The 72,089-nt window shown below is 40.9% G+C and overlaps 5 protein-coding genes across 7 annotated transcripts; 1 reads left to right on the forward strand and 4 right to left on the reverse strand.

Moving 5' to 3' along the window:
- Positions 1-2,899: 2,899 nt before the first annotated feature.
- Positions 2,900-27,250, forward strand: LOC131242532 (mitogen-activated protein kinase kinase kinase 1-like). 2 transcript variants are annotated; one of them, XR_009169654.1, is made up of 10 exons: positions 2,900-4,034; positions 10,246-10,330; positions 10,666-10,728; positions 10,965-11,122; positions 13,338-13,413; positions 13,516-13,575; positions 16,488-16,595; positions 25,752-25,993; positions 26,260-26,505; positions 26,831-27,250. XR_009169654.1 is itself a non-coding variant. In XM_058241237.1 (9 exons), exons 1-8 carry the CDS (start codon positions 3,133-3,135, stop codon positions 25,959-25,961), a joined length of 1,662 nt encoding a protein of 553 aa, XP_058097220.1. In that variant the 5' UTR covers positions 2,901-3,132; the 3' UTR covers positions 25,962-25,993; positions 26,831-27,250. The 2 variants fall into 2 exon arrangements, 1 of the variants encoding a protein (XP_058097220.1); XM_058241237.1 differs by lacking the exon at positions 26,260-26,505 and having other exon boundaries at positions 2,901-4,034.
- A 512-nt stretch (positions 27,251-27,762) lies between these two features.
- LOC131242533 (uncharacterized) lies at positions 27,763-42,693 on the reverse strand. Of its 2 annotated transcripts, none has more exons than XM_058241239.1 (3): positions 42,503-42,693; positions 33,098-33,156; positions 27,763-29,085 (listed from the first exon to the last, which is right to left on the reverse strand). In XM_058241239.1, the coding sequence occupies exon 3, from the start codon at positions 29,069-29,071 to the stop codon at positions 28,004-28,006; it is 1,068 nt and encodes a 355-aa protein (XP_058097222.1). In that variant the 5' UTR covers positions 29,072-29,085; positions 33,098-33,156; positions 42,503-42,693; the 3' UTR covers positions 27,763-28,003. The 2 variants fall into 2 exon arrangements, with proteins under 2 accessions (XP_058097222.1, XP_058097221.1); XM_058241238.1 differs by having other exon boundaries at positions 27,763-29,091; positions 42,503-42,692.
- On the reverse strand, positions 34,518-35,132 carry LOC131244039 (uncharacterized). Its single transcript, XM_058243705.1, has one exon. It carries the CDS (start codon positions 35,130-35,132, stop codon positions 34,518-34,520), a length of 615 nt encoding a protein of 204 aa, XP_058099688.1.
- On the reverse strand, positions 35,590-36,455 carry LOC131244040 (uncharacterized). Its single transcript, XM_058243707.1, has 2 exons — positions 36,272-36,455; positions 35,590-36,005 (listed from the first exon to the last, which is right to left on the reverse strand). The coding sequence occupies exons 1-2, from the start codon at positions 36,453-36,455 to the stop codon at positions 35,590-35,592; spliced, it is 600 nt and encodes a 199-aa protein (XP_058099690.1).
- A 4,612-nt stretch (positions 42,694-47,305) lies between the features above and the next one.
- On the reverse strand, positions 47,306-55,024 carry LOC131242534 (probable small nuclear ribonucleoprotein G). The gene is made up of 4 exons (XM_058241240.1): positions 54,859-55,024; positions 54,734-54,756; positions 48,776-48,897; positions 47,306-47,580 (listed from the first exon to the last, which is right to left on the reverse strand). The coding sequence occupies exons 1-4, from the start codon at positions 54,891-54,893 to the stop codon at positions 47,518-47,520; spliced, it is 243 nt and encodes an 80-aa protein (XP_058097223.1). The 5' UTR covers positions 54,894-55,024; the 3' UTR covers positions 47,306-47,517.
- Between the last annotated feature and the right edge of the window lie 17,065 nt (positions 55,025-72,089).

A 72,089-nucleotide genomic window follows, 5' to 3' on the forward strand; every position in this document is an offset into this window, starting at 1 on the left:
ATGCATTTCACGGTCGTCCTAAACAATTTCGTGTTGATTCACGATCGTTTCGAGGCATGTCGCGGTCAATTCCCTTCACTTCACGGTCATTTGCATGCATTTCGCGCTCAAATCGCATCAATTCATGATCATTCCCTTGCATGGAAACGACCGTAAAGTGAAGGGAATTGACCGCCAAATGCCTCAAAACGACCAAACACGGAATTGTTTGGGATGATCGTGAAGTGCATGGGAATGATCATGGTTTGAAGCAATTTGAGCGCGAAATGCATGCAAATGATCGTGAAGTGAAGGGAATTGACCGCGAAATGCCTCGAAACGACCGTGAATCAACACGAAATAGTTTGGGATGACCGTGAAATGCATAGAATTGTCCGTGAAGTGGAGGGAATTGACGGTGGAATGCATGGAAATGACCACGAACTGATTGAAATTGACCGCAAAGTGAATGAAATGGATTTTCGACCATCGACCTGATGGAATCTTAGAAAATAACTAGGTTAGTTGGCTAAAGTATCTTCTCCTACCCCAAAATCATATAGGGTACATCAAGTAACTAATTTTGGTTTATAAGATATTTTTGTTGGATGAATAGAGAAATAAATGAAAAAAAGAGAGAATTTTTTTTATATGCTTATATATACATATTTATATAAATATGTATTAGAGAAAATTGTAGGTAGAATAAAGTTCTCCATGTAAAAAATAAAAACTAAAAAATAAAAAATAAAAAAATTTGCATAGACTTTTACGGACTACAGTTATGGCTACAGCTATAATCTGTAGCTATATCTTCGATACATATCGAATACACTTCGATTAATCGAAAATTGCAGGATTTTTTATGCAAAGTTGCTGGACAGTTTTGGGCCTTTTCCGATTAATCGAAAGACATTCGATATATCGAAGTATATATCGAAAGACCTTCGATGTATGGTAGAGGACATATTGAAAAAGCATTGGCTGCGGTTATCGCTACGGTTATAATCCGTAGCCAAAGATACCAGCTCTTTTTTTTTTTTCCGTTGTAATCCCCACCGCCTTTGTGGGTCCTTTTATGAGGTATGTGTTATATCCAAACCGTCCATCTATTTTGCGAACTCGTACTAACGCTTGGGAAGAAAAATAAGACAAATTTAGCTATCAAGTGGACCACACTGTAAAAGGCAGTGGAAGATTGAACGTCTACCATTGAAACCCTTTTAGGGGTCCCAGAAGTTTTGGACCATTACAAAATTTGTTTTTCCTCTTCATCCAGGTCTTTGTGACATTATGAATATATTGGATGGAAAATAAATGTTATGGTGGGCCCTATAAAATTTTTAACGGTTAAAATCAATTTTCCTGTTGCTCTTAGTGGTGTGGTCCAGTTGATCTTTGGAAAGGATATTTTTTTTTTGATAATGCTCCGAAATGATCTCGAACTATGGATGAACGCTGTGGATATAATAAATACGTAACTGTGGGGCCCATGTAACTCTGATATCTTTTGAACGGAAACGGATTGGCTACTCCCCCTGACACAAGCTAATGGCTGGTGGTCGGTGCTTTGTGGGCCCCACCATGATGTATGTGTTTCATCCATGCTGTCCATCTATTTTTACGGATCATTTTACAGCATGAGACCAAAAATGAGGTATATCCCAATCTCAACTGGACCACATTACACGAAACAGTGTTGAATGATTTTCGACCATTAAAAACATTTTGGGGTCATAAAAGCTTTGGATCAAGCTGATTTTTGTTTTTTTCCCTTCATCTGGGCCTGCATGACCTAATCAACAGATTGGATATGAAATAAAAAGTACAGTGGGCCTTAGGAGGATTTTAATGGTGGATATCCAATTACTATTGTTTTCATATGGTGTGGATCACGTGAGACTTATATACCGCTAATTTTTTAGATCAAGCAGTAAAATGATTTTTTAAAAAGGATGAACGGAATGGATGAAAAACATACATCATCGTAGAGCCCACAGAGCACCGACCACCAGCCACGGGGCTGGTTGCAGGGGGAGTAGCCAATCCGTTTCCCTTTTGAACCGTTCGTACAACTCGGAGTTCGAGGAGTGTCAGCGCTTGTCTTCGAGCGCCACATATCCGCTTGAAGGAACAAGCAGGGGCATTTTCGACCTTTGGCAAGCCTTCCGTACAGCTCGGGCGTATTCTCGCAAAGGAAAATGAGGTGGGCGTTCTTTCCTAAATGGGCCATAAATGGGTCGTACAGTCGCAAATTTCTCTAAAAGTAATAAGTAACCACCTATAGATTCCTGTGGCAAGTCCCACCTTGGTTTTTTATGATATGAGTTTTGGATACGCTTTCATTGTGACGAGGAACAACGTCTGAATGGATCGGATGGCATACAAAAGCCATGGTGAGCTCTACACCAAACTAACGGTGGACATCTCATTCCATCTTTTCCTAAGGTGTGGCTTACCTGAGTCCTTTAAGGTCATGATTTTCGGATTGCAAGTTAAATGTGAGGCAACAGACCTGATGGCCGGGTTGGATCTCATGAAAATTTTCGTAAGGTATGCCACACGTTCAGAAAAGTTAGGATGAAATGTCCACCGTTTAGTCTTGTGCAGAGCCCACCGTCGTGTTTGTCTGCCATCCTATCCACTCAGATGAAAGGCGTGACATACCAAGTATAATGTTACGGTTTTGGCCCACCTGACTGTTAAATGAGCCCATTTTTCAGGATCAAGGCTAAGGATGAGGTAATTCCTCTAATGGACGGTGTGGAGCCCATGAAGGTTACCCATCGTTTTCCTCGATCCGCGAGGTACGGTAGCCCGGCTCTTTTTCTCGCGAGGCACATACATTTCTGTGTCCGTCAAGCATACAGACAACATTCCAGAAAAAAAGGAAAAAATAAAATAAAATCTAGAAAGGCGTTCGGACAAACAAACCAAATGAAGACCAGCGCCGACACCTTGGATTTCCTCAACTCTCCTTCTCTCTATTAACAAGAAGACAACTGCAGTCGAAAAAAAAAAATACAAACAGCGCTGCAGAACCATCGAATCCAACCTTCTCTCTCATCTACAGCCGTATCTCTTTGAAATAATACTCCCGCACTGTTATTTATCTCCTCATGGGTCGATCCTCCACATCCACGTCAGCTCCCGATGCATCTTCCTCATCTCCTCTATCTCCATAAGCCACGGTCCGTCGAGATGGACCCGAAGCAGCAGCAGCGCCGGAAGCAGCCAAGGCTCGACCGTCGGAACGCCGTTAAGAACATCGACTACGACGCCGTCTCCTCTCTGTCTCCCGAGTCGTCTGCTCTCCGGACCCGATCCCTCGATCTACCCCATTACACCGGCCAGACCAGCTTCCGCATCGAAGGCGTCGAAGGGGAATTCGATCTCCTCTGCCGCAATCTCGGTCTCTCCGGTCCCGAGGATTTCGCTATCCCGACCGCCGCTTGGGAGGCGCGCAAGGCCCGATCGTCGTCCGACCTTTTCCCGCGGTCGCGGCTGCAGGATGTGGCTAGCGCTAATTCGGCGGAGCCTGAGGGGAAGCGCGGTGAAGAGGAATTGGTAGCTGATTTTAGGGCTAGGGTTAGGGTTGGGGATGAAGCTTCATCGGGTGGGATTAGAGGGGTCCGGCCGCCTGTTCTCTCCCCTCCGCCAGCAATGTCGCGCCCTGTTGTTGACATGTCTTGCTCGACTTGGGATATCTTGAGGTCGCTTGCGCCTGACGATGATGGAGCTTCTTCATTGCCGGTTCGGTATAGGTCCGAGGATGAGGAGAACGGAGAGGATGAGGAGAGTGGAGAGAATGAGGAGGTCGATGGAGCGGTTGGTGGAGGGGATGAAGGGAGGGGGGTTAGATTAGGTGAGACGGCAGATCTTACAGGGTCATGCTCGTTCTCGACATCGAATGATGATGATTCGTCCAGCACAACAACGGAAGCCATGTTTGTGATTTCTCCGGATGGGAAATTCAAGCGGAATATCAAGTCATGGATACGTGGTGGGCTTCTTGGTAGCGGGTCATTTGGGACAGTCTATGAAGGGATCAGCGAGTAAGTAAGAATATCTGCGGGAATTGTTTCAATTCATCTTCTCGTTGACTCAAATTGTGTTTTTATTGTTTGCATTCCTTTTCCGGATTCGTTAAGTCAGCTTCTCACAGGAATCTTCTTGTTGGGAAGGTTTTTACCTGCCATTTCGGTTGTGCTACTCTCTGGTCTCTGAGATGTTTACAGTATGCTGTTTTTAATGCTTTAGAAGTCATGCTATAAGCCTCATTTCTCAATTTTTTGAGGCGGATTGGAATTCCTGTATTACTTTTTTGCAGGAATGATTGGACGTGGCCCAGGTAAGTGGGGAGTTGAATGCTGTTAGAAATATGTAGCCTTACTATTTGTATACAAGGGATGATTTGATCCTGTTTTGCTTTGAGCAAGCAGAGTGAGTAGAGTGATTGCATGCATGTGAAAATTCTTGGATTCTGTGAGTAGTAATGAAGCAAGGATTTTGCCAATGATGATTGGTGGATTCACTCAGTCATATAGTCAAGACATGGATTATGAGTTGATTGGGTTATTTTCTTACCATTTTGAGTGGGATGAACTCTTTGAATGCCCTTTTCAAAGAGCTATCTCTGAACCGGCCTTGGATCATTCTCCAATTATGCTTGAAACCAAGAAGGTAAAATAAGGTTCTTTATCTATCTGTTTTGAGACTCTGATTGTAAGTGCCCACATTCAAGAAGTTGGTTGATGAATGGTGGAATGCCTTTGAAGCTGAGGGTTCTAAAGGTTTTAAGCTCATATTTAAGTTGAAAGAAATAAAAATAAATAAATTCAGGGAATGGAATAGAAGTACTTCTGGCTCTGTCATGGCCAAGAAGGAAATATTCTTAATTATATCCAACTGCTGGGCAAAAAGAAAGGGAGATTCCAATGAATAATGAGTGGATGTTTGAGGAAGTGACTTTTAAGATGTGTTAATATGGTAAGAAGTTAGTTGAAGATAGAAATAAAGATTTTTGCCATTTGGCTAATGCAAGTAGAAATAGACATTTGATTAGGAGTATCGAGAAAGGATTACAGTGAAGGATACAGGTATCACTGCAGATGCTTTCATTGATCAGTTCGATTTTTATTTTTTATTTTTATTTTTTTGTGAGGAGTGGATACCTTTGTTAGGTAGCCTGGTTTTGAATATGGTTCCCAAGAGGAAAAAGAATGGTTGGGAGAGAAATCTTGAATGAGAGGGTGTGACGGAGGGTCACCCATTTGTTTGTTTCTCATTGCCCCTGCTTTGGCTTTTGATGGTTGCTTTCATATAGATTAATCTGTAGAAACAGGTTAATTGTTGCATTTTCCAAGAAAATAAAGAAAATAAGTTCTTGAGCTAGAGAAGGATAAAGCTCCGGTTGAGATGGGTTTTCAATATCAAAGTAGCTGGGAATTTCTCAAGGTGGTGGTGGAAGTCTTGAAAGAATTTCATGGGAAGGATTGTGTTAGTAAGGGTATGAATGCAACCTCTAATTATAAAGAAAGGAGCTTTGGAAGTAGAGGATTTTCCTATTATCTTTTTTAAAACTTCCACAAAGTTTTGTTGGAGATTCTATATCTTATGGAATGAAAGTTATTGGGTTCATTCCCTCTCCATCTGAAGCTCGACGGGGTAAATTTATCTAGATTGAAAAAAGCGGTTCTTCATTGTGTCTAAGTGGTTTTGGGCCATGCCTTAGGGTGCATTTATCTAAAAGCATGGTATTGTTTGATGAAATAGGGCTGATGAACTTGTCAAGATCTTTTTAGGTGTAACGTGGTATCATTTCATATCCATTACCATGATCCACCTTGGGTTTTGGGATTCCTTTGGAAGCCCTTGGGGACCTTGCCCTACTTGAATCTGGTTTCGAGTTTTTTTTTTCCCCTCTTTATTTTACATCGTACTTAAATTTGCTCCAAGCATTGAATTCCTGAAAAGAGAAGATTTGATGTCTCCGATCATTAAGTCACAATGCTCCTGAAAGAGTCTCTTTCTATCATTGTCCTAAGTATCGGCTTATACATAAGTTATCAACATCTTGAATATCATGGGTCCCCAATGTTGGGAGGCGCAGAAGGTGAGCCCTCAAGATCTGACGGTCTACATGAGTTTTGGAACCCTCACAAAGCAGAAGATTAATGCTCCAATGGCCCGCCTATCTACTACTGGAGCAGATGGATCTATTCACACCTTTGATCCTACAATATAGATGGCCCCGGATCACGATCTATGGATTAGATCGTCCCAAGGACAAGCCAAAATGGACAAATTATAGTGCACACTATATATCTCTGTATACCCACGGTATTTCTAATGATCTGTTTTACGAAAGAGTCTCTTCCTTTTTATAGGAAAGAACTCGAGATAAGATGAGACCAGAAAATCTAATCTTCTCCGTATCTCTCATTCAAATTTGAATTTGAACCCTTTCTCATAACGGAAGAAGAAGCCTAAACTTGTGGGACCCACCCACTAGTGATTGCTCACCAGTGGGCCCCACTGGCCTAGGTCCAACACCCAATACAATAGTTGCAGCTCAATTGGAGGGTCCAAGAATCACGCCTAATCAGTTGCCATGCATTGATATGACTAATAGATGCACTCAATTGGAGGGTCCAAGAATCATGCCTAATTAGTTGCCATGCATTGATATGACTAATAGATGCACTTAATGCTCCTTGCTCTTTCCTTCTCTCTCTCTCTCTCTCTCTCTCTCTCTCTCTCTCTCGGGGTTCTAAGGGGATTTGGAGGTTTTCAACTATTACATACTAGATTTGAGCAACGAGGCATACATTGTTCCTTTTCACTTCTCTTGGTAGATTTTCATTTATTTCACCAAAATAAAATAAACTGTACAATCGCAATTCATGCTTGTTTCAAGTGAGATTTTCTTATTTTTGCATGACCTTAATAATTTGGGTCTATTTTCATTCTATTTGTGGGATTCCCATTTTCGTTCTTTATTTTCTTCACTTATATTTGGCACCTCATATTATATATAATTTGACTAAAGCTTAGATCTATAGATCTATATAAGAAGGCACTTATTTTGGATTTTTAAGGATACACACACACACACATATATATCTAGGGAGAGAGAGAGAGAGAGAGAGAGAGAGAGAGAGAGAGAGAGAGAGAGAGAGGAATGCTCTCACCTGCACACTAGTTCTCACAAGTTCTCGTGAGAACTTTTTTAGAACTCATCACCTGTGATATGACCCCAAAATCTGAACGGTGCATGTGATGCAGCACCCCATGAAACCCCCAGGGCCCAACTTTCACCCTGATCCAAAACTTTGGTGGGCCATTGCCAAAGGAAACGGTTTCCTCCCTTGATTTGCCTCTCTCTTTTGTCATGGCCAACCAAAGTTTTGGACAAGAGTAAAAGTTGGGTCGTGGGGGTTTCATGGGGTGCTACATCACATGGACGTTCATATTTTGGGGTCATATCGCAGGTGATGAGTTCTGAAAAAGTTTTCACGAGAACTTGTGAGAACTGGGCATTCCTCTCTCTCTCTCTCTCTATATATATATATATATTGCTATTTTCTATTTGTTTCTATATTTATTTTTGTTCATAATTATGGTATGACTAGTCATGTTAGAGGCCTAGATCTATGTAGTTATGCTTAGGTATATGTAATTAAGCATTTGTTGGCCTTTTTATTTTTTGGTATAATTATATGATGATTGTTTATGTGACATGATGAGGATGACTTTATGTTCAGGAGCCCCCTCGACCTTCAACGTTGCATTGACCAAGTATCGCAGACTATTAAGTATTAATCTTATATTATAGTTATTAGGTATTGATTAATATCAACAATATGATTCATCTCGCTACTGTTGCCCCATGGTCTGTAGAGTAAAATCAATAGACTATTAGAGTATAGACCTGTATAATTGTGCACTTGTGGAGCTGTAGGCTTGTAGCGGTGCATTGGAAGGCACCTTTAATTGCAGTTACTATGCAATTTAGTACCATTTAAGTTTCGAGGATGTAATAAGTAATAACATTGACTTGAAATGCCATTTAGGCCCTTGCAACATGAATTATTGCCAGTTTCTATGCCAATTAGAAACTAGAATTGCAAGCTGAAAAGTGGCTGGGTTCTTATGTTGTTGACTAATTAGGATCATCACATCAAAGTAGTTCTTTTGAGGCGTGGCCCCGTGGGCAATCAATGGTAGGCCTCCCCATATGATTGATGATGCACACCTTTTTTTTCTTTTTTTCAAGTACTGATGATGCAAATGCTACCTTAAGTATGCCTTAATTGAATTGACCATTTTTCTTGGCTAGTGATTAGATGGTTCGGATTGTCTAATCAAAGTGATTTTTCAGAAGCACCACTCAATCTAGGTGGGGCCTCCATGATAGGTGGTTTAGACCAATGATCAGGCCTTCTCTAAATTTCTAATGCAACTAATATGGACTACCCATTTTATCGGCCATTGACTGTATGGTTAGAATAACCCACTCAAAGAGATCGTTGGGAGTTATGGTCAATCAAATGTGAGGTTGATTCAATAGATGGCCCAAGTCAATGATCAAAACTTTTTTAGCACGATCAATCTGGACTTCCATGTTCTTGGTCATTGATCAAATGGTTGTAATCACTCTATTGAAGTGTTTCTTGAGATTTATGGTTAATCAAAGGTGCATGCTACATGATAGACGATCCAAACCATCGAGCAAACCTTTTCCACTACAATCACTTTGGGCCATCCATTTTCCCTGCTATTGATCAGATGTTTATAATCACCAGATCAAAGTGACTATGGAGAGTTGTAGCCAATTGAAGGCAGGGTCATTCATTTTCAACATAGTTAATATGGACCATTCATTTTCTTAGCTATTGATCAAATGGTTAGAATCATCTAATCAAAGAACTTGAAAGTTATGCTCAATTAAAGGCGGGCCTTCTTGATATAGGATGTCCAGATCAATGATTAAATCCTCTTTCTAGTATATCAATCTGAACTGTCCATTTTCTCAGCTATCGATTGAATGGTTAGAATCACAAGATCTAAGTGGTTTTGGGGAGTCATGTTCTAGCCAATGTCGGGCCATGATAGATGGTCCAGATCAATGATCAGATTATTTTTATGTAATTGATGTGGATCATCCATTTTCCCGACCGTTGATCGGATGTTTAGAATCACCCGAGTAGAATCATCCTTGAGAGTTATGGGCATAGATGATAGGGTCTAGATCAATGATCAGAGCATTTCAGTATAATCAATCTTGACAATCTATTTCCTAGCAATTGATCGGATGATTGGAATCACCCGATCAAGGTGAATCTTGAGATTCATTGTCAATCAAATGTGGGGCTTATATGATGGACGGTCTACATCAGTAATAAGACATTTCCAATGTGATGAATATAGGCTATTCATTTCCTATGCATTAATCAGATGGCTGGAATGTTATGCTCAAAGTGATTCTTGAGGGGCTTCGGCAATCTGTGGTGGGTCCACATGAATGATGGTGAGATCAGTGATCAAATGTTTTCTAGCATAATTGATCTTAATAATCCATTTTATTGGCCATTGATCAGATGGTTAGGATGAATCTTGGGATCCTACGTATCATGTACATCCAATGCTATCTTAAGTTTAAGGAAATGATGCAAAATCAGGCTGATCCACTCATCATGTGGGCCACAACACATAAAACAATGAAAAGCCATTGATCTGATCCAGAGTACACTTGTGGCCCACCTCATGAGTGGATCAACCTGATATTTGCATGATGTTTACTTCGTGGGGTCAAACCTTTTGGATATGTTGGACGTTGTTCACCCTTGATGCATTGTTGGATGATAACTTCAGAAAAATTATCCACTCAACAATGGACAAACAGACAAGCAGGGACAACCATACCACACAATGGACTAATACGTATAATAATATCCTTATAACACATAAATATCGCAATTCGAAATAATCATTTTCCATTCGTTCTGATTTGTCTATTATTTTTTCATTATTTAACTTAGAAATATTTCACACCGATTTAGCCAATACAGTGATATGGGCACCGATGCAGCCAATGCACACTGATTTGAGTCGTGTTTTTGTGTGGCATATACAGGCAACAATACCTGGATGTTTAAGCTTTTTGTTCAAACAACAAATATTGTATTGTTATTTAATATATGATCAGTCAATTCTGATGCTCACTCTTAATTTCCCTGTGCTCACTAAGCTTTTCTTCTGCAGCGATGGGTTCTTTTTTGCTGTAAAGGAGGTTTCTTTGCTTGATCAAGGAAGTCAGGCCCAACAATGCATTCTTCAACTTGAGCAGGTGAGAAATTTTGAAGCATTGTCCTGGAGAGCTGTCCTTTGATTATTTTATTTGTAAGGAATCTTCTGACCTGGATTCACATGCCCTCCCTCCCTCCAGTGTTTTGTTTACATGTGGGTGAGTCCCATGTTAAGGGGCCAATAACTTCCCTCTGTTTTGTTCTTTCTAACGTTTGACCATGTCATCCCTCCTTATTTGTGTTGTTTTCCTAGTAAAGTTTTGTTTTTTGTTTTGTTTTTAATGTTATTTAATAACTGCAAACATTGGGTCATCATCTTTTATTTTATTGATGGTCATGAGGTTGTTCTTTTCTAATTTCCTACTACTTGTTTCAGGAGATTGCTCTTCTAAGTCAGTTTGAACATGAGAATATAGTTCAATATCTTGGCACAGACAAGGTATTGCTGCTTTGTCTTTTCTGAAAGTTACTGGATTCATTGCTTGTCTAAGACTCTTTACTCTTCATTAGAAAGACTGGATTCTAAGTGATAAAATAATTTGCTGATTAATTATCATTAACTATCAGTGGCATGTAATATTCATATTATGAGATTCACTATCAGTTACTCCATCTGCAACTCTTGGTTTTTCTTCTCTTTGGGAGATGATATATTTTATACAATGATCTCTTCAGGAAGAAGCAAAATTATATATCTTCCTTGAGCTCGTAACACAAGGTTCTTTGGCACGTCTATATGAAAAGTATCATTTGCGAGATTCCCAAGTCTCTGCCTACACAAGGCAGATTCTGAGTGGCTTGAAGTATCTTCATGATCGAAATGTGATGCACAGGTGAGAACTGAACTAATAGTGTAATTCTTTAATCATTTATTTGCATGCTTGCAGTTCTTTTTCTTCATTTTTTATTTCTTTTCTTTTTGGGTCTTGACATTACCACATTCAAATGTTATGACAAGGACTAGTCCAATACTGCCTACAATTGTCATCATAGAACTGTCACCAAGTCATTGTTTCATATGCATAACCAAATTGCTTACATGTGTGAGATGCTGTTTCTTGTGCGAGGAAAATATGGTACCTCCTCGTTCTTTGAAAAAGAAAAAAAAAGAGTTGTAACTTCTCGATATTTTCACTTTGGTTGGATGTTCAGATGTTAGATTTTCGTTTTTGAAGATTTTCCAAGTGCTTATTTTGAAATGGATCTGGACAACAAATAATATTTGGCATTTTATATGTAAATAGCAATAAGGATTTTATCTGATGTTAGCTTGTTGTCTCTTATTTTGTATTATTACTATTTTGAAAGATAACAACAGCTTTATACCCACCCGGGGTTTGGCTGAATGGCTGGCATCATGGGTTTGCTCCCCACAAACACGAGTTCGATTCCCCTCCCCGTGCTTTACCCAATGCACATGGTTTGCAGGTGATTGCGTGCATCCGCAGGGATTAGTCTCACCTTAAAAAGGGGTGGGGACACCCTATCATCATTAAAAAAACACAGGCTTATTAAGGAACACCAAATGGCGAGAATTTTACAACAGCAACCCTGACTCTACAATCCACTCCTTGTCACAGGAAGCAAGAATACAATTAGCCCATTATAAGACTGAGAACTTGGCCCTCTTAAAAATCTCGAACCCCCTCCCCAAGCTTCTAGGAGGGCATCAATGGATCCCGGCATCACCCAATGAGTCTAGAAAATCACTAAAAACCTCTCTTAAAATTTTTTTGCTTGTGTATTTATATAAATTTGCTTATGCACCTGCTCTAGTGAAAAGAAGAGGAGAAACGAAAGAACATGCATTGATTTGTATCTATGCTTCATATTAAAATGAATGAATGATATCTGAAAGCAGTTGGATTTCCTCCTAGAATTATGATTGCTAGATGGTGGTCTCTCCATGGGTCTTTCACAGGCTTTCTTTCCCCAAGTCCCTTGATTTCACTTCCCAATTTCTGTTGATTTGAAGTTGTTATAAGAGCATCTTGAGACATACAAGGGGCTGAGATTTTCTTTTTTCCCTTGTCAAAAGTTTTGTTTGATTTTTTTTTTTTAAATTAATTAATTTATTTTTAAATGTCAACATGAATTAAAGAAAAACTTTGGAGTGTGTTTCCACAGTTGCAAGCCATACTTTACTGACATTTTTGCACCTTTGAGTTGGTCATGGATTTGGTTGAGTTTAAATGTTAGTGTTTGGAATAATTCATCTGTTTGACTTTATGTACCACTATTTTGATTTAGTATAGCATGAAGGTTGCAAATGAATTTTTTTCTCGTCCACGAGTGTTTTTACACAGTATCTGTAGACTTAAAATGTCAAATTTTCAGAGGTTTTGATGATGCACATTTTCCAATCTACAGTATATGCATAGCTTTGGGGAAAATGCAACTGTGGTGGATAAATTGCATAAAAGGTCTACAATGTTCACATATTCAGAGGCAAAAGTTGGATCATGAAAGAACGTAGAGAAAAAACACAACTGTCTCTTTGTATGTGCACAGAACTGCATACGGGCATGGGGCATACACAAAATTGTACCAGCACATGCAATGTGAAAACCACTAGCTGTCACTAGCTCAGATATGCATACACTCTTGTCAAGGTTCAGAACAACATCACCTAACCATAATATGCATTGTATCTTTAAAAAAACATAATATGCGTGTCATAATAGAAATTACCCTATATTGTGTTAACGAAAGAGGCCTGTTAAATAACGGCTGTTATATAATGGAATAATAGTTGTGTGGAGTCTGTGGCCATTTTACTACTTTCCCGTATTCCATTTTTCTGTTTCATAATGTCAGTTATCATTACATAAACTATAATGTCGGTTCGCTGTTATGGCGCTGTAAGTCTGATTTTAACATTGGTTCTCATTTTATGAATTCCATCCTAAGCAATTGGGTTGTTCAAATAAAAAAGTCAAATGTAGAATTGTTTTGACGGTGTATTTTCTCATTAACAGTCCGAACATTCTCTGCTGTTTCCTTTGCTTGGGACTAAATCAACTCTTCTTTCTTTTTCTTCTCTTCAAGAGATATCAAATGTGCCAATATATTGGTGGATGCAAGTGGATCTGTTAAACTTGCAGATTTCGGATTGGCAAAGGAGGTTTGTTTTTCTATATTAGCACGTCCTATTTGATGTGCTTTTAACTTTTTAATGTGGTAAAAAAAGCCTCTATCTTAAACTACTAGCTGTGCACTTTTCCAGACAAGCAAATTAAACATGCTGAAATCTTGCAAAGGAAGTGCATTCTGGATGGCTCCTGAGGTTAGTGTCTTCTCGTTTTGAGTAATATTCTTATCCTGCATTAAGGGACAGTTACTTTAATAGTCAGTGCAATCATCTCAGTGATTAGAAATTTCAAGTTAAATTAGTAATATGTTAGCTTTTGGTGAAATGACTAAATAAGCTTGGCTCCAGGGACTTCATTTCTTTTTTCTAATCATAGAATAAGAAGTGCTCCTATCTGCATTTTTTCATGCATAGGTTTTATGTTTCACATATATGAATGTTATTTTGGAAACAAGCCATAAACAATGCCATGCTTCAAAATGAATGGGGACAACCCTTTGCATGAGGTATTTTTGGACCTAAAGATGATAAAATTCCACAAGGATGTTTTCTAGTAAGATTATGTGAATACAGCGCTTCTGAATTTGCGGAAAAATCGATTTATGAGATATTGTCTAATATGATCATGTGAACGGCATGTTTTCATGAATTTGAGAAGAACCTAATTTTGGAGATCTCTGGGAAGTAAGAATATAGTTCTGTAGAGCATGCATATGTACAACATGCATGTCAAAGCAACCAGATAGTGTTTTTAGTATGGATATCTATGCATGTGTTGCACCCTTGGGATAGGGAACATATTGGTGTTGCGTGTATCAGGGAATGCATCGCTGTTTGAGGGAAACATTGGGAAAATGATGGGTTTTTTCAATGTAACTTTAGAAGATGTTAAAAGAGACATGATCACACACACTCAAAACATTACAAAAAACAATTGTTCATAATAAGTTTCCATTGTATAGGGGCCTAAACTATCTGTTGTTTGACAAAAGTGATGCAGTTACGTCTCCAAATAAGTTCATATCATTCATGCATCCTATAATACCAGTACTAAAATACAAAAATACAAACACAAACTGATGTTGTTAACGTTGTTTGATGCATTGAAGGACCTCCGAAAGATTGTCCTCCCTCTACAATAAACCATATAATTCATGGACAATTGTGCCAGCTTCGTCCATCCGTTGCACATCAACATGATCCCATACATTTCCCACCATGGCCTCATGTCCTCTATATACTTACGCATCTCCGCCACTTCATCATTTATGTAAGGCCCTAAAATCTCATGTGGCGCAAGAGGCTTCACGTCTATGCCCACACACTTCATGAATCATATTCTTGAAGTGTGATCTTGTAGCTGCATGAGCTGGCACGTGGCTATAAATAGACGACTTCGAAGTGAATTTTTTCATCATCTCTCTCACATTCCTCTTGCTCCAAATATACTTCAGCCGCTTCTGCATCCCTTTGTTTCATATAATGCCTGATTTGCAGGTGCATCCGACAATCTGACACAATGAGCAGTGTACGCTGGGCTCCCCTCACCTCCCATATGACCCTCATTACCTCTAATGGACTCACCCCTCTACTACTACTGTCCTGCCCCATTGTCGCAACCAACCTCTCGTGTAGATTGCTTGAAAGTATGGCTAGACAACTCCCACTGTCTTATCTGATTGCCATCCCACTCCTTCAAGAACTTCTGAACTACCCGTTTGTACCCGAGGTCATCACCGACATCCTACCGAATTGTCCCAAGACCATGGTATGCCAAAATGTTTATGTAACAGCCGTTACGTGATGGTAACAGTCATATGACCATTACATGTTGAACGGCCATAACGGTTGTTACAGAAAAAACGTCCCATAACAGTCCTGAAACAGATTGTATTTTTTGTTTTTTGTTGTTTTTTTTTTTTCCATAAAAAAAAAAAAGAGAGGAAAAAAGACTGTAATGGCTGTTACGGCCCGTATTGTAACGGTAATGGCGGTTATAGCCACTGCTACCATTATGGAACACCTTGCCCAAGAGCCAGTATTGGACACTCCGTCCTCCCTAAATTCCTTACATGTGCAACCCACTTGATGCAGGACAACTAACCACTTGCTCTAAAAGCTCAAACTGATAGAGCGTGGCGAATCAATCCCTTTATTTCAAAGATCAGGCCCCACTTCCCATGGGTTAGGTTCTCGGCCAACCCCCCCTCCCTTCGTGGGCACACGGGTTTCGCCTCACGCCGCCCACCTAGATTGTGCCTCTGCATCCCACAGGCCACCTCACTTGAGCCCGGTGTGAAAATGCCCCTTACATTACCACTCCTCTCTCACCTTCACTCCAGTACACAATGCTTCCTTCAACGTGAAGAAGCTTCTTGTAGTGCCTAAAATTCTTTTAATTCAATTCACATTTTGAAAAGATCCATTTTTTTTCCTTCAAAGAACAGTTATCGAGTAATTATACATAAAATCCCATAATTCAAGTGAAACGTGTTTTAAGGACATGAAACCATTGCCGCGCTTAAGTCATTTTATAAAAATTCACCTCGATCACTCAAAAAGAGTCCCCTTAAATAATTGTAAAGAACTATAAAACAGTTTCCTGAAATTTGGGATCATATTGTCATGCAAGTGTAGAATCATTACAGTGGAGATTCAAGTATTAGAGTGTTTGAAGTGTCTTGAAAGAACCAAACAGTTCTTCATGCAGGGTTTTTTTATATATTATTTTTTTAGTGTTCAAATTGCCGATGGCTGATGTGTGGATTAGCAACCAATTGATAATTTCACTCTCTGATAGACCTTTCTTCTCACTCAACATGCTACTGATCATCTCCTTCAACAATATTTGCTGGACACCAATACTTAGTAGTTTCTATTCACACTGTGAAAAGTAAGAATGCTGTAGTTAGAATGATCTGTCAGCTTATCTTCATGGGCATATTTCTTATTACTTCGAATCCTTCAACAAATCTCGACTGGAGGGAGGTTCTCTCAGCTGGAGGGGCCCTGTGAATAGAGTCGCCTTAACTTTGGGATGAGGAGACACATTGTGCATGCGTATATTGTTAGCATTTTGTCCCAATCAAGTTTGTGCACTTCTACAGGTGGTCAATCCTCGAAAGACCTATGGGCTTGCAGCTGATATTTGGAGCCTTGGTTGCAGTGTCTTAGAGATGTTAACCCGTACTCATCCCTACTCTCAATTTGAATGGGTGAGTAATGTATCTTCAATAAGTTATGATATTTTCGTGTGATCTGAGTCTAGCCAATTTCTTTTGCTCCTTGCACTAATTTACTTGTTCATGGATATCACAGCATACTTTAGGATGTAATAGTAAAACAGTCCTTTCTTTTTCTGTGAGATTCTATTTGGTTTTTATTTGAATTGCATCTTACCTGGATCAAAAGCAACACTTTCTGGCTTCTGCAAACTTCTAGCTTCTGATTGAGTAGTACAAATTGTAAAACATTGAGGAAACTGTTGATTTAAAGCTACAATTACCTTGAGTAATCAGTTTCATTTTGGTAACCTTAAGATTTAAAATTAACAGTTCTATGGCATTAATTGCAGTAAAATTGCTGGTCTATTCACAAAACTGATGCCACCTTATGCATGCCTCAGATGTTGCATACATGTGACACGTTTACTGGTGTGGATGTTAACTAAGCATTCACCGGGGTGGATACTAAGTGTGTTGAAGAACCTGTTATAGCCTCTTATCTTGATTGAAACATTTTTACTATGGACCACCACCTCTCCAAAAATTTGTTAACCAGGTTCCACTAGGGAGTGCTGAAAAAGTAATATGCAACTTGTCAGTCTCAGAGTTTTTGATTGGTTAATGTTGTCTATGCATCCAAGGAATGAGATGCCGACATTAGAAGGCTCTTACATACTCTCTTGTCAACTTCTTCTTCTTCTTCTTCTTTTTAAGCGATGTGCAAACGTATTTTTGTAAGCTGTATGCAAAGTGGGAAATTGAGCCCTAGAAACTGATCTTTCTTCTGAAGAGAGAAATGTCAACACGCATATCCTAGTCCCTGCTGAAGCATTCACAGGACAACTGGAAGCAGATGGTATATTAGCTTTGCACTGGTTTCCTTCAGAATCCATTCTTCTTACGATCGAAAGAAGTCTCCAATCAAAACTCAGCGATCAGCATTGCACCAAAAAATTTGGACTTTCTATTCCTCATCTGCAACTTGGTTCAGAACTTAAACACTGATTGGTTCAGACTGAAGCTTAATTGGTAATCTGGGCGTCCGGATCAGTGGAGTTGTAAGAGATGGCAATGGTGAACTGAAAACCATCATGCTTGGGGCTTTCCAGTGTTAGGGTTGATACTCTTTAAAGAATTTATTTTAAATAGCTTCGCCATGTAGTGTGTAGCTCATGCTACGTAGCATAGTGTAATAAAAGTTAGTTAATCTTTTCAATGATTTTAGTTAATCTTTTCAACAATTTTAATAAAATAATATAAGCAATAGTATTAAATCAGTTAAGTTGCTCTTTCTTTACCTTTACGCTTAATCTTTGCTTATTTTTTCTATTATTTTAGGTTGTCTTTGGTTGCATCAAATGTCATTAAATTTCATTATTAATCAGATACAAAATATCATAAAATTTCACGATATTCGGGCAACTAAGCACAACTTTAATTAAAAATCTAGAAGAAGCAATCCCCGCCCACCCCGAGTGTGCCCTTGCATCCCACAGGCCACCCCACTCGAGCCCGGTGTGAAAATGCCCCTGCATTAATCACCTCCGGCCCCGGTGAGGAGTCTCGAACACGAGACCTCCCGCTCTGATACCACTTCGATGTAGGACAACTAACCACTTGCTCTAAAAACTCAAATTGATAGAGTATGGCGAATCAATCCCTTTATCTTATAGCCCAGGCCCCACATTCCATGGGTTAGAACCTCGGCCGAACCCCCTTCGTGGCCCTCACATTACATGGGTTCCGCCTCACACAAGCCACCTGCTTCACACAGGCCGCCCACCCCGAGTGTGCCCGTGCATCCCACATGCCACCCCACTCAAGCCCGGTGTGAAAATGCCCCTTCATTACCTTTTTGTTGGGCTAATTGAAACTCTACCTTCTCCTTGGCTCCAAACCAGGTTTACGATCCATGCCCTAAAATTGTGCTTTTCCCCTTTTTGGTTCAAGTACATCTTATAGTTGGTGCATGTTGGGAGCGTTGCACAAAAAACCTTAGGGCCCGTTTGGCCGTTCGGATTGGAAGGGATTGGATGGTTTTGGAAGGGATTGGAAGTTAAATCCCGGGATTGGCCAGGCGTGCCAAACAGAGTCGGTGGTGTGATCCCAATCCCATGGATCTTAAGACAATCCACTGACAACACCATCATTACCTTTAAATCCCATCCAATCCACCCTAAACCGTTCAAATTTGCCCCGGACGTGTTTGGTTTGAGGGATTGGAAGGGATGAGAAGGTTTAATCCCGGGATTAGCCGGGCGTGCCAAACAGACCGGATTTAGCAATCCAGGGATATAGCAATCCCATGGATCTCCAGACAATCCACTGACAACGCCATAATTACCTAGAAATCCATGCCATCCACCCTATTACCATTCAATGCCTTCCAATCCACCCGGCCAAACGGGCCCTTAGGATCTCGCCTCCCAAACACTAGAATTATGAGATATAATAAAGCAATGAAATAAATCAAAGCACAAACCACACGACACGAGATTTTACGTGGAAAACCCTCGAAGAGGTAAAAACCACGAGACCTAGTCCAGAGCAACAATTCACTATGAAGTAGAATGTTACAACCGATCACAAGCACACACCGCTTGGATCAAACCTTCTTCACTCACGTAGGAGTGGATGAACAATAAGAGAATAATGAAAACGGAGAGATCTCACCGATCACGAGGACGTAGAAGCGCTGAGACGTCGACTGCGCAGTAGATCACCTCTACGAGCAGAATCCTCCCTTCCACAAGCTTCCTCTCTCTCTTTTCTCTTTCTCTCTTCCTCTTTTTCTCTCACCCTGGACTTGAAAAACCTTGATGGAATCACTTTAGGAAGCCTTAGCATGCCCTAGAATAGCCCTAGGGACCCCTATTTATAGTTTAGGAAACTCCCCTTTTGCACCTCTGCGAAACCGCCTCAAATTTACGCAATCCGCGCAGAATCTGCGTAACCCTCGACTAGTCGAGCCAGGTCCTCGACTGGTCGAAGGACCCCTTCGACCGGTCGAGCCTGACCCTCGACTGGTCGACACCAAAAAATACAGCTTGCTGGACTTTGAGTCGAGCGAGCCTCGACCGGTCGTCCCTCGACTGGTCGAGTAGCGCGGTAATGCCAAGATTTAAGACATCTGATTTACAACAAGCTGCACTACCTCTCCTCTGAACTGAGGAAAACCCTATCAAATCTCCCCCTTCCGACTCAGGAGGGATTCGCCTTCTTCAAGCTAGCCAGGTTTCTACAAACCTTAAACTTGCCCTTGAGCAATGCCTTGGTCATCATGTCTGACCCACTATCGTCCGTGTGGACCTTCTCAAGCTGTAACACCTTCTGTTCCAAAGTATCCCTAATCCAATGATACCGAATCTCTATGTGCTTTGACTTGGATTCTTGCTCAAGTGTATAGCACTTTCACTATCGCAATAGACCACGTGCTGCTCTTGCTTCAGGCTAAGTTCCTGTAGGAACCTCTTCATCCAAAGCATTTCTTTACATGCCTCTGTGACCGCAATGTACTCGGCCTCTGTCATCAACAATGCTATGACCTTCTGTAGTTTGCTCTACCAAGAGATTGCTCTCCCTGCAAATGCGAACATGAACTCCAATATAGACTTCCTGGAGTCTATTTCACCTGCCATATCTGCATCTGTGTAGTCTTCTAACATAGGTTTTCCGTCACCATAGCATAGGCTCAACCCGGATGAGTCTTTTAGATACCACAGTATCCATTTCACTGCCACCCAATGTTCTTTGCCAGGATTGACAAGATACCGGCTAACAACATCAACTGCATATGCTATGTCTGGGCGTGTACACACTATAACATATATCAAACTTTCTACCGCTGACGTAGAGGGTATCATCCTCATCTCGTCCACCTCTGCCTTCATCTTTGGACACTGCTTGTCTCTCAATTTGAAGTGACCATTTAGTGGAGTACTGACCGGCTTTGCTGCATTCATATCGAACCGCTCTAGGACTTTCTCAATATACTGTTTTTGTGACAACCAAAGCTTTCTACTGCTTCTGTCATGGGTTATCTCCATTCCTAGGATCTGTTTAGCCGGGTCTAAGTCTTTCATCGCAAACGACTTGCCCAACTCCTGTTTTAACATGTCAATCTTCTTGATGTTTTTACCCATGATGAGCATGTCATCAACGTATAACAACAGAACTAAGAAATCACCATATGAGAACTTGCGCGTGAACACACAGTGGTCCGACTCCGTTCCGTCATATCCATGCTTTAACATGAACGAGTCGAACTTCTTGTACAATTGCATTGTAGCTTGTTTCAGCCCATATAAGCTCTTCCTAAGCCTACATACCATATGCTTTTTGCCCTTGACTTCGAATCCCTCTGGCTGGTGCATCTAGATCTCTTCTTCCAGGTCACCATGGAGAAAGACAGTTTTAACATCTAACTGCTCTATTTCCAGATCCATGCTAGCCGCTAACCCAAGCAACACCTGTATGGATGTCATCTTTATCACTGGTGACCTATCCTCCAACCAAACCCTTTCACCACAAGTCTAGCCTTGAACCTCGTGAATTTTTCTGCTCAATCTTCTTTCTGAACACCCACTTGTTGCTCAAAGCTTTCTTGCGCTTAGGCAATTTCACTATATCATAGATGTGGTTCTTATGCAAGGATTCTATCTCCTATTGCATAGCTTTCAACCACTCCCCCTTATGCTCGTCGGCTAGGGCCTCAGAATAATCTTTTTGCTGTCCCCTATCAGTGAGCATAATGTACTCATGCAGCGAGTACTTCTTGGACGGGTGTCTGTCGCTAAATGTCTCCACTTGTGGCTCAACAGGTGGATCAAGCAGGGGCTGCTCTCCCGGTCCATCTTCTGTAGGAACTCCCTCATCCTTTGCATCTTGCTGTACTCCCCCGTCATCAGGCACCATAAGAGAAGTAATCGGATCCATGTCCTCTAGCTCACCTGAACTAGGCTGGGTCTTCTCTGGCTTACAAATGTCTTCTATACATTGATCTTCAAAGAAGATCACATCTCTGCTCTTGACGAGCTTTTTCTCGGTCGGATCCCACAATCCGTAGCCGAACATTTCATCACCATACCCCAAGAACACACATTGCCTGATCTTCGTATCGAGCATGGACCTTTCGTTCTTTGGTACGTGAACGGATGCCTTGCATCCAAACACTCTGAGATGACTGTACGATGGATCTTGTCCAGTCCACACCTTCTCATGTACTTCTCCATTCAACGGGGTTGATGGAGATATGTTTATCAAATACACTTCCGTGTGCATTGCTTCTCCCCAGAACATCTTGAGCAACTTTGCATGGGATAACATGCATCTGATACAATGGTGCGATTCATTCGCTCAGCCACACCATTATGCTGGGGGGTGTTGGGAACCGTCTGTTCATGCCATATACTCAGGGACTTACAATACTTATGAAAGTCACCAATGTATTCACAACCATTGTCAGTGCGGATGCACTTTAATGATCTATCTATCTCTCTCTCGACCATAGCATGAAACATTTTAAACACACCAAAGACCTCGTCATTGGATTTCAAAGCATAAACCCAAACCCTCCTATATGCATCATATATAAAAGTGACAAAATACAATGCCCCACTCAAGGTTTTTGTCCTCATAGGACCACAAACATTAGAATAAACCAAATCTAATTTGTGCATTTTATTAACATGGGAAACAGATTTAACAAATGAAACTCTATACTGTTTCCCTGATAAACAGTCAATACAGATTTTGAGAGGTATACCTGTCACTTTTGGAATGAGCCGTTTCTTCGCTAGTAGCTGAAGCCCTTTTTCACTCATGTGGCCTAGACGCCTGTGCCACATGTCAGTAGCTGAATCTTCCGCTGCGTTCAACTCACCCTTGCACACACTGACACTTGCCTTGTAAAGGGTGCAACACTTCTTCCCTCTGGTTGCAATCAACAAACGCTTGATGAGCTTTCAGTGGAGTTTGATTCATCTTCCTTCTCCTTTCCTTTTTCTTGTCATTCCTCTTCTTATGACATTCATGCTTATAGTGGCCCTTCTTGCCACAATTCCAGTATTCAACATCCTTCCTGACACTCGATTTGCCTCTTGATTTATCTCGGGCCTTCCCATCCTTTCTATTCTTTCCTCTCCCTCAATCTTGCGTCACAAGGGCCTCTTGTTGAGTAGACCCCTGAGACTTCCTCCTTGTCTCCTCGTTGAAGAGACAACTAATTACCTGTTCCATGGACACCTTTCCGTCTGGCGCGGAGTTACTCAGAGACACCACCAATGTTTTCCAACTGTCAGGCAATAAGCCAAGCAATAACAAAACTTGTAGTTCATCCTCTAGGACCATCTTCATAGAAGAGAGCTGGTTCAATATGTTGATGACCTCATGATGCAGGACAGCCCTAATTATGATGCATGCTCATGGACACAATTAAACAGCAGAAATAAAAGGAATAAATGATCTAAAATTCTAACAGTAATCATCATAACTGAGAAAATCATAAAGGAAACATGCAATGGAGCGGGCCATTACTACAACCATGGGTTATGGAATTCAATTACTACTTGGGTTGGATCCGGCGAGGGATGAGACCTCCCGATCTTGCATGGTCACACTCAATCGATCAATGAAGATCACTAGTCCGAAGAACTAAGAAGTTTCTCGGATTAGGGATTTGAGAATTTGGGGATTTAGGGTTTAGATCGGTTCTCAAGATTTTGATCGAAGAAGGATTAGCCAAAACTGGAAAATAGAAGGAAGAAAATTATTACCTTGAAGAAGTTGGAGGGGCACAAGAAGAAATTAGAAGAAGAAGATCAGGGGGAGAGCAGAAGCACCATTAGAGAGAAGAGAGGAAGGAGGCAACCAAAGGGTTTGCTTTTCATTAATCAATAGTTGAAATTCGAGTTTAGGACTTTACCCCACTTAAATAAGCAAATAAAGACATAAAATTACTAAAATACCCCTAGGATAAGCAAATAAAGATATAAGATTACTAAAAGACCCCTAACTAAGTCAAAAAACGCGCAAATAACATAAGTATGTGAAAGTTTGGGCGCTCGGTCTTCTTTCTCCAATCTTCCTTCACATGTGTCTTCCCTAAGTGGGGTCTTTTATATGTCCAATCACATGTGAAAGGTCTTTAGCTCCTCAATATTCGCCTATCTACAAGGACGGCACTTGTGGTTGGCGCTTTCTTCGTTGGTATACCTTGAATGCACCTGTGTCCGCATCACCTCATTCATGTGCTCAGCCACAGAACCATCATATTTGAACTTGAGATTCACAAGTCGCCTTATCAGAAAAATCTTATTGCCGGCTGTTTTCCTCTCATACAACCCTTGCAATTTCAGCCATAGGATAGCGACTGAGGTCTCCCTAGACACATGGTGGAATACGGAATCGTCCAGCCATTGTCTAATAAACCCCACCGCCTTCCGGTCCAACTTCTTCCAATCATCATCTGACATATCCTTTGTCTTTGCTGATATGCCTAGAATTGGAGCATATAAGTCCTTGCAATAAAGCAAGTCCTCTATCTTAGCCTTCCATATGGTCCAGTTAGAACCATTGAGACTGATCATCATTGATGAGCCACCTTCCATAATTCAGAATTGATCCCACTTCGTTCAACCAACCTGAACGCTTTGATACCATTTTGTTGGGAGCAAGCACACACCGCTTGGATCAATCCTTCTTCAAGAGTGGATGAACAATTAGAGAATAATGAAAACAGAGAGATCTCACTGATCACGAGGACGTAGAAGCGTTGAGACGTCGACTGCGTAGTAGATCACCTCTACGAGCAGAATCCTCCCTTCCACAAGCTTCCTCTCTCTCTTTTCTCTCTCTCTCTTCCTCTTTTTCTCTCTCACCTTGGACGTGAAAACATCTTGATGGAATCACTTTAGGAAGCCTTAGCATGCCCTAGAATAGCCCTAGGGACCCTTATTTATAGTTTAGGAAACTCCCCTTCCGCACCTCTGCGAAACCGCCTCAAATTTACGCAATCCACACAAAATCTGCGCAAAATTTGCGTAACCCTCGACTAGTCGAAATACCCCTTTGACCGGTCAAGCCTGACCCTCGACTAGTCGATACCAAAAAATACAGCTTGTTGGACTTTGAGTCGAGCAACCCCCTCGACCGGTCGAGCAGCGTAGTAATGCCAAGATTTAAGACATCTGATTTACAACAAGCTGTACTACCTCTTCTCTGAACTGAGGAGGAAAACCCCATCGGTGCATTCTACTGTTCATCCGGTATGCAATCTTGACCTTTCCCTGGGGTCAATAATGGCCCTTCCACACCGTGTCCTGCTTTATGTGGTATGCAATTTGTGCTTCCCATGGACCACCTTGGCCAGTCAATGTTCAGATTTTAGATGTCTGATTGTCTCTGGTTATTGGCATTTCAATCATGGATCAGAATTGCCTGACCTCTCCAAATTCGGTTTTATGATTGGCACTGCTAGTTGGACTATTGTTTTTGGGGTGATGAGCACACTCCATCGAGTACATTTTATTCTTACATGGTTTGGTTGGCATGTGTGAAACCACAAATTTGTTCGAGTGGCCAATCTCTGTCAAAAGCCATTAGGTGTCAAACTCAACCCTTGTTGCTGTTTGTGTTGCCGCATTGCTTTCTGCATATTGAGTTGGTGCCAGGATTGTCATGCACAATTTTGTGCAATCCATATGCCACAGTGGCTATTTGTATTTTAGCCCTCTTTCCTCCCCATGGATGCTATTACATTCTTGCACCGTGGACTATAACTTTCAACAGAAGAAATCATGAAGGCTGCTGCTGACCTTGGCATAGGCTCTACGACTTGCAGGCTGTCAGGCTTACTCGCCTGCTTTTGTGGTTGGCTGACGGGCTGAAACTGATTAATTTGAATGCTTACGACAGATGAGAGCTGTTAAGAGTGCCTATTGTTAACTCTTGAATGCGTGATGTGATTTGTTAGTTTGCCGTTGTTTCTTTAAAGCACTCAAATCTTTTGGATATTAACTTTCAGCTGTTGCCTCACCTTTGATAATTTTGTTAAATCTCCTTCTCACTAAAACAACCACACATATGGTGCTCCGCACCCCTCTCTAGAATGCTGATTGGAAGGACTTAAATGGTTCTGTGATGTGACAGATGCAAGCATTATATAGGATTGGTCATGGAGAACCGCCACCTGTTCCTAATTCTCTGTCAAGAGAAGCAAGGGATTTCATCCAACAATGCTTACAAGTTGAACCAGAAGATCGACCCTCTGCATCTGAGTTATTAGACCATCCGTTCGTGAGGAGGCCGCTGCCAACTTCAATGGGCCCAGTTTCTCCGCATAACAACAAACGGGCTTAAGCTTCATGTTCATCAACTTCCGATGATCCAAGGTAAATGAGGCTGGATATTAAATTTTATTTGGCTGCATGTGATCCTTTGCTGTCTCTTTTGTTCGTTGAGGATTTTTGTGTTTTGCTTTGTATGGGTCGTGGGTCTGAATATTGTTCCATACCAAGTTGACTTATTAGTTTCAGTGGGCGATGAAACGAGTCACTGGGCAAGTCAGAGCCAAAACCCAGCCTGAGTCAGAACCACTCCGAACAAGTAGGAATGAGTTGGGGCTGAGTCATACTGGTTTTTTTCTTTTTGTCTCCAGGCGAGTTGCACTCTGAAACTGCTTAAACACATGGTTCTAGATGCTATTGCTTTGGAGCGTTTTTTGAGAGTGCATATGGCGTTGTTTCTAGAGGTTTTTTGAGAGTGCCTATGGTGTTTGTTTCTAGAGGTGCATAGTACTTGGTTTTCAGTTGGTAGAACAAGGTGATGGTTCACAGTGATCAAGACTGTTGGTCTAATGCTACCTAACATGGATGGACTGGACCATTCACCGAAAATTTCCCAGGTAAGGTATCCTTGCCAACAATCTCGGGCTGTGGACTGTTGCTATATATCTCTTCTCAACCATTTTGCAGAACACAAATTAAAAGGTTAGGATCGGACTATTTTGGTGATTTTTGGGGCACAGAAATGGTGGGACTCAACAGTCGATATTTGGATCGGTGAACCCTTGGCCCCCTTGCTGAAAACTGCAAACCCAAGTATAATGTGCATATTATTGGATCAAGAATGCTATATTTTTCCTCTAGATTTTGTTGGGTGGAAAATTTTTCCCCAAACATAATAGAACTGAATCAGAATCTCATGTTTCTCGTGATCATCTTTGGCAGTTCTATTGCTGCATTCGCTTGCGGTCTTCAATACGGGTCCTTTGGTCACTGTCGAAAGATTGGAACTTCATGGGTGCGGTTTCAATTTCGGTTGGCTGGTATGGGTATAATGACAGGCAAGCCACTATAAGCCAAATCAAGGATTCCTGCAGCTCATGTGAGGCATGCAAGATGCAGATTGGAGGCTTTTTATCTGATGCACATCCTGCTGTTGTTGTAATTTTCTTTTTCTCTTTCTTTTGGGAGATTCTTCCCATGGTTCTTTTTTTTATTTTCCCTTTTCTTTTGGCAAATGCCTATTTATCTTTCTCAAAGGGTGATTTTTTATGGGAAAATTCTAGAAATTAACCCCATCTGGTGAAATCTTGGAAACAGTTTATATACTAAGCAGTGAAACAAACATAGCATGTTTCTGGTGGATGTCTTGCGATTGTGTTTTGAAGATGGTGAAAATGGTGAATTCAATTGTGAACCAAAAATATCAGACATTATATCAATGTATTTGCCTCTTGGGTGGCCCACACTGTACTCTGCCCATAACAAGGCATCTATGTGATGTCTGATCTTTTGGTATGTGGTAATGAGCATGTTAGGCAGCAATCTCCACCATTCCCTCCTAGATGTGTCCTGTCATGAATGGGTCATATCGCATGATAATCTGTACTCCCAATGCTGACCTAACCGTCCAATCTATCGATTTTAACAACATTAGAATGTGCATCCTCCTTTTTTTTTTTTTTTTGGCCCCAACCATTCCTCTGCTGGTTGGCAATCTGTAGATCCACGAGCATGAACGTGTTCAGATTTTTTTTTTTTTTAAACAAGCATGTTCAGGAATCAAGATTTTTATTAGTGGTGTCAGACTTGTGAAATAATAAATGGCAGACGGAATTATTTGAACACCATACACCAAGATTTTACCAGGTGATAAGTGCTACACGAGGAAAACATCATATGCTAATTACAATAAACAGGAGAAAACCATACAGCGACTATATATTAGAAATAGAAACAACAGACTGACATCAGTCATTAACATCACCAATTCCAGATTTGATAAAATGGTGGGCAAATCCGAGTTTATACTGGGAATAAGACAGCATCATTTCACATTTCTGCCAAATGACAAACCAACTTATGCCTGGCTGCCCCGCCTTCTCTTTTCCATTTTCTTCAGCTCACATCTATAACTGATCTCCGCCGGCTCCTACGCCGCCGCCGCCTTTCGGACCTCCCCAAGCCCAATACTCTCCCTCGACTAGCTGGAGAAACACCCTCTCCTTCAAATGTAGCAGCAACACCATCCCTAGTGCTAGGAATGGGTGGGCTGCTGCCAGTGCCCCCTTCCTCCAATGTGCGGTGACCCCTCTCAAGCCGCCTAAGGCGTGACCTGAAACTTGCATTCCCGGTGGACCCAAATGCTTGCAAGAGGAAGAGGACATTGAGCCAATTGCTCTCCTCCACACCCATCTCATAATTCCCATCTTCATCAACTTGTCCCTCATCCGTATGGAAGCCATGACGTCCCCCCTCTATCACATAATCCCCTAACACCATTGCCCCTGGCATTGACGATCTTATAGTGCTGATCACATCGTTGCGCTCTCTCTCGCGCTCAAGCCTACTCCATTTCTGTTCGAGTACAGGGTCCACCTCACGTGGCCGTGCAGATGGGTGTTCCGCCCTCACATGCTTTCTGAGCTCTTTGTATGTCCCAACGAATGAGCAGTCATCCTGCATGCAGCTCCTCCTCTTGGCATTGAGATACTCACGTGCAGCTTCAACCACCGTCCATCCCTTAACCTGCCCTCTGCACAAGGGGCACGCAAGCTCCGTAACCTCGTGTTTTTCATTTGGCCAGCCAGCACCTAAACCGACACTTGAGTTCTCTGCTGATTCATGCCATAGATCGTCTTGAACCTGACCATGGGGGGGTGACATAACTTTTGTGTATGCCTTCTTGAACTGATTAAGGCAATTGGAATAGCGATAACTGGTGCCGCACATGTATGGTCGGCAGCCCTTGTCATGAGATGAACAAAGGAGCAGTACAGCATTGTGAGGGAATTCCATGCACACTGAACATGTAGCGTCTTCCCAGTCTTTCTCCAAAGCTTTGGATGAGTTCTTCTGGAACGCTTCCTTCTCAAGACCCTTCCAACTGTATGATGGTAATGGGTATGGGGTTGGCCTGGATTGACGGGAAGAAAGCCTACGTCGGGCCCTTGTACCTCTTGCCATTTTCAAAATAAAGCCTGAAACTATTCATACACATTTAGAAGAATAAAACAACTTGAAAAAAAAGGGAAATTAAAATAAGTGAATTATACACAAAGATATGAATGCTATTGAATTGCAAAAGCAGCAACGAGGAGAAGAAATAGGTTTAGAATGAAGAAGCCTTTGGAATCTTCTTCTTTTTTCTTTTTTTTCTTCTGAGAAATCACATAATTTTATTAAAGGGGAGGAAGAGGATTTTTTTGAACAATGATGATTTCATTGATAAAAGGCCGAAGCCAAAAATACAACTACACAGGAATTTACAAAGACTGCCATGAAACTGGGAAATGGCAACTTGGCAATAGAGATTTTTAGCCAAAGCCCATTCCACAACCTGACGTTTAGCGCTACTGAACACATCTATGGTTTTCCCTTTATGCTTCCTAAAACATAGCTCATTCCTCTCTCCATAGAGACCCTGTAGCCCTGCCAACATAGCCAGTCTCCAGATTTTTGCCCCCCTTTTCCCATTACCTCCACCGTGCCATGATAGCAAAAAAGTATCTATTGAACCTAGAAACACCCACATTACTCCAAACAATTGAAAAAAAAATCATTCCAAACTGCTCTTGCAAAAGAGCAATGAATGAAAAGATGATCCACAAAGTATGCATCTTCGAAGTAGAGCAAGCAGATATTCGGAAGGCATAAATTCCTTTTGCAAAGACTGTCAATAGTTAGCACCTTATTTCTCCCCACTAGCCAAGCAAACGCCGCCACCTTCAACGGAGCGCCGTATCCCCGTACAAACTTCGTCGGACATAACCCGGCAACTTCACTCCCACCACTTATCCAGCAATAGAAGGATTTCACTGAGAAAGTACCTGATTTGTCTTTCAACCATCTAAGTGAATCGGCACTTGCATGATGCGGAGACATCGTGTGAAGCACCTGGCAGAAGATGAACAAACTCTTCCACCTCTTCATCATCTGAGATTCCTTGTGTTTAATATCTCCCACCCATTTATCCTCCCAAAATTTGATATTTTTCCATCCCCCAAATTTAACCCAATTCCTTTCCATACCTGATGTTTTAGTGATGCCACCGACTTTCACAAATAATAGGCACAATATAGCCAAGAAGATTTAGCCCACCAACCCATACTTCTACCCAGCAACTCTCTCCACTTAACTCCCGATTCTACCCCGAATATCCACACTCATTTCCTTAATAGCGCCAAATTCATCTTCTCTAAGTTCCTAATTCCTGCTCTTCCTTGATCGGCTGGTTTACATACCTCCTACCATTTCAGGAGGTGAAATTTATGCTTCTCCAAAAGATTGGAGAGAAATTGTGTTGTAGTCCTCCCATCTGCATTGCAAATACAATCATGAAGCTATCATGCCACCTCTAGCAGCAGCACTGTTTCAGCTTGCAACACTACAAGGACAAATGGAACAATAGCACCAGGGCATCATAGTGACCGACAGCATGGTACATTGCTGGCCCTGGATCCTTCCATCCCACATATCCAATTTTTTGCTTTATATAACATGACTGAGCTGCCACAGACGAGACAGATTTTAGGCAGAGTGTGTTCTGAAGTATTTCAAGCCTTGAGTAGCTAGCCCTGGATCCTTGCATCCCACATATTCAATTTCTTGCTTTCTATAACATGACTGAGCTACCACAGATGAGAAAGATTTTTGGCAGAGTATGTTCCCGAGTATTTCAAGCCTTGACCAAGTGGCATGTCATGGCATCTGAGAAAATCTAAATTGACAGAACGAGAATACTAACCATAATGGTTGCGAACGAGTTGATACCCAGATGTCTAAAAGAAGCTTGCCATCATATCAAGACAGCTTCATGTTTTGTTTGTCCATGAGACGAACACATGCAACAAGGTTATCAGGAACAAACACAAGCTTGCACAGGTTTTGGGTTCGTGTGCTCGTCAAATTCTTACATCGCTTGGTGTCTTTTTGGTGTAAGCTAAGTGTATTCCCATCATACCCTTAGGGACATTTTCTGGGTGCAACTAGTTTTCATTAGGGAATACATTCATGGTGCAAGTTGACCATATTTCACTGATATTGCTATGGTAACTTCAAACACAATTTGATAGATGAAGAGGGTTCAGGGTGGTAGATAATGTCAAAGGATGCATTACAGCTTGGAATAAACAAAATAAAAAAAGCATGATTCATACCCTTACATTTGTCACATCTCTTAACATCCTACCTTTAGTCATTACCTTCATACACTTATCCAAGATGCCAAATGCTCGACAAGCTGTCTCACACTCCAGGCGCCTCTCTCAATGATTTGCTCTAATGCTCGACCATTGAATTGAGCATAGTTGTAAATTATTGAGGAACACCAAGCTTCACATGCAAATCGATGGATGGCGTTGAAGTATTAAAAACAGACCACTCACTAATCAGGTGAACCAGAGTTTTAAAAACAGCGGATAGCTTTGAAAACTTGGCCAAATTATGTTCAGCCATCCATTTGTTATGAAAAATGTGGCCAGCCTGATAAGCCAATTGGCCTGATTCTTTATTTTTTATTTAAATTTCCAAGGTTGACCGGATGGTGGGGGCTATATGATGGATGATTTGGACCTTGCATTTGTTCCACACTGCATATGAGTGGCATGTAGGTGGGCTGCATATATGCATGTGGACTTTACAAGCTCCATATTATCAATGGGATGTCTCTATCACATTGCTTTCCCAGAGATGAAGGTTTGGGGAATGGAGAAAAACTTTCAGTGGCAGTGTGATATTTGATAACCTCGCACCAAGAAAATGCACATGGCGCACAGGCAACCTAAATTAAATTGCAATTGCATCATGAAGCTATCCATGTTCTGATGCATAAGGCCTATAATTCTTCATTGAATAATTTTCCTGATCCATCATAACGTGAATAGTGTCTTGATGCACCAAAATATAAAACAGTGCCCATGATTTGATAATCCAAACAGTTCATCTTATAGGCCCCACAGATGGGAATTCTGCCAAAAAAAGTTAAAGATCAAATGTTACAAATGCTTATATCAGTGGCCTATAAATAGATGATTAAGAGAGAAAAAAACAATGGTCCGGAGAAGGCCGAACATTGGATGTCTGGGATTTTCAAAGCTGAAAGAGTTTTGATACGTTCCCTATCTGCAGTGAGTGATATAAGATCAATTGTCTATATTAACAAACCATGGGACCCACTTGTATAGAATGGGCATCAGCAATCACTAGTTGCTTGGAGAAAATAAAAAAGGACAGTTTGGCCCTAAAGAGGAGATGCATAAAAGAGTAAAAAAATTCATAATGGGTACGTCCTTAATTAGGAGAAGCATAAATTTATTAGTTTAATTAGGAGAAAAATATATGGGTGCATCAGAAAATTTGCCCTATCTCATCTATGTCCACATCACAAAAGTTTCTAACCCCTCAAGAAAGTGTGTCATGCAGATTGGAAGATGTCAATGTTTTCCCAGAGAAAATCAGGAGCTCCACATTTGATGTTACAAATTCTAATGGATATGTTTTATCAGGAGGCAAATAGGTAAATGCAGTTCCCACATTATAGTTTGGTAATCAGCAGAGACTGCCATGCAGATTCAGATTTTGAGGCCATATTTATCTATCTGGATAAGGTAGTCCAGCAGATACCACAATTTATATATGGAAAATTGATTTCATTAAGAAGAGAAACAAAGAAATACAAGGAGCTGAGACATGGCCCTGACCCCAATTTCAGTGCAAGACATCATAGCAATTGTTGATCATTTTTAATCACACATCTAGTACATGAAACTACACATTTTGACTGCTGCATTACAAATTTTCAAAAGACAGTTGAAAAACCTGAGAACTCGACTTTATGTTTGTCCAGGTCAGCTAAACTAAAAAACTCAACTGGCAAAATGCATACACACAAGCATTTCAAACCCATAATAGAATTTCTAGATAATTAGAATGTCAATGAAGTCCAAAAAAAAAGAAGTCCTTTTGCATGCACATCAATCTAAATACAGATACCTGATAGCAAAGAACCCCTCTTCTAGGAAATCCTGGATTTGGCTTGGTACCTAAGCAAGCTGAAAATAGGCAACAGCAATGCAGTGTCAGCCAAACAAAATAACCTGATTAACAGCAGAGGTAAAGGGCAAAAGGAGATGGAATATAATAAGACCTGTTTTCCTTCTTTTTTGTTTTGTTTTTTTTTTTTTTAATTTTAATTTTTTTTTTTTTTGGGTTTTGAGGAATACAAATAAAATGCAGCAAGCATAATGAAATCTGTGGTCAATAGGATGAATGGAAGTCCTCTCCAGTGACTTCCATTGATATATTATATGACATTATTTAAGCCAAACCATGTTCCTACTTAGTTGCTTCTCCACGTTATGTTACATGACAAGATGTTGCATATGATCAAATTCTTGCTTTTGTAGAGCAATTGAATATCTTTGGATGCCCCGTTTCTTAGAAAAAGGTCATTGGGTGGAAGATGACTCGGATGAATGCTTCAAAGAATAACTAACTTCCCTGTATATTAGCCCCCAAAACTGTTTATTTTCTTTCTAACCCATTTGCTGAGACTATTTGTAACTTTTAAGTAAAGATCAGTAAAAAAGCCCAAGTCAAAGAAATCCTTGTGTAAGGGTTAGACAATTTTAACTGCCCAAGGAGTGGTGTTAAGGCATCTTCTGCAGTGTTATTGCCTAGTTCCCTTGTAACCTCATTGATGATGATTGCAGCAAACTCTTTTAACAGCATTCTAGAACTCCTCGGAACCACAGGAGCATTTCTATGAGGTTTTATGGATCAGTGTGTGTGTGTGTGTGTGTGCGCGGCTGACTTATAACCAGAAAATATGGACCAATTTGAGGAGCAGCACGCCAAAAGATTACCCTTAACCAACCGATCCCTCATATATAGGTTGTCTATGATAAAATTGATGATCTATAAAAATAAAGCGACCGATAATGTTTATTGGGGGCAGAGTTCACGAGAAAGTGGATCATTTTGGTTGACAAAGTTGTTCAATAAGATTGTAAGATCGAAGAAAATGTCAGATGAATGGAGGAAAAGTACTGTGGTACTAATTTATAAGAATAAGGAGACATATAGAGCTGCACTAAATATCGTGGGATTAAACTTATGAGCTATACTATAAAACTTTGGGAGATAGTAAGGAAAGAGTAAGGCATGAGACAAACATATTAAGAAAATCAATTTGGTTTCATGCTTGGGACGTCTACCACTAAAGTTTTTTTCCTACTTATCTTCCTATAGGAAGAGGAAGAAGGATCTCCACATTGTCTTTATTTATTTATTATTATTATTATTATTTTTTGAGGGGTAAAATTTTTTTTTTATATAAACACTCACGAAAGGCAAGAAAGAATACAACCAAAAAAATGAAGAAACAAGCAAATGGAAAAGCTGCCTCATGTGCTTAAACAACTGAAACCCAATCAAAGACATATCCATTGATAATGCCCACCACCCTTTCAGCCGAGGAGGGCTCATTTCTGAAACACCACCCATTCCGTTCTCTCCGGATAACCCAAAGGATGGCCATACGGAGATCCCTCCACTTCGCTTTAGCATCTTTCCTTCCACTCCTCCAATGCCATGCCCATAAAAGGGATTCCATTGAAGCCAACATAACCCCAGGCATATTGGACGACCTGAGGAAGTACCTCCATACCTTCCGCGCAAAAGAACAGTGAATAAAAAGATGATCGATTGATTCTGCACTCTCCATACACATAAGGCAAATTTTCGGAAGAGCGAGAGACCTTCGCTCTAGGTTGTCAATTGTCAGCACTCTTTTCCTAGCCACCAACCACACGAACACGACCACCCGAGGTAGAGCCCCATAAAACCAGTGGAGGAAAGAGTGAGTGGGCGGGGGTAGTCCTCTAGAGAGAACCGAGAAGAAGCGCACGAAGAATCTACTAGAGCTATGAGAGGACCAGATCATAAAGTCTTCTTCTTGATTCGAAGGGGAAGCACTGTTAAGGAGATCCAATAGTTGCAGTAATTCCGCAATCTCTACGTCCGTCATATTCCTTTAGAAATTAGGGCTCTACACAACTGACATGCCACAAAAGTAGCAGCATCTCTGAATAGGGGCGAAATGGTCCATGGCTAACATCACAATTCTAGGGAGCATAACTTGGAACGACTTATCCCCACACCACACATCCACCCAAAATCGAATGTGCTTCCCATCACCAAGACTGAAAGCAACACCCTGCTGAAAGAGATACTTAGTAGCCGCTATCGCCTTCCAAACCATGGGTACCCTATAGGGAGGAGGATTTAATTGTCCAACCCTCCTCCTGCCTTCCATACTTGCTAACAATAACATCCAACCAAAGCCCTTTTGAAAAGCCCAATTTCCAAAGCCACTTACCAAGAAGCGCGGTATTGAAAAGACACAATTCGTTAAGCCCCACTCCCCCTTCCAAAATAAGCTTGCAAACATCCCCCCATTTTAGGAGATGGAACTTGTGACCTCGTTAGCCCCTCTCCAAAGGAAGTCTCTTCTCATTTTTTTCAATTTCACCAAGCACTAACTTAGGGCATTTGAAAATGGACATGAAATAAACCAGCATGTTGGAGAAAGCAGTTTTTAAGAGGGTTAACCGACCGCCAAAAGATAGGGTCTGACACTTCCAATTAATGAGCTTCCGCTCAATTCTCTCAATAACCCTCACCAATAGATGCTTGGCTGACTTTCCTATGCGAAGAGGAGGACCCAAGTAGGATGATGGAAAAGAGCTTGATTTACAACTAAAAACGAAAGCCAACTGCTGTAATTCCTCATCTGAGACATGAATCCCAAGCATCTCACTTTTAGCCTCATTAATCTTGAGCCCCGATATAGCTTTAAAGCAAACCAAAATCTTGCGTAAATAATCCACTGACGTCGTATCTGCATCGCCAAAAAGTAGTGTGTTGTCTGCATACTAAAGATGACTAACTTGAATGTCATTCTCAACGACTTTGAAACTTGAAATAAGACCATTAATCTCCCCTCTGTGAAGCATTTTACTTAAGGCCTCCCCTACAATGATGAAGAGGGGGGGGCAAGAGGGGATCTCCTTGCCTTAAGACCCCTCGAGGCCTTAAAGAAACCTTGAGGCACCCCATTGACCAAAACAAAAAAGTGGGTGGACTGCACGCACGCCCTCATCCAACCTTTCCCCTTGTGACCACACCCCAACTGATCTAACATGTAATCCAAGAAATTCCAATCGACGTGATCATATGCCTTTTCCAAGTCTAGTTTGCAAACCAACCCGCTAATCTTTTGTCTATGACGGGAATCAATGCACTCGTCCACATTGTCTTTATGATTAGAGAAAGCATAGATAGGGTCCATAGAGATTTGATCTAATGGATGTTGGGAAAGAAAGGAGTTTTGAGAGGATATATTAAAATGATTAAGGATATATATGAGGGAGTGATACAAATGTAAGGACCACTTTTGGAGAGACAATTGAGTTCCCAATTATTGTATGCTTGCACCATGGGTCGACATTGAGCCCATATCTTTTTGCATTGGTTGTGGACAAGTTAACAAGGCGTTTGCAAGGAGGGATCCCCTGGTGTATGTTGTTTGCAGATGACATAATTTTGATTGACAAGATTTGGGGGGGGGGGGGGGGGGGGGGGGGAGGGATGGACAAGCTGGAAGTGGAGGAAATTAACCGAGGGCCCAAGCCTTACAGATTCTAGTTGGCATGGATCGATGCCAAGGGTTTTTTATTCTTGGTCTCTAAGTGGCAATCTTCTTTCAAAGTTGAGGGTCGTGTGGGTTTCAGGTTATTTAAGAAGTTGAAAATGCTGAAAGCTAAGCTTATGTCCTAGAAGCGAAAAGTACTTGGCTTGAGGGAGCTTGAGATGGATTCCTTGTTGAATGATATTTAAGCGCTTGACATAACGGTCCCTTCTCTTCAGGGAGGGGACCACAGTTAGATTTTGGGAGGATGTTTGGGGTGGGGACTCTTCGCTCAGATCGTCTTTCCCTACCCTTGCTTGTTGCTGCACTGTGATCGATATCTCTGTTGCCAGCTATTTCGCACCCTAGGATCTTGGGGGAGTGGCTTCTTCCCTGTCGTTTGGATTTACGTAATTTGGAATTCGACAATCTGGCTTCTCTTCTTCCTCACTTGCATGGGATTTCGCTCTCTTTGGGTGTGAAAGATTCGCTCGTCTGGCGCTTCAACAAGTTAGGCATTTTTTTAGTGCAATCATTCAACCTGATGTTGTCTCAATTGAAGTTCGAAGATTCAAGGCCATATTGCCTTCGTGTGGTCCTATGAAGTTCTTTCGAAGATAGTTGCTGTCTTTGCATGGCTAGCAAAGAGAAATAGGATTCTGACTATTGATAATTTGTGCCAGAGATACTCTGTGTTGCCTGACACTTGTCTGTTGTGTACCTTAATGATATGCATCATCTTTCAAAAAAACAGACACAAACACACAATCTAGATTTATGTAGGGGTTCTTTCACATCTAACGGATTTAAAATTAGTCGAACTAAAATAAAGCATACGGGGTGCAATTTTACTAACAATAGGAGCGAAAATGAGGAATTAGTTAAGATTGTTGATGAATAAGTTTCCAAAAAAATAACCACTTTCAATACCTTGGATCAATAATTCATGAGAGTGGAGAGATTGAGAAGGATATGGGCCTATGGCCCATAGAATTCAAGCAAGGTGGGAGAAATTGAGATGTGCCTCTAGAGTTTTATGTGATCATTGTGTACCACTCAAACTGAAAGGAAAATTTTATAGGATAGCTATAAGACCAGCTATGCTTTATGGGACAAAATGTTGAGCAGTTAAGGAACAACATGTTCATAGGATGGGTGTAGCTAAAATGAGGATGTTGAGATAGATGAGAAGCAAGGTGAGCAAGGATAGAATTATAAATGAACACATTCAAGAGATCTTAGGAGTAGCACCAATAGGTAACAAGATGAGGGAAAGTAGACTTAGATGGTCTAGTCATGTGCAATAGAGACATACTACTTTGATTAGGAGTATGTATAGGTTGAAGGCTCTAAAACGAAAGGGGAAGGCTTGTTGACCTATGGTCTAACTGAAGGTATGGCCCTTAATAGAGTGAAATGGCAGAATAGGATTCCTGTAGCCAACCCCAATTAATTAGGATAAGGCTTTAGATGATGATGATGATGATACATGCATAATGATTTGTTTAATAGATTTAGTAGCAAACCAACTTTTACACAACAAAATAAAACTAACTGTAAAATTGTTATACACGCAAACAATTAGATATTTTCTACCACCTCGCATGTCCAATCTTGAACATTCCAATGAAAATGCTAGTCATTCCAATTAAACCAGTCCAGTTCAACAAAACCATTGGAAGGAAAACCAAAAGTAAAACCTAAGGCTTGAGCAAAAGTAAGTTCACAAAAAATTAAGCAAACGCAAGTTACACACCAAAAAATCTACGATCAAACTAATAATGACTAATGGAAACAACCATTCAACGAATAATCATTAATCAAAAGCTAAAGCTACTAATAACTAAGAAATTTGGAAAGCCATTAGTAAGAGGTTTGGGAATTATTAAAAATAAATAAAGAAACTTGGAGATAGGTATTTTTCATATGAGTGTAATAATATCTAAAATGTACACAAAGGGGTATCTCAAGGCCTGTTTGTTTTGCCAATTACCTTGGTAATGTAAAGTGTCACCATTACAATTTTACCAACGCTAAACCAAACACTGGAACCGTTAGTCAAATGTAGATGTATTTAGGAGATAGGTAAAGGAATTCATAATCATTGCACTTATTCATAGCATTACCATTAAAAACTCAAATCCAAACAGCGAAATCAATGTATTTTGGTGATGATTTGACATTAAAGTAATGTTAAAATGCCATCATTATGATTTTTACCACCAAGACATTAAAGTAATGTTAAAATGCCATCATTATGATTTTTACCACCAATAAACCAAACATGGGAATCAACGGTCAAATGTAGTTGCTGTCAGCAGACAGGTAAAGTAATTTGTAACCATTGCACATTTCCTTTACATTGTTGCAGTAATTGGTGCAACAAACAAGCTCTCAGTTTTTTCCTGGGTAGAAATAGTGCATTTGTGCCGTTTATCACCATTAGATGAACCCGCTTTGATTGTGGGATTGGAATGAAAACAGATACTTGGGATATTTTTGTTATTTTGGGAGATTTGTGTCTTGGCGAATCCTTAATAGGATCTTTTGTGTCATTAAATCATTAGTAGACTTTAGTTTGGGGATTAAGATTTAATCTTTTAGTAGTAGTTATTTTCCTTTGGATTTGAGATTTAGATTTCAATCTTTAGGATATGATTTAGATCTAAATTAGTAAAGTATGGATTTGAAAGATCTCTTTAGAGATCTATAAGGACAAGTATGAGGGAGTTGATGAATAAGATTGGAATTAGTGTCAATTTATGGAGAACATTTTCTTGCAGAGGAAGAAAATCCTATAATAAAAATAAAAATAAAAAAAAATCAACTCCTTTGAATTGTGTGGTGTGCAAAAATCCATTCTTCTGCTTTTATTTTCTTTCTCACCCATCCTACAGCAAATTGGTATTAGAGCAAGTTCATACATGATCTGGGATGACATCCATGACAGGTTAATGGTAATGAGAGGAATGTCTTGGAGGGAATAATAAGGAATTATGATTGTATGGAGGGAATGCTCCATGAGATTGTGCATCAATTAGATGATTTCACTTTGACACAACATCAAAGAGTGCCTCCTCGTGGGCAAGAAGGTGACATCATTTTGGAATCAGATGTTAGCGGTTCTGATGATGTTGCATCCAATCAACCTTGTTATCGAAGAGATGACTGATTAAAATGTTGTCAAATGGCATAAGCCATCCTGGGCGATCCATGGGGTCTTTTGTGCATATGCAGTCAGGCAGCCCCTTGAACACCTTTTTTTTTTTAAATGTAAAAAAATAAAAATAAATAATAACAAGAAAATTTCTGAGAAGATACGTGAAATTACTGAAAGTGTTTGGAATTGTTTTTTTGACCTATTTCATTAATATTTTCATATACTGTTATGCTTATTACAATCTATCTATTAGCCTATAACAAGTTAACTAACAAAGATATTATGAGAGAAAAAGAGTAATAGATTGAGTAAGAGCTAAAAGTCTTATGACTTGAGAGAGGAAAATTGGAGAGAAATGGAATTATAAAAAAAAGTCCCAATGGTCACAAATCTGACTGCTGGGACAGTATGCCATCACAATCAAAATAAAGAAGAAAAGGAATACACAAAATAAAATATATACAACATAGACTACGATCAAGATAATGATTAATGCCCGTCCATGGTGGAATTTGCTAGGGAGTCTGCCAAATCACTCACAAATCTGTCAACTCTAGAGAGAATCACTGTATGCCCGCTAACCACATCTGCCATTTCCTGAATAATACTCTCTAGCCTCCAAGGGCCAAATTTGCATCTTGCCCATCTCACAGCATTCTAGTAGTCTCCTTCTATAATCACTAGAAGCAAAAATTGGTCACCACCTTCAGAGCTTGACAAATTGCTGCTACCTCTGCAAGGTTAAGAGTCAGAAAAACCAATAGGGCCCAGAAAACTCCATGAGAAGAACCCCTCTGCAGTCATGGGCAACTCCACCCACACCAACCCCTTTGAATTTTGGAAAAAAAAAACTATTCTTCTCCTCTTTCTCTTGCACGTCCAGAGATGTCACCTCACCTAGGTGGGGCACAGGTGGCCCAAACACCTTACACGTGCACCCAACTTGCCTCTGACTTCACCGTGGGCAATATGCTAAGGGTAGAATTCTTAGAATGATGAAACAATTAGGCGATTTAAAGTCAGAATGACTAAAAATGATGAACTCTCACTGGTTTTCAACAGCCATAAATAGGTCAAGAGAGCACATTGGAGTAGATAATATTTGTGAATCATGTGGTCTATTTCAAAAACCATATGCCCTTAATTTTCCTAGTTTGTAGTACCAACATGAACATCCATGTTTTATATTTCAACCGAGTATGCAGTTGTGGCATTTGATATACTATCTGCCAAAACTGTGGTAATTAGTCACCCACCAAATCCCCCATTTCTCTCTTACTATTTCCTCCAGCTGCTTGTAAGCAATATGTGAAAACTGACATGCATATAATCACATCAAAATCTATGAAATTAAAATAGGGAGGTGGCTAGATCAACTTCCATTTCCTCTCAATCCCAAGCCTCATAATAAACAGACCAATGAATAACATAAACAAACAGCAAATGCTACTGAAGGCAAAAACCAAAATCAACTCATTACAAATGTTTTGGCTTCAAATGCGCTCACCAACCTATTTCCCTCACTAGCAATCTCTATCTAATCTTTTAGACCATTGCTAAGGCCAGTGCTTAAGAGTAGGATCACATACAAAAATGGCTTGTGCGTAATATCTGGGCCATTCATCAGGAGGGCCTCAATTAGTACATGTCATGGCCCCAAAAATTGGCTTGTCCAATCATCAGCTGAGCCGCACAGGCATGTTCATGTCCACAAAAGCCATGTATTGCACATCTGATCCTTCAGTCAACTTTTCTAACACCCATTTTCACATACAGTTGTGGGGCCCACTTCATGACTGGATAAATCTAGTACATGACCATGATAAATACACATTGGGGCCCACCTGATGAATCGCCCGGTTCTTGCACCCACATGATACGTTGGCACTCCCAGAGACTAAAATTCAAGTAACCTCCCAAAAATTCAAAATTTGAACACAATTGGCCACAAATCAATGTCAAATTATCAACATTTATTAATTTCAATCTCGACAGCCATTTAGGACGAAGATAAGATACATGCATAAAAGCTGGCAAGCTGACGGACCGTTCAAGCAAGATACCCAAACCAGGTCTTTACTACATAATAAATCTTAGATTTCAAATGGGACCCACCAAATGACTTCCTCGAAATCTCCACCTCTAATCCTACTAACAAGACCGGCCACAAGGCCCATTTCGATATACAATATACAAATCTCCACAACATCAAAAAAGAAAATGAAAACCTTACCTACCTCCAGATCAAGCTACTCGAACCCAACAAGAATTATCACCGATCCATACGCTCCAAGCCAAAAAAAAAATCTACTTGCAGATGTATCAAAAAAAAGAAAAATTCCATGCGACGGTAGATATGTCAAGGGAATTCAAATGATGCGGAGCAAACATTCAAATCCAGATTTCCAAAATTGCAATAAAAAAATGAAATCCAAACAAGATAAAATCTCAAATCCAATAATCTGAGATTTTTGGAAATTTAAAAGACGGAAGTTCTGTTATAGTAGAAGCCCTAGCGGGGGAAATGGCAACCTGGCACTTCCATTACCTGAAGAGACATGGGGAAAAATGAGCGGCTAGGATTGGCTGGCGAGATTTGAGAGAGTGGGGTTTAGGCGGTCGGATCGGAGGCGGAGAGATATAGGATGGTGTTTGGAGCGTCGATCTCCGAAGCGAGGGTTGTGGGGTTGGCTTGCATGGAGAAAAGGGAGGGCGTGGTTGCGACCACGTTTTATCGGATTCGTCGCGACGGAGGACTAGGAAGAGAAAATGATTCGGTAGAGGCAGGAGTATCTGGATCTGGCATAGCTCATTCGAATCAGGACCGCTCATTTTGCTGATTTTTAGGGCAGAATTCTTCTCGGGATCGTCTGATTTGTTTGGATTTAGAAATGTCGACCATCCATGGTGTTGACTACTGTCTGAACGGTCCAGATTCGTTCTTTTTTATGTGATACGTGTATGGAGGGATGAGGCTTCTACAGTTTCCACGCTATCATTTTTTAAGGTATGTATTCTATATCCACGCCGTCCATCCGTTTTTCCGTATCATTTTAGGCATGAATCCAAAAATAAAGCAGATCCAAATCTCAAGTGGACCATTCCACGGGAAACAGTGGTGATTGAACCTCCCACCATAAAAACTTCCTAGGGCTCACCCTTTATTTTCCATCCAACCTGTTGATAAGGTCACACAAACCTGGATGAAGGAAAAAAACAAATACCATTTTGATCCAAAACTTTCGTGGCTCATTATAATCTGTTAATGGTCGATTATCACTGTTTCCTATGTTATGGTGCGCCTGAGATTTGGATTTTCTTCATTTTTGGTCCCATACCCCAAAATGACCTGTAAAAACGGATGGACCGCGTGGATATAGAATGAATACATCAAGGTGGGCCCCACAGTAAAGGCGGCACCGTCTTGGGTGAGGCCGGGGCCGCACCTAATCCGCACCCAACATTTTTCATGAAGAGTTAGCTCATATCGCGGGATAGTGACGACATGGGAGAGGCGCATTTCAAGGCGTGGAAGTATCTTTTTCATCTTTGGTTTGAAGATCTATAAGGAGATTCGCGCAATGAAAGATTGGAGAGACGATTCGCGGCACGCTTACCGACGTGGCAGTTGTTTTTAGAGATCCAATCCGTTCACCAGGCGGCCTACATCATGAGAATACAATACGAGAAACAGTCCATTGAAAATATCTGGTAGTTGAAGGGCAGCAAGAAAATGGACGGCTAGAAAAGTTGCGTGCATCTATTGTCCATGCGACTCTCGCCTTATGAACGAATCTGCATCAATTTTGTGCCTTGACATTTTTGGTGCGTCCCACCTGATGAATGTAGTAACGCTTCTCGCACGAGTAGGCAATGCTTACGTGTGCCGCGAGTTGCCATAGGCTCTTAGCTTCTCTCCTTCTACTTCGATTTGTTTATGGATGTGGGGCTCACTGGCACTCAACCGTCAGATCAGGAAAGGGCAGTTACGACGTGCTCCGTTGCACATGCGAGCTTTAGTCAGAGAAAAACATATGATGCTCTGGCAGAGCGTGATGCTTCATACACACGACTCTTTAAGATGTATTATGTGAATGCATATAAATCGAACCAAACTGTCCAAATCGCGTGTCACGGATAAATGACACAATCGCAGTGAATCATTCCAAACAGACCGATCTTTTGGAAATGAAAATATTCAGCGGTCCGAATTCAACAAGAAAGTGTCCATTAACTAGAGGTTAGGATAGTTTGTCTGGTTCTAACTAATTTACAGTGATCTCCAGGATCTGGACTGCGTAATGGAAGTAAAATATTTCCCACCTGTATATATAGTTTTGAGTGCATGAGCATGGATCAAAAACTCTGCCAGAGTATCAAAGACTCAAATAGCTCCCTTGATTAAAGTTAGTTAAAGGGGCGCGGATTATGTGGGTAACACGGTAGCGGGTGTTTCCCTGAACGTGGGTCCGTTTTTTATGTATGTTTTATATATCTACGCCGTCCATCAGTTTTTTCAGATAATTTTATACATGGTCCAAAAAATGAGGCAATCCAAATCTCAAGTAGACCGCACCACAGGAAACAGTGGGCATTGAACGCCCACCATTAAAAGCTTCCTAGAACCCACCGTAATGTTTATTTACCATCCAACCTGTTGATAAGGTCACACAGACCTGTATGAAGGGAAAAATAAAATATCAACTTGATCCAAAACTTTTGTGGCCTCAAGAAAATTTTAATGGTGGGCATTCAGACCCTACCTGTGGTCCACTTGAGATATAAATCTGATTAATTTTTGAGACCATGCCCTAAAATGATCTGAAAAAAATTTGATGGACGGTGTGGATATATAGAGCATACATCAATGTGGGCCCCACGTTCAGGGAAACACCCACTAAGGTGTTTCCCGGGTAACACCTAATCCACTCCCAAGTTAACGAAGCGCAAATGTCGTGAGTCGATCATGGCCATCCATCGTGCGTCGCTGGGTGGGGCTGACTGAACATTGGGATGACACAAAAGGGCCCATCCGGTGGGATGGGCTGTGGTAAAATAAGTCTCTAAGATTGACAATCAGAACCGTCCACTGGTGGTAGTCAAATGGGCAGCTTAAAACAAAACAACTTAGCAGTCAAAATTGAACCAAAAAGTTTCATGAATTCGCGATATTCTATACCATGGAAAATCGACGACGTGGTCCCGAAGGTGGACGGTTAGGATCATCTTGAGCCCAGTCGCGACTCGCGAGTCACCTGATACGGTTTCTAAAAGAGCGCGTATATTCTACTTGAGAAACGAGGGAATATTCTCTATCCGAAAGAGAGGAATTAACGATCCTGGGCCAGAGGATATTTCTAATAACCTCCGGCATTGCTCCCATTTACCTCAGACAATGGTTCAGTTATCCTGAACGTTGATGTGATGGCCCACTATGGATGGATCGCCTTTAAAAGAACGGAATATGTACTGATTAGATTTAGTGGTAAGATATGCGGTATGGATCAGTGGGACCCACTTGTCTAGACTCAAGGCTAGAGGATGAAACCCCAGATTTAAAGATCCTGGCCATCCAATCTCCTGCCGTTGTATTTTGAAGGACTGTTGATGTACTATTAACCATCTCTTTGCAGGCTGCTGATCGGAGGGCTAGGATTGTTCGGATCGGAAGGCAACCTCTCAGTTGCCACCCTTCCCTCGCTTTTCGTTTCTTTTTCGTCTCTTTTTTTAAAGTTTTTCACTTCGGCCTTTTATTTAAATTTGAGGAATCACGTGACGTAAACGTGTCAAAGTGTCCAACCATCCAACTGTTTCTTTATGATGGGTCCACCACGTGTAGGCCATAAAATATAGATCAATTGAATGATCCTAACCATCCAACGCGGATTTCACAACTGGACATTTTATATTAAAGAAAAGAATGTCATACTCTCTATTAAACCTTCCCGATGTGCAGATCTGCTTCCAAGGGCTCTAAATAATTACTAGGATAATAAATAAATAAAAATAAAAATAAAAATAAATCCAATGGCTTGTTTTCTGTGGTCCCCTATTTCAGCAGGGAAATGTGGTCATTAGCCTGCAGGTAGACAATGAGCCGAAAGCTAATCCAGGCCTTTAAATTTTGAAAAAGAAAAAAAGATTCTTGGTAAGAAAGTTGTGCTTCCAATCTATACGACCGTGCGTATTTGTGTCCTCAAATTAGTAGATCTGGACCTTTCATCGTACAAACCTACCATGCAGAAACCCATGTCCAATAATTGGCTCAATGCCACAATCCCAACCGTCCAGTTGGCAGCTTAGAAATAGATGGCTAAAAATAAATAAAAAAGAAACAAAAACGTGTGCGTTAAACTAGGTAACAGCACGCTTGCTAGATTCGCCTAGAACGTGATTTCTGGGCTGCCTGATAGAGCATTCCAGATCTGGATTTCTGACTCGAGATACAGCACGTGTCGCCGACTGTGGCCCACATGCTGAGTGGTCCAACAGAAGGATCCCCGTTCTGGAATCTATGATCTAGGGGCCACCATGTGGAACTTGGGTTAAAGGGATGCTCGTGACCAAACCATCTGAGGATGAATTTTGAACAATGAAAAGATCATTTTCAATGGCTAGCATTCAAGTTCAAAAATCAAGGGTTAGGAACATTAATGAAGCTTGATTAGTAGTAAAAATAATGGGAATGGCTCAAATCTTCATAAATCCTCGGCACGTGGCCAATCGAAATATAACCAGCATCACCACTTCGAGCGTGTAGAAATGGGGATTTGAGCAAGAACTTGAATTTGAATCTCCCATGGGCGACCGAGATCCAGCCACTGATTTTAGAGCGCGGCTTCAGATATCAATCCCTGGGAACCAAAACTGGTACAACCTGCCCCAACTCAGTCCGTTTCAGTTGGTTTCAGTTCCCTTTCAGACTGATATCAGTCTAGGGACTTGTTGTGGACAAAAACCGCCGAGTCGTACCAATATCTGAATGCTGAAATGCTTGATTTTAACATTGCTTTAACAACAAGAAGCATGGTTCTTTCTCCCGATAACTATTCTTAGAATAGTGAGTAATGATCACATACAACATTGTATTAACAAACAATCTTGATTTCCTGCAGCGGTGTCAGGTGGGCCGCATCACAAACCAGGATGGTCCATTCCTTAAATGGTCTACACCATTAAAATCAACGTACAGCCAATGGTCTCGCTCAAACTTGTGAGTGCGGTCCACCAATTCTGCACCAGGTGATATCCATGGCCCAGTCCACCCATTTCACAGTTTGGACGTTCAACTTGAAAAACACAAGCAATAAATAAAATGTCAAGGAACTAAAGTGGACATCAGATGCACACATCATCCAACCATAACTGGCAAAAGTCCTATTTATCTTTTCTTTTTTTCCGTCTACATTACAGCAGCATATGAGCCAATGTGAACTACCTCTGAATGTATAGCATGCAGTAAGACAAACAAAAACAAACCAGTCTGATCCATTAACAATACCAGCTATGTCTTCAACACAATCACAGATGATACACTAACCCCGCAGTCCATCTGGAGAGCAGTTACTGCGTTTTGCTAACTGGTTCAAGAGCTTCAATCATGACTACGCTGTTTCCCCTGATAACCTGGAGCAGCACACAGGATCTTACTTATCCTACCAACAGTGAAGGAATTAAAAAAAAATGGTTTGGTTCAGTCACACCAAAATTTTGGTTGCGTTCACAAGTTTGAAAGGGCTCCAAAGGCCTTGTGCAAATTCCAAGCAGGTTGGATTCAAAATGGCTGAGCCCACCCACATGTGATTTGGAGAAAGAAAAGTAGGGAACAATGTTTTAAATAATGGTAGTGTGTTGGGTAGCATTCAGCCCTCTAGCATGTAGGGTAAATAGGCAACAAATATATAAATGCCTAACGGATGATTCATTTTTTCAGGTATAAGCATATTCAAACAAGTTATTAATTATTATTTATCAAAAGCTAATCCACACATATAAAGTTTTAGAAGAAATCAATAATCAAATAATTATCGCATCAACAACTTTCTAAGCAAACCACTTATATTAATAATGTCTAATCGAACCAGTAAGTCACAACTCACAAGTATGAAAAGAAATAAAAATCCTAGAGGTTAAGAGGGCTTTTCGAGAACCCTATTTTGAAACCCTTTTTCTTTTTAGTTTTAAGTTGTGAGTTTCACACCAACTTTAACAAAGGATCACCACCATTTTAAGTGAAAGTTAACATAGAAAAGTTTGGTTTTAGTTTTACATTTTACGTTTTTTTATGGTGCAAGTTTTACACCATTTTTAAAAAATAAAAAAATACATTGTAGAGTATGCTACAAACACTACGCGCTATGTAACTGTAGTGCACACTACAACCCTTGTAGGTTATGCTACATGGGAATTACGCTATTTAGTTACACTACATAGCACTACTGGTACGCTAGGCTATGTACCTACATGGGATTTACGCTATTTAGCTACACTATATAGCACTACGGGTACACTAGGCTATGTAGCTACATGGGATTTACGCTATTTAGCTACACTACATAGCACTACGGGTACGCTAGGCTATGTAGCATATGCTACGAGCGCTATTTGAAACATTCGTTGGGAAACCAGAGTCCACATGATGTGCTCGGGGGTTTCTCACTCTGCCCTAAATGCAATGCTTTCCAATTCTTTGGGGAAAAGTGGAACCAGTTCCAGTTTGGGCGGACCTCCATAATAAACCCCCGAACCATTTTTTACATACTGGAAACATTGAAAATAAAGCCAATACAAATACTGTAAAAAGAGAAAAAGAGAAACTTACCACCATTCCTATGTCGTTTTTCTCGTTGCCATTGAGTTCAATGGTGTTGTCGATCACCAGATTCATAAACTGGTCAAATCCACGAAGGGTGCCAACCACAACCCTGTTCGCGTTCAGCTTAACTACAATACAGAGTTCCATTTAGTTTGAGCTTGAAAGAAATGTTAATGATGATTAGCATCTAATAATTAACAAGAAAAGTTATTTCCAGATGCCTTCTCTTTTTGTACGTGATAGTAACTAGCATACCATTTTCTCTTTCAGGATCCTCATGCTTCTCTATCAAAGCTGAAGCATCAGTTTTCTAGTGTATAAAAGAAGCAGTTGAGCATCAATTTGCTTCTAAGGCACTGTTAAATTTACTTTGGCTGAATATAGCATGAATGATCCAAAGCCAAATGCTAAACGTTCAAAATCAACGGTGAAAGGTTCAGCCTGTGATTCAAAAACACTGAAGTCACTTGTATCTTGAACTGGCACTATCAGCAGATTTTTATCAAGGGCTCCTAGATACCAACTCAATTCAAAAGCTGTATGAAATATCGGTAAGCAACACTCACGAAAATGGTTCAAAAATGATGTCCTCCAACATCCACCTCCTTCACCCAGAAGATTATTTCACAGGTTTTGCATTTGAGTTTGTAGCATACTTGTGCAGCTACACATTGGAACCTTAAAGCACAACTAATGCATGCAACAGTAGATGCGTGGCCATTAAAAAAATTTATAGTTCATTCCCCAATGTGCGACATTCCCCGCCCCCCCCCCCCCCCCTATAAATCTCCACATCCAGCTACCTTGGATAACTATATCAAATTCACCATTCCTCACGCTCAAAGAGATTCGCAAGTGATCCACAAACCCAACAACAGACAAAAGTATGCAATGGGGAGATTATCTTTTTTATATCCCAAAACGCCTACGAGTGCCTTCATTCTACCATCTTCCAACTAACTACCACAACCAAGATGCGAGACTGCCTCGGATAGATTTCCCACCTTGAATAGGTAATGGGACCATTATCTTTCGCCATAACAATCTACTATGAGTTCCACCAATTGTTGTGAAAGGTAAGGTACTATGAGTTCCACAAATTGTTGTGAAAGATCCTTGTTTTACAATCTACTAACGCCATGTAGCTCATGAACATAGCTTAAGTCACGTGTAGCACAATGTTATATGCTCATTTTGTGTACACTACACACTACGTAGCTTACACTACCAGTCATTTTTTACTAAAACATTAAAATTGATTAATGTTTTCAATGATTTGCTACATTTTTTATTTTTTAATAAAAGTTAATATTTTCAATTATTTTAGTAAAATAATATAAGCAATAGTATTAAATTGGTTAGGTTGCTCTTTCTTTACCTTTAGAGTTAATCTTTGCCTATTATTCCTATTATTTTAGGCTGTGTTTGGTTGCACCAAATGTCATTCAAGTTCACTGTTAATCAGATATATTTGGTGCAAAATATTATAAAATTTCATGATATTTGGCACGACTTTAATTAAAAATCTAGGGGCGTGCTTGGTTTTCCAATTTTTGGTGTAATTCAAAGTAAATGAGCCATCGTCATCTTTTCAAGGTGTTTGGTTAAGAGAAATTACGGTGCAAAAAACAAGAGTCAAATACACGTAAAGTAAACGGCAAAGAAAATTGTAATCATTACAATTTTACATACCAAAAGACCCTTTTTTCTTTAATAGTAAGGCCCCTGTAAAACAATGGTATAATGTAATCATTGTAGTCGAATGTTAGTGATGTCACAACACAATTACAAGGGTAAGTAATCATTACCCATTTCTAACCAATTACCGTTGTAAAATTACCATTGTAATTGGAAAACTAAACAAGCCCTAGAAGAAGCTTATGCTACATGCTATGTAACTTAAGCCTCATGCTTTAGTGGGATGAATGCTACACTACATGCTATTTGCTATTTAAAACACTGATTGGAATCTTGGGGGCTCACTTTCAATGTAAACGAGATTAGAGTTCAGGTGAGGAAGATTCTTAAAAAAGCTAAAGCGGACGTTATTATAGCTCAAGAATCTAAGCTACAAATTATGGACAGAGGCATTAGGGACTCTATCTAGGGGGTCAAAAACAAGGAGTGGCTTGCGGTGGATGCTATAGGTACTGCAGGGGGTATAATGGTGGTTGGGAATAATGATATTTAGAAGTTGGAGGATAGTTTCCTTGTTCTTTTTCAATGTTTGTTGTCTTGCAGGAAATTGTCTCAGGATGGCAGTAGATTTTTACTGTTGTTTATGACCCTTCTGTGTATAGTCAGTGTGAGTAGTTTTGGGCAGAATTGGATTCATTTGCAGCAAAATTGGAATTTCCCGTGGTGCATTGCTGGGGATTTTAATGTAGTTAGATTCTCCTATGAAAAATTGAATGGCAAGCATATATCTAGCAATTTTATTTTATTTTTTCCATTAAAACAAAGGCTTCATGGAATGGGTGGAATGGCAAGAGCTGGTGGATCTTCCACTAGGGGGAGCTAAATATAATTTGGTCGAATGGGCAGGCAGATCCCATTTTGTCACATTTGGACAGGTTCCTAGTGTTTATAGAGTGGCTTGAAAAAATTCCGTTTGCAAGTTAGATGGCTATTACGGAACCTATTACAGATCATAAACCTATTGTTTTGGAGGTGTTGGAAGAAGAATAGGGCCTGAAGCTGAATTAGCTTGACTAGAAATAGATGGGTTTAGTCAATTAAGAATTGGTGGAGTGTTTGTGGTCAATGGATATGCTGGATTTTGGTTATCTCGTAAACTCAGACTTTTAAAAGATAAGATTAAATGCTGGAAGAAAGAATTTATTGACACTACAGAGGGGGAATTTGATATTTTATTCTAAAAGAGATACACGAGTTTGATGTTAAAGAGGAGGCCGGTCAGTTGTCCCCTACAGAGCACGAAAGGAGAGCAAGTTGAGCCTCCAATTATGCTAATAGTATCAAAGAAGAAGAAATCAAATGGAGGCAACGATCTAGAGCCCTATGGCTTAAGGAAGGTGACGGAAATAGGTGCTTCTTCCACAAAATAGCTAGTGCTAGGGCTCGGAGTAATAGAATCAGCTGTTGGGTTGTTAATGGCACAAGGATATCGAATAAGGGGCAGATATGTGATTCAATCATCCAGTTTTATAAGGATCTCTTATCTCGAGATCAGTGGATGGGACCGTGGTTGAATAATTTGGACTTCCCTCATTTGCTGGCTAAGATTGAAAGTTCCCATCTCCGAGGACGAGGTTAAAGCAGCTTTAGACTGTGTGGGGAGAAGGGCCCAGGCCCTGGTAGCTTTCTAATGACGTTCTTTCAAAAATTTTGGCGGGTTATTAAAAGGGAGGTGATGGAATTCGCTTTTGAATTTTATGATTATGGGTGCCTATCGAATGAGCCAGGAGCTTCTTTCATAGCCCGCATATCGAAAGTTGAAGGGGCAGAGAGGGTAAGAGATTATGACCCATTTACTTGATTGAGGGTCCGCATAAAATTGTTGTTAAGGTCTTGCCTGTCAAATTTCAGAAAGTTTTATCGCAGAGTATTTCAGAGAATCAGGGGGTTTTGTGGCAGGGAGACAGATTCTGGATAGCTCTTTAATTGTTCATGGATATATTGATTTCAGGGATAGGGAAAGAAAATGTAGGTTGGTGTGCAAGCTCGACATTAAAAAAGGCATCTGATTATGCTAACTAGGAGTTCCTTGATTATATGCTTGGTAAGTTAAGGTACGGTAAGAAATGGAGGGGCTGGATGTGGGCTTATGTGCAATTGGCTTCGTTTTTCATTTTGGTTAATGGTTGCTGAAGGATTTCTTCAAGGCTTCAAGGGTATCAGGCAAGGTGACCTTTTATAATTATCTCCTTGTTTGTAGTAGTTGGAGAGGCGTTGAGCAGGATGCTTCATAAAGGGGAGGAATCGGGTTTAATAAAAGGCTTCCAAGTTTCAAATGGGGGAACGTCGATCAATCATCTCCAATATGCATATGATACTCTTCTGTTTTGCAATGAGGAATTGCTGGAGTTAACTGTCTTGTTGAGCAGGTTGCAAAATATGGTTCCCCTTGTCTCATGAAGAGCACTCTCTGGCCTGGAAGGCTCATGGCTCGGGTCGCTTCTCCATTCAATCTTTCTATAGGCTGAATGCTAGTTCACCTCATTCTCACTCCTTTTTGTGTCATATGTGGGCTTATGGTGCCCTCCCAGGGTGGCGGCCTTCGTTTAACTTGTGGGAAGAAAGAGAGTGTTAACTATTGACAATCTTCAAAGAAGAAACCATGTCCTCACAAAATTTGTTTCATATGCGCACGTAATGTGATCACCTATTCATCCATTGCTTTTGCTCAAAGGGTTTGGGACCACTTTTTGGATGCTTTTCCAACTTCTTGTGTGATGCCAACGTCTGTTGTGGATTTATTATGGGCTTGCCATGTGGGTTTGTCCATTTAGGGAGATCGTAATAGGCATCGTTTCCGAAATGGAAGCTATTCGCCTTCTAAGGTCATTAGGAAAATTAAATGCAATGTTTTGGGTTGGGCTTCTTATTTAAAGGCAGTTGAATTAAATAATCTCTCCTCTATTTTTGAGTTATATAGTTGAGTTGTATTCTTTCGCACTTTTGGCATGCTTCTAATAAAATTCAGTTGAAAAAAAAAAAAAGTGTGTAATGATTTTTTTTTAAACATCTCCTAAAGTTCCTTTGAAAAATTCAATCAATTTCCTAATGTTTCCCAAAAACAGTAATTCTTTTACGCAACAATCCCTCCCCCCTCCCCCACAAAAAAAAAAAAAAGTTCTGCACCTCATCCAAAGCCTTTTCAAACTTTTGTTGCACATTATGACCAAACCATTCAATATATTTTCTATCATTCTTAATCTTATTGGGACTAAACCTAAATTGGTTCCCATAGCCTCATTATTAATTCCATCCTTCCTAGTCTTCCCACACATCAATCTCAAAATTCTCATCTCTACAATACTCAATCTCTGCTTATGTTGCCTTCTAACTGCACTCTGCACATAAAATTTTCCCTTATTAAGATTCATAGGCATGCTACAATCACACAACACTATGAAGAAACATCTCCACTTCATCACCCAGCTCCAATTCTACAGTAAATATCCTCATCAATCTCCCCATCTGAATAGTAGAACCAAGGTAATGAAACATATTGCTTTGAGGAATCTCTTCACTACAGAATTTAACTAACATTTCACCGATGAAACTATTCAGATGATTGAAAAATCCTACTCATCCAATCAGTGGACCTTTTCTCATTCAATACCGGCCTTAACCAATATTCTCTTCGATTGTCCATTTCCACATCACCAACCAGACAATTACAACCATCCGACCATTGGGTCTTCCTAGTTCCTACAGAAGCTGCTAGGTGATGGGGCCCACCTGATGAACATTCCAATTCATAGATCGCTGTGCCACACGAGTGCAATGAACTGGAGGATAAAGTAGTGTATATGCTTGGGATAGATGAATCCATAATAGTTCACTTCACATATGCAGATAACCATGCAATAAAATAACAGCAGAAGAAAACACTCATGACCTAGATAAACTGGTTTCACGATACATTATATACAGAGTTAATGAATACAAAGTAACGGTAAAAAGGATCGTGAAACAATGAGGGGGCCCTTGAGTGAGAGATCCAGGCAGACAGCACACGTGTCAAAGATCTATGCCATTCATCAGGTAGGGTACCCTGAACATGCATGGACCAAAAAAATTCCAACTATCCAAAGTCAACACACGTGTGGCTCACCTGATGAGTGTACTACCCTTATTTTTGAAAGATATCATGTTGACCGTGCGCATTACCTAATCAATGGCCCGGATCTCTAACATGTGTAAACAATATAAATACAACATTTTCATCAATCGAAATTCTGAAAAAAATCATGCATTTCGGAGGTCGTAACTTACTTTGAAGCTTCTTGTCCATGTACCTGTTTACAGAAAAACAAAAATAAAATAAAATAAAAAATCAGCATAAGTAGAAAAAGAAAAACCCTAAATCGGAGCGGAGAGAAAAGGTGGGAGAGTCTTACTTCTTGAGATCCGGAGGCTGGCCTGACCTGCTCATGGCGATGGAAGGAATGGATAGGAGGGAAGGGTGAGATGGAAAAAGGCACAAAATCGGAGAGAGTAGCGAGAAGGGTTTTGCACCTGGACTCCTTCCCTCCAAAATGGTAAACCCTAAATGCCACCAGCCAGTGGTTGGTGGTCGGTACTCTCTGGGCCCCACCATGATGTGTTTGTTTCATCCATGCCGTTCATATATTTTTCCAGATCATTTTATAGATGAAATAGAAATAAGGTATATTCCAATCTCAAGTGGACCACATTACAGGAAACAGTTTTGAACAAGCGTCGACCATTGAAAACCTTCTGGGGCCATAAAAGTTTTGGATCAAGCTGATCTTTGTTTTTACCTTCGTCTGGGCTTGTATGACCTAATCAACAGATTGGATGTCAAACAAACAGGAAAGTAGGCATTAGGAGTATTTTAATGGTGGATATCCAATCACTATTGTTTTACTATTGTGTGGACCACCTGAGATTTATATCCCTCTGAATTTTGGGATCAATGCCTAAAATTATCTATAAAAATGTATTAACGTAATGGATGAAACATATACATCATGGTGGGGGCCCACAGAGCACCGTCCGGCAGGGGGAGTAGCCAATCCGTTTCCGCTTGCGTGGTGACCTTGTCACCACCGGTGGCAGGCCCACCGTGTGTTACGTGTTTTAGCCACTCCGTCCATCCGTTTTTTCCAGCTCATTTTAGGTTACGAGTCAAAAATTAAAGCATATCCACATCTCAAGTGGACCACACCGCAGGAAACAGTGGGTATAATGATGTCCACCGTTGAAACCTTCCTAGGGCCCACAGGGACGTGGATTTCCTGCTAAAGCCTTTCGCAGGAAGTTCCTGCGCTGGGATATTAGGTGGGACCCACTGTAATGTTTGTGAGAAATCCTCTTCGTCTATCCGTTTTGTGAGTTCATTTTAAGACATGTTACAAACAATGGACCGTATCCAAAGCTCAAGCGAGCCAAAAACGTGAAAATTAAATGTCCACAATTGAAATATTTGTGGGGTTATAGAAGCTTTGATTCATACTAATATTTTTGTTTTCGGTTCATCTCAATAGGAATGACATTATTAACGGTATGGATGACATCTAAACCTCACTGTTGAACCTAGGAAGGTTTCAACGATGGGGATTTCCCTAACCACATTTTCCTTTAGTACGGCTCACTCAAGCTTTGGATACGGTTCATTTTTTATAACATGCCCTAAAATGAACTCACAAAACGCATGGGCGGGGAGGATTTCTCACAAACATCACATTGGGCCCCACCTAAGTTCCCAGCGCAGGAACTTCCTGTGAAAGGCAGGAAATCCACTTCCGGCCCACAGTGCCGTCGGGGCAGGGCTCTGTGGGGCCCACCATGATGTAAGTATTTTATCCATACAGTTAATCGTTTTTATATAATTATTTTAAGGTATGATTCAAAAATCAAGGTAGTTTCGGGGCTTAAGTGGACCACATCAAAGGAAGCTGCAGTGATAATGACACCCACCGTTGAAACCTTTCTACAGGCCACTGTGATGTTTTTTTACCACCCAACCTATTAATAATGTCATGAAAGCTTTGATGAAGTGAAAACACAAATTTCAGCTTGATCTGACACTTCTCCAGCTCCCAAGAAGTTTTTAATTGTGGACGATTCAATCGCCACTTTGTGGTCCACTTAAGCCCTAAAACTACCTTGATTTTTGGCTCATACCTTAAAATAATCATATTAAAATGATTAACTGTGTGGATAAAATACTTACATCACGATGGGCCTCACAGAACCCTGCCCGGATGGATTACCATCCGGGCGGGGGTAGGACGCAATCTGCCTCCCCCACAGTAATGTTTATTTGTCATCCAACCTCTTCGTAAGGGAAACGGATTGGCTACTCCCCTGCCACTGGCCAATGGCTGGTGGTCAGTGCTATGTGGGACCCACCATGATGTATGTGTTTCATCCATGCCGTCCATATAGTTTTCTAGATCATTTATGGTATGAGACAAAAAATGAGTTATATCTCAATCTCAAGTGGATCACATTACAGGAAACAGTGTTGAATGAATTTCGACCATTAAAAACTATTTGGGGGCCATTAAAGTTTTGGATCAAGCTGAAGATAGATTGAGATGTAATCGGATGCATCTCATTGAGGTGCATGGTTTCTATTAATAACTTGAGAGGAGAACAATCAGCCACTGATTTGGAGGGCTGTTAATTACAAGATATACATGGTAGCTGAATATTGTGAGGCTAATTATAACTATGTACAATTCGAGCAAGATTATCTATGGGCACCAAGATATCTCATGGATCACGAGTTGCCTTACGGGGTGGATCCATGAGATATTTTTTAGATACCAGGATATCTCATGGATCACGAGTTGCCTTACGGGGTGGATCCATGAGATATTTTCTAGACACCAGGATATCTCATGGATCACGAGTTGCCTTACGGGGTGGATCCATGAGATATTTTCTAGACACCAGGATATCTCATGGATCACGAGTTGCCTTATGGGGTGGATCCATGAGATATTTTCCAGACATGCCATCTACTCTAACACCCCCCGCAAGTGTAACTGAAAGAACCGAGAGCTTGGACTTGAGAAGAGAGAAACAGGCGGAACATAACGGTTTAGTGAGTACATCAGCAAGTTGGTCTTCAGTAGAGACGAACCGGACATTAAAGGCTTCATTGGCCACATGATCATGGACAAAATGAACGTCGATCTCAACATGTTTCGACCAAGTGTGACATACCGGATTGACTAATAGATAAGTTGCTCAAAGGTTATCACAATGCACTGTAGGAGTGGATAGGGGGAGTCCTAACTCACGAAGGAGACACTGAAGCCAGAGAACTTCGACGGCTACATTGGCAACTCCTCGGTATTCGGCCTCGGTGCTGGATCGTGCCACTGTAGATTGTTTCTTTGAACTCCAGGAGATAAGATTTTTGCCAAGAAAAACACAATACCCATTAGTGGATTTTCGATCATTGATAGATCCGGCCCAATCTGCTTCAGTATAGGCTGTAAGACCTAATGTGGATTGAGTGGAGAAATAGAGACCATGTGTAATAGTAGATTTGAGATAGCGGAGAATCCTCTTGACCGAGCACCAGTGATCCTCTGTAGGAGATTGCATGAATTGGGTGACCTTGTTGACGGAGAAGGCAATGTCTGGTCGAGTGAAACTGATGTATTGAAGGGCCCCAACAGTACTTCGAAAGAGGAAATGATCGGATAAGGGAGTACCTCCAAACTTTGATAGCTTGCAGGACATGGCCATGGAAGAGTTGACAGGCTTCACACCATCCATCTTGAGTTTGAGTAAGAGATCGCGAATATACTTTTGCTGAGGTAAGAACATACCATCCGGAGTACGGTGACACTCGACTCTCAAGAAATAGTGAAGTAGGCCCAAGTCTTTTAAGGAAAACTCCAGGCCAAGATCCCTAATAAGATGATCGACCGAGTCGGAGTTATCCCCTGTGATGATGATGTCATCTACATAGATGAGAACCAGTTGGAGATTGGACCCAGACCGTCGGATAAATAGAGAAGTATCGGACTTGGATCCCACGAAGTCCACGCGAACCAAGTAACTACTGAGACGAGAGAACCAGGCCCGCGAGGCCTGTTTTTGGCCATAGATGCTGCGATGGAGTCGACAGACATGGTTGGGCCGAGCCGGGTCAACAAACCTTGAAGGTTGTGCCATATAAACGGTCTCTGCAAGAAACCCCTGTAGAAAAGCATTATTAACATCAAGTTAGTGCAAGGTCCATCCTTTGGACACGGCAAGGCTGCAGATAGTTCGGACGGTGGTTGATTTGATGACAGGGCTGGACGTTTCTCCATAGTCAAGTCCCGGTTTTTAGTGAAACCCCTTAGCCACAAGATGCGCCTTGTACCTGTCCACCGAACCATCTGGGTTGTGTTTCAACTTGAAGACTCACTTGCAACCAACGAGATTCATATCATGATGGTAGGGAACAAGAGACCAGGTACCATTTTGGAGTAGAGCATTAATCTCGGTGTCCATGGCCTAACGCCACCGAGGATCACAGTTTGCTGTGTGAAACAGGTGGGTTCGACAGGCGAGGTGTGCAGATCAGTCATGAGACAAGTGAGCAGTGGGTACTGGGTGACAAGCCAGACTTTAGGTGTTCTTGTGTTATCCTGAGTCCTGGTGACCATTGGATGATTTTGGATGAGAGGTGGATTAGTAGGAACCACAGGGGAGGGACATACCAAGGAAGGAGTAGTATCGGAATGGGGATCAGGAGATGGAGTGGATGGACTAGTGATAGAAGGATTAGGGAGGGACTGGTGCGAAGGTGGAGGAGAGACACAGGGATCTAATGGACTGATAAAGGGTGCTGGTGTAGCAGATAGAAAGGAGTCTGGGACAAGCAGGGGACCAATGGAAATTGAAATTGGTGATTGGGACGGAGACAGTGGAGAAGAGAGGTTAGGTGTGAGGCCGAGGAATGGGAATGTGCATTCATCAAAGACAACATCCCAGGAGATGTACACACGCCCAGTGGGGATATGTAAGCACTGGTAACCTTTGTGGGATGCGGAGTACCCTAAGAAGACACATTGCACAGAGCGGAAGTTAAATTTATGTGGATTGTAGGGGCGAAGATGAGGGTAGCAAGCACAGCCAAACACCCTCAAGGAGAGGTAATCAGGTGATTTCTGAAATAATTTTTAGAAAGGAGAAAGGTTGTGTAGGACCATGGTTGGCATTCGATTGATAAGGAAAGATGCAGTCTGAAAAGCATATGGCCAATAAGAGAAAGGTACATGGGACCAAGCAAGGAGGGTCAAGCTAGTCTCAACGAGATGGCGATGCTTCCGTTCCACAGTTCCATTTTGGGCACTAGTGTGTGGGCAGGAAATACGATGAACAATACCATGAGAAGAAAGAAATAATTTAAATTTTAGGAATTCACCACCATTATCGGTCTGCAGGACCTTTATTGAATGACTGAAGAATTTTTCAATATAAATTTTTGAAAGTGACAAAAACTGAAAAAGTCTCGCTTTTATTCATTAATGGGTAAAGCCAAACATATTTGCTATAGTGATAAACAAAGCTAACGTAATAGCGATGACCACTTACAGAACGTACATGAGACGGACCCCAGAGATCTGAATGAATAAGTTCTAGAGGAGCAGTAGCAACCGAAGATGAAGAGGAAAAAGGTAAATGATGACTCTTCCCTTGCTGACAGGCAGCACAAATCGAAGGACCCCCACGATCAGAAAGAGAGGGAAGCTTATGCTGAGAGAGTAGACTGGAGACAATGCGACTGGTGGGATGACCAAGGCGCTCGTGCCACACCGAGGAAGAGACACGTTCACCAAGAAGAGCCTGAGGAGAAGCAGTAAGACTCTTGTCCCCCAGAGAGAAGGCATACAGACCATTCTTAAGGTGTCCTCGCAGCAGAGTTTTTCGGGTGGAGAGATCCTTGACAAGACAAAAGTCAGGATGAAATTCAAGTAAGACTTTATTATCAGCAGTGAAACGACTAACGGAGAGAAGATTCTTAGTGATATTGGGAACGAACAAGAGGTTATGTAACGCAAAGGAGGAAGATGGAGAACTCAAAATAGAATAACCAGTAGAATGGATAGGCAAACCTGTCCTGTTACCCATGCGAATCTTGTCAGGGCCATGATACTCAGTTGGAATTGCCAGGTTCGCCATATCAGCAGTCAGGTGATGTGTAGCACCAGAGTCAACATACCAGTTAGGATCGGAGGAGCTACTGCTACCGACCGAGTGCATGAGAGCAGTCGGGTTGGAAGGCGGGGTGGCTTCATCATAGCGGTTGTAGCAGTGGTTGGCATAATGGTCGAACCGGTTGCATATCTGGCACTGCTGGCGACCACCAGTTTCCTGATGTTGGGGGCCACCCGAGGTCAGATGTAGAGAGGAGTACCGACCACGCCTACGACCGTGTTCCCGACCCCGTCCTCGACCATGCCCACGGAAGGAAGACGAAGGCGGGGCGGAGAAGAACCTCGAAGTCTATGAAGCAGTGTGAACTGCAGGTGCAGGAGAGATGAGGCCGGTGGACTCAGGGTTGGGGAGGGTGCGCCCACGATGTATTTCTTGACTGAGCATGAGGCCAATCAATTCTTCAGAGGAAATAGGGTAGACTTGTGTGTTGACAGAGGTGACGAACGAGTCATATTCAGGAGACAGGCCACTGAGGAGGGTGGACACGAGGTCGAAGTCGGTGACGGGATTTGCCACGGCAGCGAGGTTGTCCACAATAGACTTGACAGACTGGATGTATTCAGACATAGGTGTAGTACCCATTTTGACAGTGTGCAACTGATACTTGAGTTGCTGTACGCGAGCTCGGGAGGACGATGCAAAGATCCTCTCTAGAGCACACCACACATCACGAGATGTGGTGAGACCGACAACATGGGCCATGACCGGTTCAATGAGGGAGGAGATGAGCCAGCATTTGGTCCATTTTGATCCATCTGGTGTAGTTAGGATTGAGGATAGGCAAGGTATCCTTCTCTGTTGGAGGGAGGAAATGGTCTAGACATGGAGAGGTGCTATCGACAATGCCTTCAAGAACATGGAGTTTTAGTATGGGAAGGAACTGGGAACGCCATACCAAAAAATTGCCTTTGTCAAGTTTGATGTTGAGGAAGTGAGTGATGTTAGACACAGATGGTGATAAGGAGGAAGATGAAGTGCTTGACATGGTGGATGCACTCGTAATAGCTTTGATACCAAGATAGATTGAGATGTAATCCGATGCATCTCATGGAGGTGCACGGTTTCTATTAATAACTTGAGAGGAGAACAATCAACCACTGATTTGGAGGGCTATTACAAGATATACATGGTAGCTGAATATTGTGAGGTTAATTATAACAATGTACAATTGGAGCAAGATTATCTAAGGACACCAGGATATCTCATGGATTACGAGTTTCCTTACGGGGTGGATCCATGAGATATTTTCTAGACACCAGGATATCTCATGGATCACGAGTTACCTTATGAGGTGGATCTATGAGATATTTTTCAGGCATGCCATGTACTCTAACAGCTGATATTTGTTTTTTTCCCTTAATCTGGGTCTGTATGACCTAATCAACAAATTGGATGTGAAATAAACAGTACAGTGGACCTTAGGAGTATTTTAATGGTGGATATCCAATCAATATTGTTTTCCTGTGGTGTGGTACAAATGAGAATTATATCCCTCTCATTTTTGGTATCAAGCCCTAGAATGATCCGTAAAAATGGATGAACGGAATGGATGAAACACTGGTGGGTCCCACAGAGCACCGACCACTAGCCACCGGGTTGGTGGTAGGGGGAGTAGCCAATCCGTTTCCCTTCATAAGGTCACATGGACCTGGATGAAAGGAAACCAAAAATATCAGCTTGAAATAAAACTTCTTGATCCCAATAATTTTTCAACAATAGTCGTTCAATCCCCACCGTTTCCTATGGTGTAGTCCACTTGAGCTTTGGATATGCTTCAATTTTGGGCTGATGCCCTAAAATGAGCTGGAAAACGGATGGACGGCGTGGATATGACACATACATCACGGTGGGCCCCACGGAGTCCTGCCACCGCGGAGATCTGGCAGCAATGTCTGTATACTCGCGGTAGACAGAATTCTGCGTTAGTTGAGCACTATTTTAAAAATGGTGGTGACTCCTCATCATCGCATGTGGCACTGAAGAATAACTATCCAGACCATCCAGATTGTGGGTCCCATTTTTAGTTCATCATTTACAAATAATTACATTGATCAGTGAAACTCTTAAGCGTCCAACTAATGTCTCTCCAATGAATGGTTAAAAGTAAAACAGTGAATGGTCCAAATTCACCTGGAAAAATCATATCAATTCATTCTCTTCGACAGTAAATTCAGCAATTTGGATGGTCCAGATTTTTCTGAAAAACTATACCAGGTGTACGGTTCAAGAGTCACCACCGTTTATAAAATAGTTCTGAACTGGGAGTCGTGGCATACTCAAGGATGGCCCCGCATCTTTGGACGGTATACACGGCTTCCCGATTCTGACAAGTAGAACCATGGTTCGGTAATTCAACCCATTGGCGGGTCCACTGTCGATGGATCATGCCCAAGTTTCAACCCACGGCATTTCAAAGTAGTAGATCCGGTGAGATCCCCTGGGACGCGGATGGGCTACTAACACTGCCACTAGCCATTGACTAGTGTTTGGTGCTCTGTGGGCCCCACCATGATGTATGTGTTTCATCCAAGCCGTACATCCATTTTTTTCGGATCGTTTTACGGTGTGAACCCAAAAATGAAGTAAATAAAAATCCCTAGTGGACCACGTAAAGACGTACTTGAATTTTGCAACACTATTTTTCCAATAAAAATCTCTAGCGGACCATTAAAAACTTCAGTGTTGATCATCACCAAAGACGTACTTGAATTTTGCAACATTTTTTTTCCAAAGCCCATTTGATTTTCCTAATTACTCTGTAAATTGGTCATCATTGTTTGGTTGTACGTGAAATTGCATCCTCGAAAAACCACCATGTGAGTCCATGTAAATTCCATGTGTTTCTATACGCTCAAAAATGTGGGGGCCACTATGATAATGTTGGGTAACGCGGAAGGTGAGCCCTCAAGATCTGACGGTCTACATGATGTTTGGAACCTTTACAAAGCAGAAGATTGACGCTCTAACGGCCCGCCTATCTACTACTGGAGCAGATGGAACTATTCACACCTCTGATCCTACGGTATATAGTGGCCCCGGATTGCGATCTATGGATCAGATCGTCCCAAGGACAAGCTAAGATGGACAGACTACCGTGCACACTATACCTCTCTGTATACGCTCGGTATTTCGTATGATTGTTTTGTTGCGAAAGAGAGAACGCATCCCTTTTATAGGAAAGGAGGGAGAAATCGGATGAGATAGGACGAAACCATATTATCCAGTCAAATCTTTATCTCTTATCATATTTCAAATTCAAAGTTGAATTTGAAATCTCAACCGAATGGAAAAGAAGGCCGGAGAAAGCCTAAACATGTGGGACCCACCCACTAGTGATTGCTCACCAGTGGGCCCCACTGGCCTACGTCCAACATCTCCCACTCAATCACATTGTGGGATAGGCACAAAAGATTTGTCCATCTAACTTGCCTAATAACAATCAAAAAACCAAACATCGCGATCAAAAGAATCAGAGGCGTGGGACCAGCTGGATCACCATAATCTTCTCACAGGTGCTTAAGTACTAAGTGACCACCTGACTGGTACTCAATAATCCAAGCTTTGCAATGCCTGTCCTAATCCACATGACCACACCGGATGGAGTTAACTCCCGACCTGGAGTACTCGGCCAACATACGCACTTATCCAACTTATCGAGTTATTATGAAAACTTGATTTTTCACAAACTTCGAATAAAACCAATTTAAAGCAATACTTATATATGTATATGCTTTTTAAGAAAAATACTGTTTGCAAAAGTCTAATAAAACAACTCGATACTGCCGGCGGATAAGTCTTCAAGTGCGTATTTATAGTTCTAGAAACTTGGTGTAGCTGTCATGGGATCTTCTCCACGCAGATGTGTAATTTGGAATTAATCAAGCTGCTTTCCTGGCGTAACTGAGTCTGGCCAATCAAGGACCTTTCGTCATAGTACACTAAAGTAGCAACACTCAATCTCATCCTTATATACACAAGAGGAGGGTAGCTAAGGACACAAAGAGTCACCTACGGGACTGGCTACTCGCACGTTGCAATGATTAGATCGAATCAAAGCAATCTGTAGATAATAGGTCCCAGCACGTGGCTACAATCTACGTCGTAAAGTAGACAATACTAGGTGAATGTTGGGTCTACAATACGCAGGTCATTCTACATAAGGTACGACTCATCTCATAACCTCATAACCTGACTTTAATTTCAGGTCATAACATTGATCGCATGTAACGGAATGCTGCGATTATGTTATTCGACTTTATCAGTCTCATCTTCAATCTTTATAAGATTGTAGGCGGATACGACTCACTCATATCCTCATCCTTTATTATTCACAATAAAGGGAAGTTCATACCTCAATGTATAAACATAGCCCTAAATGTACCTCTCTTGTACATTCAAGGTTGGTCAACCCGTGCGAGTGGATGATCGGCCTGCCGACAAAAAATAGAAATCCTACATGATTTTAAGGTAAATGCTGATGATCTTCATACCTAGTTATATTAGTGTTCAATACTGAATAAAAATGAATATAATATTCATTAATGAAAGATCAAATGTACTACAAAACAAGTACATCAGTCAAGCTTTCTTCAATCCCATCTGCTTGACGTGAACCAGAAATAGATCTCTTGCTATAGGTTTCGTCATGGGATCAGCCATCATTTCCTTAGTAGGAATGTAGCTGAGGCCGACCTTCTTATCTCTCACTTGATCACGGACGTAATGATACTTAATCTCTATGTGCTTAGATTTCTGGTGGTGTTTAGGGTCCTTTGCTAAGTCAATGGCAGAAGTATTGTCTATCTTCAGAGATATAGGCTGACGAACACTCGGTACAACACCCGGACTCAATAGAAATCTGCGAACCCATACACACTCCTGAACTGGAGCACAACATGCAATGTACTCGGCCTCCATAGTTAAAAGAGCTGTGAATGTCTGTTTCTTACTCGACTATGAGATAGCTCCTCCTCCGAGTAAGAATACATATCCTAAAGTAGACTTTCCCTCGTCGGCGTCATTACCCCAAGCAGCATCTGAATATCCTTTGAGCTCGAGGCTTGTTCCTTCATAACACAATATTAGGTCTTTTGTTCTTCTGAGATAGCAGAATATACGTTTGACGGCTTGCCAATGAGACTGTCCCGGGTTACTCTGATAACGGCTGACTATACCAACTGCATAGCTAATATCCGGTCTGGTGCAAAGCATAGCATACATTAAGCTCCCTACTGCACTTGCATAAGGTACCGAGGACATAGCCAATTTCTCGGCTTCAGTCTGGGGACACGATTTCCTGTCTAGCTTGGTAGCTTTATCCATATGGGTTTCAACAGCTTTTGAATTTTTCATCCTGAACCGCTCTAAGATCTTTTGTATATAGGTTACTTGAGACAAGCCTAAAAATTTCTTAGGGCGATCCCTGATAATTTTTACCCCAAGAATAAAGTTGGCTTCACCGAGGTCTTTCATCTCAAAGTTCGAGAATAGCCAATATTTAGTTAATATTAACAATTGCATGTCATTACCAGCTAACAAGATATCGTCTACATATAGAGATAGTATCAGAAAAAATCTTCCAGACCGTTTTATGTATACACAATGATCTTCTTCACTCATCGTGAATCCAAAAGTGGTGATGGCCAAGTGGAACCTCATGTACCACTGTTTTGAAGATTGCTTCAGCCCATAGATAGATTTTAACAACTTGTAGACTTTCTTTGGATGCTTTTTGTCCACATAATCCATGAGCTGTTACATGTATATCTCTTCATCCAAGTCACCATTTAAGAATGCGGTCTTTACATCCATCTGATATAACTCTAAGTTTAAACTTGCGACAATGGACAAGATCATTCGGATTGAGGAGAACTTTGCAACAGGTGAAAAGGTCTCTTCGTAATCAATGCCTTCTTGCTGTGTAAAACCTTTAGCAACTAATCGTGTTTTATACTTGTCCACTGTACCATCTGCCTTTCTTTTGATCTTAAGTACCCATTTATTACCTATCGCTTTGCGATTGAAAGGCAGATCAACAAGTTTCCAGACTTTATTCTTCTCTATGGAGGCGATCTCTTCGTCCATAGCATTTACCCAATCGGCCGAGTTAGAAGATAATAATGCATCCTGATATGAATTAGGTTTATCATCATCAACTGCAACGCAAGAGAATGTTTGCCCCTCAATATCGAAGTATCTTTGAGGAATCAATCCTCTTTCGCTTCGACGTAAATTAAGAGCCTGCTGAGATGTCCTCCCACTGTCCTGGTGAACTATAGGAGCATCTTCATCTTGAGGAGCAGAACTCCCACTCTCCTGAGATACATCGGGCATTTCAAAAAGTTCTATTGGAACCTTTTGCTTCATTCGGCTTGGGTATCTATTTTCAACGAAGGTCACGTCTCGGGATTCTATCTCAATCCATTGTCCATGGTCCTTATAAACTAGAACGTATCCCTTTGAATGCATAGGGTACCTAATGAACACGCATTCAATGGTTTTACTATCAAGTTTACCTCTATGTTGAGTAGGTAGCAAAACATATGCCAATGATCCCCAAGGTCGTAGGTGGGCTAAAGAAGGAGGCCTCCTAGACCACATCTCATATGGAGTCTTAGGAATGGATTTGGATGAGACTCTATTAAGGACGTATACGGCTGTTAACAGTGCGTCTCCCCAGAATATGGTAGAGAGATTGGCATGTGCCATTATCGATCTAACCATGTCCAATAGTATCCTATTCCTTCTCTCTGCAACACCGTTTTGTTGTGGAGTGTAAGCCATTGTGTACTGCCGAACAATTCCAATGTTTTCACAATATGATTTAAACGTTTCAGATGTATACTCGCCACCTCTATCAGATCGAAGGGTTTTAATCTTTTTCTCAAGCTGATTTTTCACCTCAGCTTTATATTTAAGAAAACAATCAAAAACCTCAAATTTGTGTGAGATGAGATACACATATCCATAACGCGAGTAATCGTCAATGAAAGTGACAAAGTATTGACATCCGTTTCTGACATGTACATTAAAGGGTCCACAGATATCTGAATGGATTATCTCTAGTGTGCCCTTAGACCTAGCCGCTTTGGGAAATGGTTTCTTCGATGTCTTCCTGGACACACAATGTTCACAAAATGACAAATCAACTTTAGATAAGGAGTCTAACAGACCAGAACGTACTAGTCTTGTCATACGATCCTTTCCGATGTGACCTAACCTCGCGTGCCATTTTTGAGATTCAGATACTACATTTTTATTCGACATAGCAGATAAAGTAACATGGGCATCATCACAATCTACGTCTAGAATAAATAAATTTGAAATTAAATTTTTCCATGCAAAGATGAGGTTATTCAGTCTCAAAGAAACTCTAGTTCCAGAAAATCGAATATCAAAACCATCAAACAATAACCTAGAAATAGAAATTAAATTCCGACGCATCCCTGGTGCAAAAAGAGTATCACGAAGGATTATTGTTTGCCCTATGCGCGTACGGAGATGGAGAACGCCAATCCCTAGTACGTCTTCAACAGTGTTATTGCCCATGTACAGCTTGTAACTTCCTTTGGCTACAGGCTGGAATTCCTCGAGTCCTCGACGACTCTGTGTCACGTGCTTTGTTGCGCCTGAATCCAAAATCTACTCGTTAGATATAGTATCAATGGAAAAGATTTCAGAACAAACGCCTACATACAAAGTATCTTGTGACTGAGAAATTACCGTCTTTTTGTGGGCACACTGCCGAGCATAATAGCCGAAATTTTCACAGACAAAGCAGATTACATTTGTCTTTTTCTGCTTCTTCTTTCCATTCCCCTTTTAAAATTTGGAACAGGTGTTGTGGTCTTCTGTTCTTGATTATTCTTCTTCACCTTCTTGCGAGCTTTAAACCGTTTATTATTAGCTTTTCGCTTATAGGTTTCTTCTACAAAGGCCTTGGCCGAACCTGGCTGAATTGCATTCATTTCAACCTCACGTACCAAGTGACCACAAAAGTCTCTGAATGTAGAAATTGAATCAGTATGGTTCAGAATTCTTTTGATTTAGGCCCAAGATTCAGGCAAGGAACGGTGCATGGCTATAATCTTCTGATTTTCAGTCAATTTGCACCCAACATTCCTAAGGGCACCTATCATTTGCTCCATCTTACGAATATGATCTTTGATGGGGCAGCCGACAGACATCCTGTACTCCTGGAATTCCAATTCCATTGCCCTAACTCTCGCATTTGACTTCTGCGCATAGGCATCTGTCAGTGCTTCCCAGATTCCTTTAGCGGTATCATGCACTTCATACGTAGGTATGAGTTCTTTGTGCATAGTGCTAAGAAGGACATTACGGGCTGAACGATTTTGTTTTCGCCACTTATTATAGCGAGTCATCGCAACCCTATGTTCTTGTAAATTTCCGTATTCAGCCAGGATGGGTTCCTCTTGAACTACATCGAGTGTGTGAGATATGTCGTCCTCGTCCAGAAGGCATCGCATTGTGCGGAACCAGTCTTCGTAGTTGTTGCCGTCAAAATGTTGTCCTTTTAGCTGTTCAGTGATTAACGCTTTGGAGGCCATCTCTACATTGCATGAGTATCACTACTTAGCTATGATCTAATGTATTGACACTAATCATCAGCATTTCTACATGTTATATAAAATTTTAAAGTATAAAAACAGTTAACACATCTTAATGAGATCTGAAAGTCCACATACCCTAATGGGCGGTGTAGAACAATCAAATTCTCTAATTAAGATGAGATTTAATACTTTTATAAGAATAAATTTATATAACGCGCAATCTTCCATTACATGGTTGCATGCATCATTTAGTGTGGGAGAATAAACTCCCACTCAGGTTATGCACAACCTTTATTTGTATATAGGGAGTATCTAAGTACTAAGTTTTTCTATATTTTCCAATGAAAAATAAGAGGGCTTAGATCTAAATACATCAAGCCGAATATTTTCATGCATATTAACATCATCATCAGAAAGGAAAAATTAAGTGCTTAGATATAAAGAGAGTACAATCTTCACCTGTGATCATGACTATTAGTGATGGATCCGATCATTACCGATAATGATCATTGTTGATGATGGATCCTTTCATCAACATTGATCATCATGGTTGATGATCATTTCGTCCACTAATGAGCAATAAATCAATACGTGCTAACATGTGTACAAAAGCCATGTGTACATAAGCCAACACGTGTACAACACGTGTACAACACGTGTACACATGTGTATAGCAGAAGCTATTACACATGTATGCCCACATTAGCTGGTGTATAGTATGTGTACAGTAGCTAACTTGTACAGTGTAAGCCAACATGTGTACAACACGTGTACATCAGTTAACACGTATACAACACGTGTACACATTGGTATAGCAGATTCTATTAGACATGTATGCAGTAGCTAACTTGTACGTGGAAGCCAACACGTAAGCCAACACGTGTACAACACGTGTACATTAGTCAACAAATCTTTGTGACAGTAGCTAAATAACACGTGTACAACACGTGTACAACATGTATACAGTAGCTAACTTGTACGTGTAAGCCAACACGTGTTAATGCAGATTAGAACCGTGCTCATGTACAGCACGTACAGCAGCTAATGCAGATTACAACACGTGTATACATATACACAATAGGTAATGCAGATTACAACTTGTATAGTTAACTTGTACGTGTATACTGTATACATTAGCTAATGCAGATTACAACTTGTATAGTTAACTTGTACGTGTATACTGTATATATTAGCTAATGTACGTGTATACAGTAGCTAATGTAGATTACAACACATGTACAGTAGCTAACACATGTATGGTAGCCAACACGTGTACACATGTACAGCAGCTAATGCACGTACAACAGCTAACACATGTACAGTAGCTAACACATGTATGGTAGCCAACACGTGTACGCATGTACAACAGCTAATGCACGTACATTAGCTAACACATGTACAGTAGCTAACACATGTATGGTAGCCAACACGTGTACACATGTACAACAGCTAATGCAGATTACAATGACGTGTACTTGCGTGTACAGATTAGCTATTGCAGATTAGCTATTGCAGATTAGCTTTTTATTTATTTATTTATTTATTTAAGAACTCATCACATCTGATGAGTCTTATAAATCTGAATGGTCCACATGAAGCAGAACCTCATGAAATCCCCTGGTACCAATTTTTACTTTGAACCAAAACTTTGGTGGGCCATTACAAATTCAAACTTTTTCTTCCCTCGATTTGAATATCTCTTTGCTATGGCCCACTAGAATCTTAGATCAGTGTGAAAATTCACGTCCTGAGGTTTCATGGGATTCCGCATCTTATTGACCATTCGGATTCGACACCAATGACACGTGTGTAAAGGTGCGTAGGTGAGCATGCCTTTAAGTGGTGTAGTTCAATACAACATCTATTAGTGGATGTATTTCTATTAAACAACTATTGGTGGATATGATGTACACGCATGGGGTACATTATGTGGACCATTCCATAAACCAATAAGATGGTGTACATTAAGGTGTATGGAATCATAAAGATCTACATGATCATCTTGGTCCATCATAATCGGGCTTACATGCACATGGCATACGTGTATACAAAAAAAAAAAAAACTAATCCACCGTACACATGCTGATTTGATACCATTCGTAAAACATGGATTTCAATCCAAAAAAAAGATGGGTTGCTTACCTTTTTAGATGAATATAATCGGAGATTCGCCGTTAAATATGCTCTGATACCACTGTTGGGTAGCGCGGAAGGTGAGCCCTCAAGATCTGACGGTTTACACGATGTTTGGAACCTTTACAAAGCAGAAGATTGATGCTCCAACGGCCCGCCTATCTACTACTGGAGCAGATGGAACTATTCACACCTCTGATCCTACGGTATATAGTGGCCCCGGATTGCGATTTATGGATCAGATCGTCCCAAGGACAAGCTAAGATGGACAGACTACCGTGCACACTATATCTCTCTGTATACTCTCGGTATTTCGTATGATTGTTTTGTTGCGAAAGAGAGAATGCATCCCTTTTATAGGAAATGAGGGAGAAATCGGATGAGATAGGACGAAATCATATTATCCGGTCCTTATCTCTTATCATATTTCAAATTCAAAGTTGAATTTGAAATCTCAACCGAATGGAAAAGAAGGACGGAGAAAGCCTAAACATGTGGGACCCACCCACTAGTGATTGCTCACCAGTGGGCCCCACTGGCCTACGTCCAACAGATAAATATGTCATATCCCCCGTTCATCTGTTCCACAAGCTCATTTTAAGGCATGGATTCAAAATGAGGCAAATCCAATGCTTAAGTGGACCACACCATATGAAATAGTGATCCTAACAAACCTTAACCGTTGAAAACTAAAATCTACTGAGGGCCTGCGATGATGTTTATTTGTC

The sequence above is a fragment of the Magnolia sinica genome, chromosome 4 (genome assembly GCF_029962835.1).
Source record: "Magnolia sinica isolate HGM2019 chromosome 4, MsV1, whole genome shotgun sequence".
NCBI classification, from domain to species: domain Eukaryota; kingdom Viridiplantae; phylum Streptophyta; class Magnoliopsida; order Magnoliales; family Magnoliaceae; genus Magnolia; species Magnolia sinica.

Coding starts and splice junctions, on each gene's coding strand:
- LOC131244040 (XM_058243707.1), bottom strand. CDS start 36,455: ATGGACCCTATCTATGCTTTCTCTAATCATAAAGACAATGTGGACGAG. Junction 36,006..36,271: donor GTGTGGTCACAAGGGGAAAG/GTTGGATGAGGG, acceptor TTGGCGATGCAG/ATACGACGTCAGTGGATTAT.
- LOC131242532 (XM_058241237.1), top strand. CDS start 3,133: ATGCATCTTCCTCATCTCCTCTATCTCCATAAGCCACGGTCCGTCGAG. Junction 4,035..10,245: donor GTCTATGAAGGGATCAGCGA/GTAAGTAAGAAT, acceptor TTTCTTCTGCAG/CGATGGGTTCTTTTTTGCTG. Junction 13,414..13,515: donor ATTTCGGATTGGCAAAGGAG/GTTTGTTTTTCT, acceptor GCACTTTTCCAG/ACAAGCAAATTAAACATGCT.
- LOC131242534 (XM_058241240.1), bottom strand. CDS start 54,893: ATGAGCAGGTCAGGCCAGCCTCCGGATCTCAAGAA. Junction 54,757..54,858: donor CAGCCTCCGGATCTCAAGAA/GTAAGACTCTCC, acceptor TTCTGTAAACAG/GTACATGGACAAGAAGCTTC. Junction 47,581..48,775: donor AAAACGACATAGGAATGGTG/GTAAGTTTCTCT, acceptor GTGCTGCTCCAG/GTTATCAGGGGAAACAGCGT.
- LOC131244039 (XM_058243705.1), bottom strand. CDS start 35,132: ATGACGGACGTAGAGATTGCGGAATTACTGCAACTATTGGATCTCCTT.
- LOC131242533 (XM_058241239.1), bottom strand. CDS start 29,071: ATGGCAAGAGGTACAAGGGCCCGACGTAGGCTTTCTTCCCGTCAATCC.